At 43.0% G+C, this 71,727-nt stretch overlaps 3 protein-coding genes across 9 annotated transcripts in view; 1 reads left to right on the top strand and 2 right to left on the bottom strand.

Annotated features, from left to right (window-relative positions):
• The first annotated feature begins 10,186 nt into the window (after positions 1 to 10,186).
• LOC108930934 (immunoglobulin superfamily member 10-like) lies at positions 10,187 to 25,850 on the top strand. 2 transcript variants are annotated; one of them, XM_018746440.2, is made up of 7 exons: positions 10,187 to 10,626; positions 12,198 to 12,409; positions 12,677 to 12,806; positions 13,074 to 13,464; positions 13,673 to 18,523; positions 19,731 to 20,631; positions 22,812 to 25,850. In XM_018746440.2, the coding sequence occupies exons 2-7, from the start codon at positions 12,234 to 12,236 to the stop codon at positions 24,718 to 24,720; spliced, it is 8,358 nt and encodes a 2,785-aa protein (XP_018601956.2). In that variant the 5' UTR covers positions 10,187 to 10,626; positions 12,198 to 12,233; the 3' UTR covers positions 24,721 to 25,850. The 2 variants fall into 2 exon arrangements, with proteins under 2 accessions (XP_018601956.2, XP_018601950.2); XM_018746434.2 differs by having other exon boundaries at positions 12,201 to 12,409.
• Positions 25,851 to 48,457: 22,607 nt separating this feature from the next.
• On the bottom strand, positions 48,458 to 59,890 carry arsh (arylsulfatase H). Of its 4 annotated transcripts, none has more exons than XM_029257041.1 (11): positions 59,869 to 59,890; positions 58,343 to 58,400; positions 57,605 to 57,745; positions 57,375 to 57,496; positions 57,132 to 57,254; positions 54,157 to 54,580; positions 53,179 to 53,315; positions 52,698 to 52,820; positions 50,545 to 50,707; positions 50,102 to 50,223; positions 48,458 to 49,491 (listed from the first exon to the last, which is right to left on the bottom strand). In XM_029257041.1, the coding sequence occupies exons 2-11, from the start codon at positions 58,369 to 58,371 to the stop codon at positions 49,130 to 49,132; spliced, it is 1,746 nt and encodes a 581-aa protein (XP_029112874.1). In that variant the 5' UTR covers positions 58,372 to 58,400; positions 59,869 to 59,890; the 3' UTR covers positions 48,458 to 49,129. The 4 variants fall into 4 exon arrangements, with proteins under 4 accessions (XP_029112874.1, XP_029112873.1, XP_029112875.1 ...); XM_029257040.1 differs by lacking the exon at positions 59,869 to 59,890 and adding an exon at positions 59,766 to 59,854; XM_029257042.1 differs by lacking the exon at positions 59,869 to 59,890 and adding an exon at positions 59,661 to 59,701.
• Positions 59,891 to 61,743: 1,853 nt separating this feature from the next.
• LOC108927780 (CD99 antigen-like protein 2) overlaps positions 61,744 to 71,727 on the bottom strand; it is a 10,166-nt gene continuing 182 nt past the window's right edge. The window contains exons 1-11 of one of the 3 annotated variants that reach the window (XM_029257104.1): positions 71,686 to 71,727; positions 71,477 to 71,548; positions 69,211 to 69,243; positions 68,951 to 69,004; positions 67,992 to 68,039; positions 67,656 to 67,700; positions 67,316 to 67,372; positions 65,622 to 65,645; positions 63,055 to 63,171; positions 62,805 to 62,858; positions 61,744 to 62,692 (exon numbers count right to left, since the gene is read on the bottom strand). The exon at positions 71,686 to 71,727 is cut by the window's right edge and continues 178 nt beyond it. In XM_029257104.1, the coding sequence (XP_029112937.1) occupies positions 62,664 to 62,692; positions 62,805 to 62,858; positions 63,055 to 63,171; positions 65,622 to 65,645; positions 67,316 to 67,372; positions 67,656 to 67,700; positions 67,992 to 68,039; positions 68,951 to 69,004; positions 69,211 to 69,243; positions 71,477 to 71,537 (522 nt within the window). In that variant the 5' untranslated portion in view covers positions 71,538 to 71,548; positions 71,686 to 71,727 and the 3' untranslated portion in view covers positions 61,744 to 62,663. The remainder of the gene's footprint in view (positions 62,693 to 62,804; positions 62,859 to 63,054; positions 63,172 to 65,621; positions 65,646 to 67,315; positions 67,373 to 67,655; positions 67,701 to 67,991; positions 68,040 to 68,950; positions 69,005 to 69,210; positions 69,244 to 71,476; positions 71,549 to 71,685) is intronic. The other 2 variants (XM_029257106.1, XM_029257105.1) reach the window with 2 other exon arrangements.

Consider the following 71,727-nt stretch of genomic DNA (forward strand, 5'->3'; position numbering starts at 1 on the left):
AATGCATGTTTTAAAAAAGGAAAGCCACCCCACCCCCAAAATCTAAGCACTATGTCCTCAAATGTAACCTTTTCTCTTGTTCTTTACTCATTACATGTTTCAAATTATATAAAATAACATCTTATATACAGACTATCCTTGCTTTCCTTGCTTGCGGCTGACTGTCAAACTCATGCAAAAATACGAACTGTAAAAAGCATCGTCCCTGAGCAATCGAAACAAGCACACGTGAAGGTTTTGTGTGATTTTGTGGTTGGTTTCTATTTATATTTAATTTCAACTATATTTACATTTTCATCCAGCCATCCATTTTCAATGACCACTTGTCCTGAGAAGGGTCACAGGTGTCCAGAGCTTATCCTGAAATCACCGGGTGCAAGGCTGATTGGGGGTCCTCCCAGGACAGGACATCAATCCATCACAGGAGAGCCACATACGGTCACTCATCCATTCACAAACTAAAGGCAATTTTTCATCATCAGTTAGCCTGATCTGCTTGTATTTAGACTGTGAGAGGAAACAAGAGCATCCAGAGGAAACCCACACAGACACAGAGAGAACATTCGAGCTCCACACAGACTGAGCGGGGCTCGAACCCACGTTCTACAGGTTCATTTCTTTCTAAATAAGTGCAGTTGTTCCGAAATGAGTTCCTCATAAATATGCCTTCTTGGGTCTGGAAAGTGATTTCTCAGTGCAACATCTTGGCAACAAGAGGCAAACACCCTGGCCTGAAACTGACACACACTAGCAAAGAGAACAGTTTGCTCTCAAACTGCTGAAAGCGGCAAAACACACACCTCATCTTCAAACATCTCAACTTAGAGGCAGCTGGTGGGATAGTAATTAGAGCTGGACTCAAAGGCCACAGATTCAAATCCCACATCCGCTAGAGTACCACTGAACAAGGTACGTGTTTTGGTAAAATTACCCAGCTATATCAATCGGTAAATAACAGTAGGTAGATTACCATCGTAAGTTGCTTTGGAGAAAAGTGAGGAATACGTGTAAACTGGAAACACTGCACAACACAAATTGACTGGGGATGCCCCCGGTACAGAAACACACGTCAGTCCTTTTCTAGGAGAAGCCATTTCCAGTACGCCGGGGATGAGACGCTTGGCTGTGTGATGATCCAAAGGTCCATTAGTGAGTCAACCGGATGAAACTGCAAGGTCAGCACGAGTCTCATAAGAAATCACCATGCCTTCCACTCCTTCACGCCGCAAAAAGGGAAATATTTCCATTCCCTGAGGCGATGGTGTCACACCCTGGTCCCAGCCCATGAAAAGTGTTGTCAGCATTATTCAAAACATGGAAAACAGAGAAGTTCAATATATCCAGGACAGTAATAGTGACACAGTGGTGGAGGTCTCTCGTGGTGCATCAGAAGCCCATTTCTTTTGGACCAGGTAGCTCTTTGGCCGCGATATAAAAACCACCAGTTCGTTTCCATCAGCTCCACTACATGCATTCACAGCTGTCCACAGCAATCGACACAATTTGCTTCTGCAGGCCCTTTCCAGCATGAAGTAATAACAGCTGCAGGCCGGTTATACGAGGGAATGGGAACGGTCGCCTTGACCTAGAAAAGCACTAACTGGACAGCAGCTTGCAGCGCAGGCAGAAACCCCTCAAGGGTGCGGCGCATCTACTTTCGCCACATACAGCGTGTGTGGAAGTTACAACACGCGTGTTTGTTTTTCCAGCGTCTTTAAACAACTGTCAGGCACTACATGGCATGTGGACGGTGGAAAAAAAAAAAGTCAATCAAAAGCCATAATTGAAGTCATTGAAATTTCTTCTTTGAATGTAAAGTCCAACAGCGAGCCAGTCTGCGTGGGTGCGTGTGTGGTTTAGCACTCTGTAATTTACCGTATTTACCATTTCTATCAACATACTGGGTTTTAAACCATTTTCTAAATAAAAATGCTGATCCATTTTGCTGATTTTTGGTTGAAAACAGAGCGGTGTTTATTTCTTAAAATTTGCCATTGCTTGTGTCAAAAGCAGATTACTGTTGTACTGAGTACTGGATTCAGTAGTTCGTTCGTTCGTTCGTTCGTTCCTTTCTTCCTTCATTCGCTCGTTCATTCGTTTGTTTGTTTGTTTGTTTTAATTTGGACCAAGCTGAGAAATCCCTTTTGAATTGCCCCATGGTCAACACCTCTGATGATTATGATGCTGGTGTTGGTGATGATAATAATCTTTCCATTTCCATTTCACTAACTGCTTGTCCAGTGCGGGGTTGCGGTGGTTCAGAAGCCCTGGGTGTGAGCAAGGTACACCCTGGATGGAATGGTTAGAAAGCACAGTTATTTTCTATGATGTTTACTACTTCTATTCGGAGTGATTTAAATGGTTAAAGAAGTTCTTCTCGTTGCATACTTTCTAGCAGAATATATACAAATACACACAGGGATTGCTTGCTTTTGTCTTATATCTTTGACTGGCAGCTTGTCAGCCCCTCCTCCCTCACCCGGGTGCTCGTGCAGGTTCCTGCTGCGTATGGTGCCATGACCCCTGACTGGGAGAGGTGATGCTCTGAATGTGGATCAGGGGACTGTATTTCTGTAAGGTAGCCTAAACCGACACAACCGGTGGTCATTTTTTCTGAAACCCTGTTAAATGTCTTAGGGGTAAAATTACATTCACAATGGGACATACTTTGTGCAATGTCTTTTCCTCAAATATTATTTTTTGCTAAATCATATAATAAAATAATCAATGAAAAATTCACTTTTTTTTTAACGGTTCTGTCTCTCTGATACACTCGCATGCAGCTTCTCTCAACAAACATGTTAAAGTGGTTAAATGAAATTGGGAAATATGGAGGGTTGCAAAATAAAATATTTAAAACACTTTCACAATCAAAGTTTAACACGTGGTATTTTTCTGAAATATGCACCCTTGCAAACATGTTTCAATCTATCCAAGTTAACCTGAAAATTGCTGACACGCCATAAGTACCTGTAAGATGTTAAATTCCATAAATATCTATGAAAACATAAAAATTTGTTAATGATGTATGCAACTAAATTATGCAGATATTAAAATGCAGTGCATCATTCAGTGCTTACGGGTGGCAGAAAAATAGATGAAATGCATTAAATAAATCAACACACAATAATAAATATTCAATAAATAAATAATAAATAATTCACCATGCTTTCCCAAGTTCATTGTCACCTTTCTTGTTGCTTGGATCACTATCAGGGTGCGCACAGAAAAACACTTTTTATTTCATTGTCTGTTGTCATTTTTTAACCTTAAAAGTCTCTTGTTTACTGTTTATTCAGTTATTTCACCCAAAGACAAAACAGCAAAGAAAAACATCCAGCTGAACTCTTTCTCAATAAATATCACTGCCATTTGGGTGAACGCATCTGCAGATGTTCTTGGTTTAATTTGACTTCCCAAATATGGCCCTATTTCTATTTTGTGTCACACAGAGTGTAATTTACCATATTAACTGTTCACATGGAACCATACAAGAAGAGAAGAATAATGTTATTAAATCATGGATCAAATATAGATTTGAGGAGCATCTGATCACTTCATATAAGGTATACGAGCACATTATTGTATATTTCAAATCTCAGCCTGATTCTCTGAACTCCACGAAAAGTTCTATAAAATGTTGCAATCAGCGATCAGTGCTACCAATCCCAGGTAGTTCTCCACGTTAAAACTTCGTGTACAAATGAAATTTCATTTTCCTTGCCTAGTGTATGTCTAGTATACATATTGTATATCTCCTGTGAAGGAAGAATATTCAACGAATGGTGTCTTTGCACTTCATGTAATGCAGGGAGTTTTGCACAGTGAGGATGCTATACATATTGCATACTGACCATCTCAAGCTTTAATAACTGTATTTTTTGAATCACCTTGTTAGCCAATGACATTGCATATTTGTAACATAAGGAAAATCATGGAACATTTGTTATAGTGTATTTCTCAGTTTCCAGCCTAACCCTCTCCAATTTAAACTCCGGCTGTTAATATGCTTAATGTTTCCAGTATTTTATTAGACTAACATTATTAATGTTCTTTGCTATGTTTATTGTTTATTTTCCATTTTTACATAATCTAAAATAATATAAGCATTATACATTAATGCAGGGACAAGCGGTTGTAGACATAGCAAAAAAAATGCATTAATGCAAGAAATATCATTTTAATTTTTTCAATAAAAGAGAGTTAAACATAATAATGCTGAAAGACAATAATCTATTATCCTGTAGTTTTGTAGTCGCTCAGTTGCTGAAGTTATGAAACTTTCTCTGTTAGCTTATTTATGCATTTTGTTTTACCGCATCAGCCGTAAACCCATGCAGTTCTGGAAGTGTCACTCCGTGGCATGTCCATATGGCACATGTCGCATTAAGCACCCAGAATTCCTAGAACATTACAGGAAGTCATTTGCAGTACATTATGGGTAAGTACTCATGGGAGAAATGTGTGGCAAAGCTTTTAAAAACCTGAACCCTCATTTATCCCTAAGTTCAGCAGTTCCCCTACGCTACATCCCCATTGAAGCTCCCTGTTTTTTCCGCTGTCACTTTAAATGTTGGCCCTAGTTAGGAACATTACCGTTATTTTCTCAGGATTTCAATGCACTTTACATGCACCAGACAGCCTCGGTGAGCGATTTTGAAGAGAAAAACACATGGTGAAAAAGTGTCTTTTTTCATCTTCCAAGAAACCCATTATGGTTCCTTCTTAGAGTCCAGTATAAGTAACTTATTATTTGCAGGCGTACTGTAAGTTACCGTAATTGTACAGTATTTCATCATTTTAAAAATTCCCTAAACACCTTGCCATGAGCAATCATTTTCTTGCACTAACTTGTCTCTGCGATTTTCTCTGGGGTTTGATTGATTTTACAATTGCCAGGCACCCCACGGTGGCTGCTTTTAAAAGGAGAACTGTGTGCTCTTGGGCGAAAAAGTAAATGCTGCTTTTTAATTTTCCGAAAAGTCTCTTTTTGAATGCTTTGATCGGATGATGACCGCGCTACTTTTCAGCATAGCAATAATGTTCTGCATTGCAGAAATTCCATCTTAAATCTGATTCGTATTAGGCGTTGAGACACGCACCGGATGTACTCACTGGCTCCCTCGCGTTTAACCAATACGCTGCAATCGGCCTTCTAGGATCCAGCTTGAATTGGCTTATAATGAGGTTTATATGTCCTTTCCAGACACCGTTTCCTCAAAGTGAAACTTTTCTGCAGTACACATGTGACACACACGCAGTGTGAGGGCTGTGGAACAAAATCTCTTTCCAAGAAAACGCTTAGAAAACAAAAATCTTCAGAAAAGACAAATTACAATGTGTTAGAAGTGGCACCTCATCTCAACCTTCATTTTTTACGTGCTCAGGAGTCTCTCTGTATTCGCATCTATTTTCCTTGGTTTGCAGTATCTGAGATCTTATAACATGACCTGTTGTGAAATGCTGGAACTGCACTTAGGCTCATGTTATGGCCCTTAATGAGACAATTTGGGTTGAATTACTAGACCAATGAAATTTGTCAGAGCTCTATATTCAAAAAGTAATTTTCAGAGGAGAATTGTACTCAAAGGATTTGACTGGAGTTAAAATGCACAGAGAACAAATTCCATCATTTCTTTCAGACTCGCCATCAGTTTTGTCGCATTTGATTTCCAAAAAGATCTCTAAAGGGGCTGTAATTCAAATTTCAAATACTTGTGGACTGCATGAGTGCACAGCTGTGCAGAGCATGACCACACACACACACACACACACACACACACACACACACACACACACACACACACACACACACACACACACAGACACACACACACGCACGCATAAACAGACACGTCAAAACCCACATTCCCCATTCCTCCGGCATGTTAGTGTACCAAGTCTGCCATTCTGCAGGAAGTTCACTGCCCGCCCATGTGTCTGCAGCCCGTATGACACATTTCCACCCATCAAGCACCTCATAGGGACACCTATAATAGTGACGGAGCTGACTCTGCAGTGCTGCTGCCCATACATCGCTTAGGGGCAGGTGTGCCGCAATAAATATGCATCGCAGAAGATAAATGCTAACACTCCAGAACAGGTGGAAACCCTTATGCTATTACGGGAGCATTCCCAAATGTGTGTCTATCCGCAGGATTTCAAAATAGAGCACAGTAGTCCAAGTCAAATTCATCCACGTATTACAGAGACCCGATTTATATACTTCGCAAGAAACCTCTGGACGGGGTCCATGGTAAATGTGAAGTTTTCAGCCACCATGAGCCAATAATGGTGCTTGTTTATAGTTTTCCTCTGGCTGGAAGGCTGCTTTCAGGGTTTCTGCATTTTACACAGACTTTCATGATAAAGTTCGTGAAGAACGCCTAGCATTGTTCGCTGGGTCTCTGGCCTTTCCTGAATGCAGACTGACACAGTCTGTTTCCTCCGTCTTATCTTATCAGCCAAAGAAGTTGCTTCCTTGGCTTCAGCGACGCTCCAGCAGATGCTCAGCATGCCCACGGTCCCAGGTGTACAGTGGTTCAAAACCAAAACCGCCTGTCAGAGCTTTTCCCAGCCTTGTCTGCACTGCGCCATGTGGCCCAGTCAGCCAAAGATGCTCCACAAGGACATTTTCACTGTCAGCTTTATGAATTCAGAAAATGTGCCTCGGGCGGCGTGTTTGTTCTTGCAGGGTTGCTTTAAATACTTGTCTTTATGGGATTCTTTTATCTCTGTGATTCAGAGGTCAGCAAATGCTGAGTGTCTTCAAACACAGTTAGTACTCGTGTGACAAACAACCCCCACACAATAAAAAAACAGACAGATAGATAATGAAGCAGAAGGAGGAAGATTGTTCCAGTCATGAGGTATACTGTCCTTGTATTACTATCCTGAAAGACACAAGCTACCAAACACATTCTGATTATTGTCGTGGCAAACAAAACTGTTGAGGACTTTGTTTTTCAACTGCAGAACCACACGGGGGCAACTCCGTGATATGACACATTAAATTTGTCAGCAACGTCTCTAAGCGGTATAGACTGGCAGAACTAATTTTTTTGATAGTTTTCTTTTTCTAAAGCGAATCGCTGAGCCAGAACTGAAATCAATTTGCGGAGCCATGTGTGTCTAATAAAGAATATTGGAACCAATGCAGGTTTACTCCTCTGCCATGCAAAATCAGCTGGAATGAACAGTTTAAGCTCTCCTGTCATGACACACGCTAATGTCGCTGACCTTGACCAAATGAGCAAAAAGTGAACCGACACATCCAAGGTACACTTGTAGCGTCCGGACGGGAGTCCGACACGGACGCGCGTTGCTATTACGTCCGAACCCAGACGAAATATATAATGACTTCACGTGCAGTGTGAGGTTAGACGTGTACGGTGAGTATTGTAAGACACTCGGTGGAAGTGAAACAAGAAACACGAGACCAGGAAACACACACGGTGTTGGAACTACGGTGAACAGTGAAACGCTAATCTGTGAGTCTGACCGCAACCCTGAGACGTGACGAAATACCGGACAGGAACGATGGACCAGGACTGAAGAACAAGAGGCAGGAACTGACGGGACGGGCACTCGGGACTGGAACATGCACACCTAGGAAACAAACTGAGGGAACAAGAGACTACCAATCGCCAACGAAGCACAAGAGAACTGCTGATTAAGAATCCGCGACTAGTTCTGCTCCGCTGGCTCCTTTTATACCTCCATGTCCTACGAGACTGTGAGGTGATAGGTAAGCGTTAGCTAGCGGCACTGAGTGGCGCCGCCTCTGACCAGGAGGGGCAGTGACCCCGTGGGATGTGACAACACTATATAGATTCTCAGTTTCCAAATGTTACTAGGTCGTGTAAAATTGTTTGTTTTTTTCTGGTCTATAGCACATTTTAACTGTTTAAATGTTTAACTGGGGTTTAGGGTATTCAGTACCAACACGTTTATTTTAAATGTGAGTTCAAATACTACTGTACTCATTTACATTCATTCATTCAGCTGATGATTTTCTCCCAAGCAACTTATAATGTTAAGCTTATTATTTACCCATTTATACAGATGGGTGATTTTACCGGAGCAATTTAGCATAAGTACTTTGCTCAAGGGTACTACAGCTGGAACTGGTAACCCACAACCTTTGGACACAAAGGCAGTAGCTCTAACCACTATGCTACCAACTGTCCCTTCATTTAGAGTATATGAAGTGTCACTACTACTATTTACATTTATGAATTAGTGCTACAGCCAGAAAGGACTTGGTGCTTGTCCAAGTCTTCTTACGTAAATCTGAGAATGATGGATGGAAGTGACATAGAGTAGATTCCAACTCACAGCAACCTCATGCATGGTTTCCAAGGCCAGGGAGGAACAAAATAGGTTTGCCAGTGCCTCCTTCTGTGGATATCTGAGGGATCCAAACACAGGTAAAAAGGAAACTCCACACACTCTGAGTTGGACTCAAACCCCGTGCCCACTGAGTAGTTCAGGAGCTACGAGGCACAGCCTTCCCAATATGCGACTAGCAGAAACCTAAAACTGAGACTAAAATAAATGGGCAGAAACACTTCTATATAAAGGATTTTATTATTTATTTATGGTGTTTTTACAGCTGGATATTTACTTACTCGGGTCATTACGTGCTACATTCAGTGAGAACAACAGCACCTTCTGGGATTTGAACCTCCACCATCTGTTCACAAGTCCAGCTCCACAGCAGTAATGCTACCTGCTGTCCACATTGGACTGCCTGACTTCAAGGGTTGTGACCTCTTGAGATCATATGGCTACTCTTATTTTCTTTCTTGGAATCCCACAAGTTGCCAGATCTTTGTGTTACGGAAGGCCACAGGCAAGCCTGGGGCATGGACAACAAAGACGGGATACAGCAATGGAAACTTCTGGATCAATGGCAAGAGCCAAAGAAAAAGAGAAAGTGAAAAGAGGAAAATAAAAATATGTCTTAATGTCCAAAGAAACTGGAAGTCTTCCTCATTGTATTCAACTGCTCCTGAACAGAGGGGTTACTCTCAGGCTAACAGGCTGTGTTTCACCTCCACCAACTCAGGGTATCAAATAGCCTAAATCTGAATGCTACTACAGTAATTGAATCATTGCCCTTGTCAAATAGTAAAGGGGCGGCTGAAGTTAATATGAAAAAATGTAGAGTAAATGGAATAAAGGTTTTGTTGGCAGAACCACATCTGTACACTTCCTTGATCTATATTCTTTTATTGTTCCAAAATTCCTGCCAGACACACGATGAACCAAAAGACCACCCCGCCTGAAAAACAGTGACAGTTTAAATTCTGCTGAACAAACAGTCCCAGGAAACAGAATGTGTCCAAGTTGCAAAACTGCTGGACCGTGTGGACTAGCTAATCCCAGAATCAAAGTAAACTGAATAGCTGTAATTGCTTTTACCACATTTTTGTAAGTATGAATTAGAGTCACAGGATGTTTTGAGCTGTCTGACAGCACACTGGCTTATTCTTGGTTAGCTGTATTACTAGCTGAGAATGATCCCAGATGACCGCAAGGGGGAAAATGCACATCATTAAAGATGTAAGACTGGAAGTGAAATAAACAAAAAAACATTGTGTTAAATTATTTATATTTTATTTACATGTTTAACATTCACTGACTTTCAGTAATTGCTTGTCTTGGCCAGGGTGATGGCAGTCCGAAAGCCTAGGGCAGAATCACTATATCGCTCCACACATAAAAAAAATATACATACGTGTATAAAATTCACTGTCCATGTTGCCTTAGTCATTTCCTTTTATCACTTGGTTTGTTTCATTTTACACTATTGGGGTTATTAATTTATGTCATGCTCCTTGTGTCATGATCTTGTTACCTGCTATTACCCCTGGGAGTCCTATTAATTTTGCTTTTTCTTGCTCTTCTATCTTTGCGGGTCTTTTCCAAGTGCACATGATAAGAAATGCTATGAATGCTAACCTGGGATTTCTGATCAGTAAACCCCTGCTGACTACCAGGATTAAACACAGACATAGGAGATGGGATGCAGTAACTTGGGAGTGACAAGTGAGAAGGTGCAGATGTTCTTCAGGAGGTATCTCCTTCCCTGTGGTCCCTCCTCCTCCTCCTCCTCCTTGGACCTTGGATAAATCCACTGCTCTCACTGAACTTGGAGATCACTGTGTCCGTTTGAGTCCCACAAGTGGCCCAGCCGGGCAGGATCCTCCCCCACCACAAGTTTTCCACCCCACTTTGACACCTTCTACACCCTGCAAAGCCCGAGGAGCCGTTCAAGGGAGATCCGCGTTCCCGACTCCACCAGCTTTCATTTTTTCGGAAGACGCGCTTGCGCTTCATTGCACTGCGCGCGCTTCCCAGTTATCACATATAATCTAGCTTTATTATCCGTTCCCGTCGTTTTTATTTCCAAGACCCGCAATGGATTGGCACGGCTTTCTCTGGTGACCTGAAGGACGTTTGCTGCTCTGCGGGACAGTGCGAAGCGCTCATGGCAGCTGGATGAAGTGCGCGCTCACATGCGCTCCGCTCTCACTGCCGCTTCTTGCGGGAATATTATTATAAGCCATGATCCGCGCTGGGGCTCTTGCTCTGCTCTGTCGTCTGCACAAGGATTGCAAGGTATTCTCTTCCTCCTCACTGCGTGTACTTCACTATAAATTATACTCATATAGAGCGACACAGAGTTTCCAGCATGATCATGAGCCATGTGGGTACAAATTTATTTTTGCGAGACTGTGTTTCTATTATTATTATTATTATTATTATTATTATTATTATTGTTGTTGTTGTTGTTGTTCACTGAACGTGTTTAACATGCAATTATTAACCACACTTTGAAACTGCGTCAAGTTGTATTGCGACTATAATAAAAAGTAAATAAGACGTTACCGACATTGCTGCACTTCTTCTGTTTGATAGTCACTAACAGAAAAGTTCATGTTCACCTGTGGTGTTTCTGCTTTTTTTTTTTTTTTTTTTTTTTTTGCGGTTTTTTGCTCAGTCGTTTAGGAAAGCTGTTGAGTCCCTGGAATTTTCCTGAGTCCGAACTCTGAGTTTTGTTTAGAAATGTGCGAGTTTTAAACCGGGTGTTTGGAGCACAGTCCTGCTTCTCTGTGTGTTTTATAAATCTGGAGTTGCAAGTTCTGTGGGAGCTTTAAGTGTGAATTTCACTTTGCTCCTGTTTCCTATAGTTTTATGCTCATGGAAATTAGTCTTTCATCAGACTTTCATAGTCTTTCATTTTACAAACTAAAAATAAAGCCCTGTATTTCTAGTGTACATTTGTAACCAGTGACACATTGTATGAAAATATATCAGTTAAAAGAGACTTTTCATAATTTCTTACTAAAGAACCAAGAGAACTTATACTGTAAACATCTCAGCCTAACTTGACATGGTACATGGTAACTGATGAGCATGTTTCACCAAAGGATGACAAGTGGAGGATCTGAGTGTTCATCAGGTGAAAAATGGATTGCCCCAGTGAACACCTCTAATTTGTGTGCTGGATGTTAGCATTGTGGGCTGTTTTGATGCATGAAGTCTAGACTATGTTTCATGTGACCATAAGAGGTACTACATGACAGCAAGTTTATCTCATTGTCATTTCAGTGGTCTGCTCTGGTTTTGCAGTAGTTGAATGCCTGCATTTGGTGCTTTAGAGAAGACAGAATGAGCTGTATGTCTTTAAAACAGTTATAGTCATTTGGTGTAATGTGTTCACATTCAAAAGACTAGATTAAAATTAAAACAGTGTTGGGTTTCTGGCCAACTTGCTTGGTTTCATCCCATCATCATGTGGGTTACCATCATTTACTTGTTCATGGCATTGTGCTTTTTTTACAGAACGGTTGAGTTATAAAAACTACTGTAGGATATTATTTTGTGTCAAAAGGGTGAATTGAGTTACAGTTCAACTCACCTGGGGACAGCTGGTAACATAGTAGTTAGAGCTGCTGCCTTTGAAACTGCAGGTTGCAGCTGCGGTACCCTTAAGAGAGGTACTTACCTTAAACTACTCCAGTATAATTACCCAGCTGTATAAATGAGTTAATAATTACAGGTAGCTTAACATTGTAAGTTGCTTTCGAGAAAAGTCTCAGCTAAATAAATAAATGTAATTATTAATTATACCTAATGTTCACAACCAGTGCAATGAATGATGAAAATAAGGCCATGTGTCTTTGAAGCAGCTCTGAGAAGACCTTCAGGATCAGCAGCAGATCATGGGCCATCTAGCTGCAGCCTTAACCCTGGTGGTCATGGTGATACTGCCAGATGCAGGCTTCTCCTGCCCCCACCTGTGTGCCTGCTACCAGCCAACAGAAGTGCATTGCACCTTCCGCTCCCTTCTCGCTGTGCCCAGGGGACTCCCCAAACACGTGGAGCGTATAAATCTCGGGTAAGGCCCTCCCTACTGGTTGGGGGTTGAGAGAGCCAGTGGCACGAGGCCTATGAATGCATGTACTCCATCAAAATCTGACAAGTCAATATGCGAGGTCACGCAACAGTTCGACAGTAAAATATCCTCTATTTTAGCTTTTTTCTTTGTATATTCTGCACTATTTTACAGCCATTTCAGTGGCGGCACACTTTTTTAGATTGTTTAGTTTGGTCAGAATTAAATAAGATTTTTGCATGCAAACTGATTACATATTTCTTCTTGTAGGTTCAACACCATCAGCAAAATCACAGAAAGTTCGTTTGCTGGATTAAAAAAACTAGAGTTTCTGATGATGCACGGAAATGATGTGCATGATATATCCAGTGCTGCATTCAGAGACCTCTCATCACTGCAGGTATGATTGCTGTTCTACTAGATCAAATAAACTTTTAGGGTAAATTAGAGCAAACATGAACAAAGTAGCAGAGAAAAAAATAAGCAATGTTTGTTTTCAACAAGTGCTGGAATGTCGTGTTTTTTTTATTTTCCCCCCAAGTTGGAGAGAGGGTAATAATATAAAAAGAATATCAGGTAACAAGTGAAATGAAAATCTTGTGTCAGTTTAAATTGATACCATTTCAAAATAAATAACTCATCCTGCTTTCTGTCTTTTTTGCTGAAGGTACTGAAGATGAGCTACAATAAACTTAAAGTAATCAGTGGGAAAATGCTCCTTGGGCTCTCGGGACTGATTCGGTTGTACCTAGACCATAACCGCATTGAATTCATCCAACCAGACGCCTTCCAGGGCATGACAGCTCTGCGCCTGCTCCACCTGGAGGGGAACTACCTCCAGCAACTTCATCCATCCACCTTTGCCACCTTCTCGGTCCTGCATTACTTTCACCTTTCAGGTCTCAAGCTGGTGCACCTCTCAGACAACGGCCTCACTACGTTGCCCATCCAGCTGCTCAAGAGCATGCCACAACTGGAGAGCGTGTTCTTGCATGGAAATCCCTGGACCTGTGATTGCAGGTTGAAGTGGTTATTAGAGTGGAGCACTCATTCTCCAGGTAATAAGAATCTTTGTTCTTAGAATGATTCTTCTAACACAGAAATGTTATCTTACTCTAAGAGTTTCTACTTGGAAGTATAGAGGGACATTAACTTAAAAGTCTCCGGACACCCTTGATTTCACAAAATGGGTGTTGCTGTGGAAAATCAAGATGAACAACAGTTTATGAACTCAGAATAAATATGACCGTATTTCTTCTTTTATAGGTGTGCTGAAATGTAGAAAGGACAAAGCTTATCCAAAAGGACAGTTGTGTCCAATGTGCTCCTCTCCTGTACGCTTAAGGAGGAAAGAAATTTCAGAGCTGGAGGACCTCACTTGCACAGCTCCAAACATCATCATCCCTGAAAAGGAAGCAGTGGCAGAAGAAAAACAGACTGAACTTCTCCCAGTGAAGCATTTCAGGGTTCCTTTTGGCAATATTACATTGAACCTGACTGATGAGAATGGGAACAAAGTAGATTTAGACTGTGATATCAGTGAGCCCACAGAATCCAGTAAGATCGCCTTTGAGAATATCAGCTCCCAGCAAATTGCTGCTAACGTCTCCCTTTTTCTAGACGCTGAATGCCCAGTTGATCGGGAGAACTATGAAAAACTGTGGAAACTCATTGCATACTACAGCGAAGTGCCTGTGCACTTGCAGAGGGAGATCATGTTGAGTAAAGAGCCCAAACTGAGCTACAGATACAGGCAAGACACCGAGAAGGACGCTTATTATTACACAGGGGTGCGTGCTAATATTCTGTCAAATCCTGCTTGGCTCATGCAGTCGGTTGTCAAAATTCAACTAAACAGGCCTCAGTCATCACCTAAAAGTATTAAGCTGAACATGAGCACTCGCTTTACACAAACCTTGGAGACTGAGATTGTGAGGAGGCAAAGAAGGGAATGGGTCATGATAGAGCACAAAAACAGTACCAGGACTGCAGTGAGTATTGCTGTGGGTGCTGTGAGTGAGATGGATTGTAGAGTGCTCAGTTCTGGGGACCCATATATTCAGTGGATGCTTCCAGATGGCTCTAAAGTCACCGCAACATATAGCAGTACTGACAACCGAATTTTTGTGTCCAGCACAGGAAAGCTGGTCATCAAAAATGTTAGGCACTCAGACTCTGGTATATACTACTGCATTGCACAGGTGAAAGATGAGCTTGATGTTCTCCCTTTCCGTCTCTCTGTGGAAGATTCTTCAGATCCATCTCCAGGGAGTGAGTTGGGTCCTCCTGTGAGCAAACTTGTGGGTGAATCCATTTCCCTACCTTGCGTCTCCTCTGGAACCCCAGATGCACATTTAAACTGGATTCTGCCTGATCAACAGCTTCTGAACCACAGCACTAACTCATCCAGGGCTGTTGTGTATTTGAATGGCACTTTATTTCTAGCTCAGAGTCAGCTGACTGACAGCGGATATTACAAATGTGTGACTCTTAACCAGCATGGCATTGATACAATGGCTACAAAAGTAATTATAACAAGGAGACCTCTTGTCCGGCCACTAAGAAAGTTTCCCATGAGGCCTCAGTCCGCTTCGGGTGTTTCTACTAGAATAAAAGCCATGATGGATGACATTGAAGAGTCATCTGGTGATGACAGGGTCCAGGAGGAAGCATCCTCTAAACAAATCAACAACCTGAGTCAAAGGAGGGGCCAGAAAAGTAGCCCTCGAGGGAACCCACTGATGAGCTCAGGGGGGCAGCCCCATCGGCGGAGAAAACCTATTCGCAAAGGTTCCCGTGTAGATGATAAAAAGAATGTTACTGCGATGAGAAGAAAGGTCAATATGTCAAGCAAAAAGATAGACCCAGAGCAATGGGCTAACATTTTGGCAAAGATTCGTAATAAAATCAATGCAAAAACAACAACACCCAGTTCAGTTCAAACCTATGCACCAGCAACAAAGAAGCAGTCAAAGGAGTCTGTAACATCAAAGCCTGACTTGCCTGAATCTTATAGTAACTCAAGAGGCTCTTCCATAGATGACATGAACCTGCAAGAGGAAGGCTTTTATGTAATCACTACAACACACATTCCATCCCATCCTACAAGAGACCTCTTTGAATCTGAGCCCTTTGATTCCAATGACCAGACTGAGAGAATTTCCCAGATACCCACATCCAAAACCAACACTGAACCAGATGCTGTCACTACCAGTATTCATATTGCTCAGCCTACATCTGGTCCACAGGAGTCTAGTCTTGGTACGTCAAACGCTGAGAGGGAAAACACTGAAAATGGCTTAAACATTTTAACTAGCACATTGTATAGTGTCACTTTTCAGGAAAGTAAAAGTACAACAACAGAAAAAATCCCTGGCATTATTGTCTCTAATGTTATGGAAAGATCTAACAACCTTCGTGGCTCAGAAGCAAATATTAATATCAGAACCACCGAAAGCTCTCAGAAAGGTGGATTTTCCCACAAAATTAGTGGGGATTCTGAACCTCATACACATGGTTACATGGAAGACCTTTTCAAAACTGCAGCTGAGTACGAAATAAAAAATCTCGTGACTGAGCATTATCCCAACGACTTATTCAAGTTTCTAACAACTGCTTCTCCAGCTACAAAACCAGGTATAAGTGGAAATGCAGGTCCAGAAATTCTCTCTAAGTCTAAATCTTCTCATCGCAGAACCTCATGGAATTTAAGAAGGAAGTCTTATACTCGAAGAAAACCTATCAGAATAACAATAGGGCCAAGTAACCCCCTGCAAAATCCACTGTTCTCTACAGTTAGATCAACCCTGTCTAGAGCACCCCTATATGAAAGTGATCTTGTAGCAACAGCTGAGACAACCCCAACTTCACATCTTCAGACAGAATTATCCTCAACGGTTGCAACATCAGCTGCAGCTACTATCACCTATTATTTCAACAAACACCAGGAGTCGTCTGGCATTGTAAGTCTGACAGATGATACAGGAGCAGTTCTTCAAAACAAGCCTGATGAATTATCCGAAATGAAGATCAGTTCCACTGTGATGGAAGAAGTACAGGACTCCAGACTTACCACTCCCCCAAACTATTTTTTTCAAAGTGCTTCATTGGTTACACCAACAGCTTCCACAGTTTGGCTAAATGAAAACCAGAAAATAGATGAAGCACCAACTGTAAAATCTCTGGCCACAGCACCAATCCATGAGGCAGAATCATTAGTCACGGGTCAGGAGGTGTCTACAAACACAAGTCTTCTGACAAGCAGTTCCTTTGAGAGGAATTATGGTGAGACCACAGCAGGGGGCTTTACACCCTCAGTAAACCCAAGTGTGCCCACATGGGATTCTGACACAAGACTTGGAGGGATGCCTGGTAAAATTCCCACTTCAGAAGAAATTACGCATGAATCTAAAGATTCCGAGCAGACACCAGTAAGCAGGAACACTCAAATCATGAGGGGTGCTACAAAACAAAATACCAATGACAAAGCCCAGGAGGGAAATGAAGCATTGCTCTCATTTCAGTTAGAACCAAAGAAACCATTAATACCAGGATTTCCCAATCTAGGATTTAATCAGGCAGAGACAACACTGACCTCCAAAAAACCCACCACTATTTTTACAGAATCACAAAACCTTCAGAATAATGCTTCTGGACATCACACACACATTGCAGAAAATAAGGAAATTGACAAATCACCCCAGATGCATAGTTTTCCGTCAGCAGAAAGTATTATTACACCAACAAGTACATCAACAATTTCTACAACTACAGTGACCTCCGCAACATCAGCTCATCCTGCATTATGGTCAAACATACCTTCGCCAGACTCACAAAAAAATAAGGTAAACCCTGGCTCTTCCCAAATTGGGATTAATTATATCCCTAACAGGAACAGTGGAAGAATACCTGGATCCAATCAGAGGTACCCATACAACACAAATATTAGATATCCTCCTGTTTTCAGAAGACCTCATATTAACAAGACACCTGAAAAGGTCAGACCACCTGTCATTAATCCCACAAAACTGTCAGTGGAATCCAGACAGCATTTATTGAACAATGTCAAGGCTACTGTTCCAAAATCAGAGGTAAGAAATACACCAACAGCTCCTTTTAATGCCAGGAAGACAACAACCAGGGCTCCCACAGTTACCACAGCATCATCATTACCAGAGAAAACCATCTTTCATTCTCAGAACCATCTAGGACCTAAAACAGAGCCCAAGAAACCCTCTCAAAGTACTGATGTCATTCAGAGTGTGTCTCATCAACAAAAACCACCATCAGAAGAAACCGCCCTTCATTCTCTGGATGAGCAAAGGACCAAAGCAGAGACCAATAAACTCTCCCTGAGTACTAATGTTATTCAGAATGTGTCTCATCAAGTAAAACCATCAGCAAAACAAACAACTGTTAATACTCTGGATCATCTGGAGACTAAAGCAGAGCCCAGGAAACCTTCTCAGAGTATCGATGTGATTCAGAATGTGTCTCATCAACAAAAGCCATCATCCGAAGAAACTGCCCTTCATTCTCAGGATGGACAGAGTACTATAGCAAATCCCCAGAAACCCTCCCAAAGGATTGAGATTATTCATAATGTATCTCATCAGCAAAAGCCAGCATCAGAGGAAATTATTCATCATCCCCTTGATGGGATGGGGACTAAAGCAAAACCCCAGTACCCCTCCCAAAATACAGACATCATTCCAAATGTGTCTCATCAACAAAATTCATCATCAAAAGAAATTGTCCTTCATCCTCAGGATGAGATGAGAACTAAATCACAGTCCTATAAACCCTCCCAAAGTTCTGGTATCATTCAGAATGTGTCTCACCAACAAAAGTCATCATCAGAAGAAACTATCCGTGTTTCCCAGGATGGGCTGAGAACTAATGCCGAGTCCCAGAAACCTTCTCAAAGTACTGATGTCACTCGCAATGTGTCCCAACAACAAAAGCCATCATCTTCAGTGCCATTCGAAAGGGGAAGGCCCAAAATCACCACTACAAACCTTCACATGATTTCAGTAAATGCTCAAACTGATGCTTTTCTACCTTGTGACACTGTTGGAGACCCTAAACCTTTCCTGGCATGGACAAAGATTTCCACAGGTACGTATTACTGTATAAGATTTTCTTATAGTGCTGTTCCTCATTAAAGCTGATATTAAAATACAAAGACTTACAGGACTTTCTTAAATGCTAATTACATTTACATGTATTCATTTAGCAGACGATTTTCTCCAAAGTGACATACATCTCGTAGAAGATATAATTTGTGCATTACATTAGGAGAAAGAGACACATAGATGTAGACATGTGATTCTTAAGTAGTTAGTTTCTTTCTTTCCACCATATGAACCAATGTTCATCAGACAAATAGCTGCATACTTCCTACTTTTTTCTCCTTTTTTTTGAGATGCAGAAACATGTACGTACAATACAGGAGTAGGTGCGTAAAGGCTTATCCGAGCATGATCATAAAGTTATGTTGCATTATTATTTATTTCTTAGCAATGTTCATGGTCACTTTTATATGTTAGACGGAATATTTCATTCCATTGCAATTAGTGACAGGCACAAGCAAGAGGCCAACTAACAGATGTAGCGGTACACTGTGGTGAAACACAAGCTCTTCTGTTTCCAAACTGAACGTGCGCCTCAAACAAGAACCATGCATGCGACTAACACTTCTAGGAGATGGCATGTGTACACCAGCTCTTTATTTCTTCTGCCCGGCCCCAGCTGACATTTTTATTGCTCTGAGAATAATCAAGGATTTTGTGTCAAAAGAAGCAACAGCTCAAGAAATACAGCTTGCACAGCAGGAACAAAGACGTTTATTAACTTAATATATAATGTAAAATATATAATTTCCCAAAACTGACAGCAATTTAAATATTTTTTTAATCATTGATCAAAGATTTTGACTATTATGGCAAATCGTATAACTTCCTGAACTAAAAGTCTGTAGGTATGTTGAATTTCAGCTGAATGACATGTAGTTCTTAATTTGATTAAAAATGAAAAACACTGAATTTACCTAGAATAAACAAAAGCATAAAGAGTACATTGTTAGATCCTAAATGTATTGTTCATTAACTTAGTTGGCACTTTTCTCTCAAGTGACTCATAGGTTGGGTTTATATATTGTCACAATGATTTACCCATTTGTACACCATGGTAACTTTCACTGAAACAATTCAAGGTAAGTACCTTGATCAAGGTGGTCCTTTGACTGTAAGCCAGTGGAAAAGTTTGAGTGGTTTTTGTAAGTTTAGTGCCAAATATGTCAATGGGCTATTATTTCTTGTTGCAGGAGTTATCATAACACCCAACACTAAGACGCAGAGGTTCGAGGTGAAGCCAAATGGGACTTTTGTCATTCGGAACGTGCATCTTCTGGATCGTGGACAGTACCTCTGCACAGCACAGAATCAGTATGGTGTGGACAAGATGATGGTCACGCTGGTTGTGTTGGCTCAGCAGCCCACGATACTGACACCACGTCTTCACGATGCCACAGTGCACCTGGGTAATGACACGAGCTTCGACTGCCAAGTGCAAGGACTCCCTACCCCCCACATTTCCTGGATGCTGCCGAACGGGACCATCCTGCGCTCTGTTTCGGCTGCCAAGCAGCACATCATGCTGCTACACAATGGTACCCTCCGCATCCACGGGGCCAGCTACCAGGACCGTGGCATGTACAAATGCATCGCAAGCAATTCAGCCGGTGCCGACGTCCTTTCTGTGCGCCTGCACATCACTGCTTTGCCACCCGTCATTCAGCAGCGGAGGGCAGAGAGCCTCACATTCTCCGAGGGCCAAGCCATCCACGTTGATTGCACTGTAAAGGGCGCCCCCTTGCCCGTCATCTACTGGGTCATCCCAGATGGCACACACCTCCGTCCGTCGCAGTTTGTGAATGGCAAACTGTTTGTTTTCCCCAACGGCACATTGTACATCCGTAACCTCTCCACCAAAGACAGTGGCACCTACGAGTGCAAAGCCACCAATGCGGTGGGGGTCGCCAAGAGGACCATCAGCCTACTGGTGAAGGAGAGTATCTCCACAGCAAAAATAACCTCTAGCTCACCCAAGAAGACAGACGTCACCTATGGGGGACAGCTGCACCTTGACTGCATCGCCTCTGGGGATCCAGGTCCTAGAATCATATGGAGAATCCCTTCCAAGAAACTGGTGGATGCAGATTACAGGTATAGTTAAGAGTTTCCCAAGATTGAGAAATATTAGCTGTGGTTTGTAAGTGTGGTTAACAGTGTTTGGAGTAAATCCAAATGCATCATTTTCATTAGTTTGAATCTTTAGGACATGAGGTCATCTCTCGGGCAATTTTTGTGACTGGACAGATGTGTTATTCAAAGTCTATCCTCCCTCACTGAAGGATGTTCTGATTTTTTTGTTAATTAAAAGAGAGCCAACAAAGTAAATTCCCCATTCAACATTGGTTACATACTCATCTATTCATTAATGTTTAAAAATTCACCCGAATTCTTTCATTTTTAAAACAGAACAGTGGGTCTTCAGGGAGTTATTTGTTACTCTGTTTTGTCTGCTGCATGAGCGCCTCCTACAGGCAAGTGCAATTGCTGTCAGCTGATGGCCATCAGCAGTTAGAGAGCCATTGCTCACCTATAATAGCCATGCCACGTCTTGCAATGCGACCCGCAGTATTTAAAAACTCCAATTGACTTAACAGGGGGTGGAGATGGGGGGCATTTCTCCTCGAGGCATTCTGCTAGGTGGTGGGAAGTTGTGTACAGAAAAGGAAAAGATAAACTGACGTGAAATTTGTGCAAAAATATCATTTTTAATAAGGCAGAAGGCCATGGAGTTAGGAGAGAAAATTGTCCATTTTGATTTAAAACATCCAAACTTAAACTTAAAATAAGAAGCATATTCATATTTATTAATTCCTTGACATGCATCAGCGAGTGTATGTTCCAGAAATAATACATGTGAACTCATTTTATTTTTTTATGATGCATCTTGAATTTATTTTTATTTTAAAAGAATTATATGTACATTTTAAAATGCAGCTTTTGAGGTTTAACACCATCTGACTTCCATAAAATGAGCTCCTCCAGGAGATATATTTTATTCATGGGGCGAGAGAAGAAGCTCAGGTCTGAATTCAGCAGACGGACTCTTTGAAGCCACACCAGGGCCTTTTCAGTCATGCTTTGCCAGCCGCGAGCTCTTTCCACCTCTTACCTGGCCCAAGCGATCTTGATGGCTGTACTCCCCAACGTGTGCTGTATGTAGAGCTACAGCTGTCAGCTTGTCACCTATCAATATCCCGACCACTGCGCCTCCCCTCCCGTCCCCACCTGAAAGATGTAGTCAAAACCTGGCTTAGAATGCAGCTGTGGGGAATCAGGTCTGTAAAACTACCTGAAGCTGCAAATAAATACATTTTTTCTCTCTAGTTTTGATATTATTACTTGGTATTATTTTGGTGATCTCGAGTCATGGAGATATTTGTTGGCAGTGCATTGTGTTCTCTGTGGCTTCATGGTGAGGTTGGTTGGACTGGGTCTTTGTGTACAGCCGTTGTAATATACGTATGGGGTGCTACATCTTGTCCTGTGTATATTATTATTATTATTATTATTATTATTATTATTATTATTATCATCATCTGGAAATCTTTAACAGCACTCAGCAAATAATACTAATTGAGTTTTATTCAGCAGTTTATTGAGCAATAGTTCAGCACTCAATCCAGACAGGCTCCCTGAACAACAAAAATACACTCCTTAAATACATCTGGAGTGGGTGTAAACTACTAGCAACTTCTCATTGGTCACATTCTTGGGTTTACATAACTTAATTATTATTTTTTTTTTTTTTTTAAATTATCAGTCTGAAAGAGATGGCGTTATATGTCCGCATTACATAATAATACATGTAAGTTATATGTCCAATGTAACTTTCAATGTTAGCTTTGTATACTCCGCTACTTAAAACTTACTGAGTGATTTATACAACTTGGTAACTTTCATGGTATCAGTTCAAGTACCTTGTTTAAGGGTAACAGCAAGAGCCGGGATTCAAACTCAGGTTCTTTCACTGAAAGGCATAGGTTTTAACCACCACACTAAAAGCTAGCCTGTTTATGTCTATCCAAATTTCATGGTTATCTAGGGACACATAGTTTTCTCTCACCTAGTAATAGTATAACAATTTCCTCTCAAGATTTTTTTTTTTTTTAATTTAATTTCCTTTCTGGGATTTAATACCATTTTGTAATTCCTTTCAATTTATGTAGCCTTAAACAAGAAGCAGAAAGGTATTTATAAGCACAATGAAGTCAAATAATCTGTTTTTGCCTCATGTAATAGATTGTATTTGTTTGCTGTGTTTTCATTTCTAGTTTTGACCCCAGGATTAAAGTCTTCAGTAATGGCACACTTACAGTCCAAGCAGTAACAGAGAAGGATGAGGGAGACTACCTTTGCGTAGCCAGAAACAAAATGGGCGATGACTACGTCCTGCTGAAGGTCAGCGTCATGATGAAGCCGGCCAAGATAGAGTTCAAACAGGTGGCCAGTCAGAAAGTGTCCTATGGAGGATCCCTGAAGGTTGACTGCATTGCCTCCGGCCTTCCCGACCCTGAGATCAGGTGGGGTCTGCCGGATGGCACCATGGTGGACAGCATCACTCAGTCTGATGACAGCGGTGTACGGACCAGGCGGTTTGTGGTTTTTGACAACGGGACCCTCTATTTCAATGATGTGGGGATGAAAGAGGAAGGAGACTACACATGTTATGCCGAGAACCAAATTGGGAAGGACGAGATGAAGATCCATGTGAAGATAGTGGTGGATCCCCCTGCCATTAAAAACAAGACCTATGAAACTCTTAGGGTGTCCTATGGTGACTCTGTCTCGCTCAGGTGTCATGCCAAAGGGGAGCCGCCACCAAGTGTCACATGGTTCTCCCCGACTAATCGTATCATCGCTCCAGCTTCAGACAAATACCACATTCACAATGACGGCACACTAGTCATTCAGAAAGCTCAGAGGTTTGACACTGGCAATTATACCTGTGTGGCTCGGAACACGATCGGTCAGGACAAGAATGTGGTCGGAGTTGAGGTCCTCGTTTCTTCACCAACCATTAATGGTCAGCAAGGTGTGGCGAGTACGGTCAGAGAGACCGGTTTCAGGGACCAGCGCAAGCTCCTGGACTGCAACGCCGAGGGAACACCCGCCCCACGGGTCATGTGGGTCTTGCCTGAGAATGTGGTGCTGCCTGCACCATATTATGGCAGCAGGATGATGGTGCATCGCAACGGTACGCTGGACATCCGCTCCCTGAGGAAGACCGATTCGGTGCAGCTGGTTTGTGTTGCACGCAATGAAGGAGGGGAGGCCAGACTGGCAGTCCACCTGGATGTTAGAGACACACTTGAAAAGCCGCATCTCAGGAGCCCCCAGGCAGAGACACTTTCGCTGACCGTTGGCACCGCACTGACTGTGAACTGTTCGCTCGAGGGTCACCCGGCTCCACGGATCACATGGATTCTTCCCAGTGGCACGCTGCTTCCTAGCGGTACACAGCTCTCCAGGTTCATCCACAGGCCAGACGGGACCCTGTTCATCAGCAATCCGACAGAGTCCGATGTTGGGACATACCGCTGCATGGGCACAAACCCAGCTGGGCAGGCAGAGCGGACAGTGACCCTGGAGCTGGCAAAAAGGGTCGAAGTCACCAACCGACACAGCTCTGTCATAAGCATCATCAATGGGGAGAATCTCCAGCTCCACTGTTCATCTGGTGGTGGCCCTCAGACCAAACTATCTTGGACTTTGCCCAGTGGTGTGGTTTTGACCCGACCAGAGAGGAATGGACGTTTCACTGTCCTGCCAAATGGTACCCTCACTGTCCAGCAAGCATCCGTGTACGACAGGGGGACATACTCCTGTAGGTCGGAAAATGATATCGGGACCTCTTTGCTCACAGTACCCGTGATCGTGATTGCATACCCACCCCGAATCACCAGTGGTCCTGCCCCCGTGACCTACGCTAGGGCCGGTGTGGCTATCCAGCTGAACTGCATGGCCACCGGCATCCCACGAGCCGAGGTGATCTGGGAGATGCCCGACAAAATGCAGCTAACAGCTACAAACATGCCTAAGGTTTTCGGAAACAAGTACTTACACCCGCAGGGCTCACTAATCATACAGAACCCCTCCAGTCGAGACATGGGTTATTATAAGTGCATTGCCAAGAATGTCATAGGAACCGATACTAAAACAACATACTTACATGTATTCTGATTAAGGACTCTAATTTGATTCTTGCCCAAGAAACTGCATAGCTGAGTGCAGCAAATACTGTTTATGCAAATGTATTGGGGACTGAAGCACTCCACTTTTTGTAGATAGTATTGATTTCTCATTGTGAAGGAGAGGGATCTCAAAGCTATACTGTGTATTCCATGCTCTGAGTAGCATCACGGAGACTGAGGCATTGACAAAGTAAATCAGCAGTTATAAATATTGCGGTGGGCTTTTTTAGATGTTCCCAAGGTCAGAATTTTTAAATAAACCTTGGACATTGGTATTAATGGCAATCCTCTACATTGCAATTAGTTTTAACTAGTGGGAAAACTTGGAAGAATTTTAGACTGCACTTTGAGAACAAAAAAAAATGGAATGCAAAAAAACGAGAGCTTAGTAAACTAACGAAAAATAATAAGACTGGTTTATTTGAATGGTTATCCCAGAAAAAGAGATTTAATTGCTTAGTTGGTAGCTATTTATTTGAAGGGTGATCAGTGAATCACTGAAAGTGTCAGTGGTTCTGTTTTTATCTTGAAAGCTCCTGTCAAACTGCTTTGGTCATTACAGACATGCTGATTTTTTGGAAAAGCTGTTAAGTGAAATGATGGTGCTGAGAGAAAAAAAAAAAAATATCTAACAAGACATAACACTACACTGTTTTATGGATCTAAACAAGCACAGGTGTAACCAAATGTGTGCTGTAAATTAAACATCGCAGAGGTCAAAACTTCACTTGCCTGAATTTTTTGTGCAGCTCTTACCTTATTTCTTCAATGCCCCAGAGTGGACATGTTGTCAGCTACTAAGTATTGCTGTTGTCCCACTCACTAGAAGGGAATTCTTATTTTTAACAGTCATAGTTGCAGTTTGCATCTTGTTATGATTTAAATTGTGTACTTCCATGGCACTTAACTCGAGAACAGTAAGGTTTTGAATAGCTTCATAATCTTGATGAGCTTTTCTCTTGGTTAGACAGTTAACATTTTCTGTGCTTTATTCTGATTTTCTGGCTCTAAATTATTTGTCTGGTATATTCTAATATCTGATTTTTTTTTTTTTTTTTACGTGTTAAGTCTGTATAATGTACAGGCCTGTGACAAAAATATGTCTTGCTCTAGGATACCCAAGCATTTGTTCTGTTTTGAATAATTAAATTTTTATAAATAAAGAACTAAATTCAGTTTTGTGCTGTCGTCGCTCATCAGACGTGTCTCCTAACTACTGGAGGAGATTCAAAGCACAGATATCACTGACAATCAGAGCATTTTTTGGATTAATGAATCGACGGAATATAAGAGATGAAGTGACGATTATGATTTATTACTGAGGAACCTTCTTGTAAGACATGCCAGCAAACAGATTGTTCCTGATCAGTGTTCCAAAACAATGAGCACAGAAGCACACCCTTCTGAAAGGTCACTGTTTGTGATGAGTTTCAATAGTGGAGGGAAATTATTCCCATCCAATAAGTCCTTAGCAAAAGCCACACGTGAAGCTGGTTAACAAGTGAACGACCAAAGCCACCAGACTACATATCCCTTTTTTATTCTGTCTTCCTTTTGTGGATCTCAGGTTACGACAAAGCCATTAGTGTACTAATAATAATAAAGGTGGCGTCCCTGTACCAAGGCTTTGCTGCAGATTGCACTCTGACCTTGAGCTATGTTTCCTGTTAGCTGTTCCTGTCTCATTTAATGTCTCATTCTGTTCTCCCATGCTGGGCCGACCCCCCCTAATTCTGAATTTAGTCACTGCAGTGAATTTTAAATGGCCTTCGCTGCCTCACAGTAAGACATTGTTTCAACCGTTAGGTCCTCAAGCGGTGCAGTGCACCTCCTCTGTTGTCCCGTTCTGGGCTTTGCACGCAAATGGGTGGATTTGACTGCTTGCACACATTTTGCCCAAATTCACATTCTGCAAGAAGTCAGAGCACTTCGTATATGTCCGGCGGGGGGGGGTTTGAAGCGCGGAGGACGCCACCCAAATGACCCACTGTTGACAGGAACAAGTGACAGTTTTCAGTGATGAATGGATGGCTTGTTCTCCACAGAGAAGATTGCCAGTTTGTCAGCACGGAGAGGGGATAAGAGCCTTCAATGATCACTGTCAAGACTGGACAACCGTTTTAGTTTTATAACAACATTTCCTGTCAGCTTATCAACTCAGTGTAATGGTAAGTCAGATGGAAGACAGCCATCATGCACAAAACAGGTATTCAGTGCATTTACACCAGTGCAGAAAGAGTGAAGAAGCTGTATTCAATATGAAAATAGGAGAAAAAAACATATGGGAAAGCAAGTCTCAAGTGCCTTCTCAGTTGAATGTCAACATATGATGAGGACAAAACCTAGAGAAAGATGCATGACAAAAAATCCAAAATCTTAGAAATAAAAGTACATTTATTTTGCTGTTACTTTTCTCCAAAGCAGCTTACAAGGTGAAGTTCTTACAGTGATTAATCCATTATATAGTGAGGTATGGTTTAATGGAAAAGTTTAGGGGGAATTCCTCGTTCCATGGTATGACAGCAGGAAGTGGGATTTGAACCTACAAACTTCCAAATCCAACAGCAACAGCTCCAAGAACTTCATATTTATTCGTTTTAGTTGATCTTTTCTCCAGAATAACTGAGAACATTAATCTACCTACAATTATTTACCCATTTGTATAGCTGGGTAATTTTACTGAGGCAGTTTAAGGTAAGTACCTTACTTCAGGGTACTGTTGCAGGAGGTCAGACTTAAACTTGCCACCTTTGGGTGCAAAAGCAAAAGCTCTTCACCACCTGCTGCCCAACAAGATGTCTATGTAGCTGACATCTCCAAATCACCCTACAATGTAAAGTTTGCATAATAACTTATTTACCCATTTATACAGCTGGGTATTTTTCCATTCCGGCTATAATTTTAGTTTTTATTTTTGTTCTCGTCTATTTTTATATGGACCACTGCTGAGGCAGGAAAGTCCTTTTCATGGATTTCACCCCCATGATGGGAAAAGTGGGACCCAAGAATCCCGTGATGAACCTGACACCCCCTTTCCATCACCTCAGTGACCCTGGAAGTCTGCTGGTCCAGTACCGGGAGCAAAAGAATGTGGTTCTGTAGATATTAACTGGAATAAATGAGTGACACTTGGGACCCATGGGGATGCCCTTAAGAGCAGTGTTTTCAGCATTGGGGTGGGAGGTGATGGGGAACCAAGACTTAAATTACAGACTTTGATTAGATACAGCAGGCAGGGAGTTGACCTGAGCCACACTCCATAGTGGGTCACAATACTGCAGATCCTGGAACTGACCGGTCAAAGCAAAGTTTCCTGCTGTAATGAACTTGTATTCAAAGGAATCCAATTACAATACTCACCTGTGTCACAGTTACCTTGACTACTGGGTTGGGTCACCACACGCCCTGTTTCACGCCACACCACTGTCTTGCATTATTGCACTTTTTCTTTTGTTTCTGATGATAAGAGTCCATTCCTGAGCCAAAAGGGGGAGAAAAAAAGCCCATATGCTTTGTTTTAGCAGGCCGAGGATAAGACAAAGATCAGCGTTTTCGTGGAGACGTATTCTTGTCTTTGATCACGATGCGCTTCATCAAAAAGCGAGCATGATTCAGAAATGGGCTGATTGTTCTGCGGGCCTCTGGGTGTTTTGAGCACGCTGTCTGGGGGTGGGGAATAACGCAGATGTAATCAGCAGCAGTCCACGCTCACCCTCACAGCTGATTAGTCTCTAGCTAGATGAAAAAGATGTCTTCTGCACTTTCTCAACCATATGATTCCCCTTTGTAGTCAACTGCGTCACCCTGACCAAGAGAATCCAGGCGGCGGAGGTCTGCTTTATGGGACAAGAGGGGTGACACGATGGGGCATCCAATGCTAAGAGCAAACAACTGACCGGGCATTGCTTACAAAGGCCTGAGAATGATATCATATTGCACTTCTGTTGTGCATCATCAAGGAGGTAATGTGGAAGTCATCTAGATTGGTTAAAACAGGTCATCTGAAGCGGAGCGTATAAAATGCTTTTTCTAATATAACAGAGACCTGTTTCCCATCAGCGGATGTTACAGGCTATATTAATACCATATAGCTTGGGGTTACTTACAGCAGTACTCTTCTACCTAACACTGTCCTCACACATGAATTCTAGCTGAGGCCGCTAAAAATGTCACTTCTGCGTCCAACTTTAAATGGATCATTAGTGTGAAATGTGGAGGAACATCTAGGCTAAGTTGGACCATTAATCTACAGTATGTTTAGTTAACTGGGTCAAGCACTAGAGCTGCAAAACTAATTTCTAATATCAAACAATGTAGAGTGTTTAAAAGGCACGCGATAAATCATAAATAAGTGACAGATTCGTCTTTGAGATTTCGTCCAGAGGAAAATAATTATTGTAAGGTCTACTAATGCAAATAAGTATACTGGTAAATCATTACAGTTTTATGGAAATGACAGCCCAATGACTTCAGGATAGAAAGTAGGTCAGGCTAAAGGTGGAGTGGAATATAATACTGTACATTACTGTTGTGTGGTGAAAAACAGGGTTTTGGAAACGTTGTCACATTACATTAGCAGAAACATCTGGCATGATCAAGTTCTCCCCGTTAGCTCATCAGAATCACTATGAAATATAGCATCATAAGGACTCTTCAGTGCACTAATTCCTGGAGCAGAGCCACTGGACCAATTGACTGAAGCTGTGGAAGGCCACAAGGAAGTCACTGCACTCTGCATTCATTTCTATGTTCCTAGTGGCTAAGAGGTACAGAAAATACCACCACTTGAGTGTTAAGACCAATATGGTGGTGCGAAAGGAAGTGCCTGTACCTCACAGGCCTTGGATTCTGTGTTTGGACATGGGTTTGAATCCCGCTCAGTCTTGGTGGGGTTGTCCATGTTCTCCCTGTGCTGAGATTTCCTCCAGGTGTTCCCACAGTCCCAGTCTATGTGTTTTAGGTGGTTTGGTGACTCTGAAACACCTTCCGTGCGTGTATGTGCCCGTGAGTGTGTGCGATTGCCCTGCGATGGATTGGTGCCCCATCCAAAGTAGGGGCAGGACTACAGTGACCCTCCATCAGACATGTTGTTATTGATGACAATGGATAGATGTTGACTGTTTGGAAAGCAAACCTTAGCATGCACTGAGATTAAAAAATAATGTGCTTCTAAAATACCAGATTGTTTCCAAATTACAGATGTGAACTAGTGCTATTGTGTTATAGCTATTGATTTCTTTTACATTGCAAAGAAAACAGACAATTAACGCTACATTCACCTCATCTGAAATACAAATTCCAGCCTCACTACCAACTGAAAATGCAAAGCTGTTAATATTTCCAAACAGAGCACCGACACAAAAAACTCCTGGCAAGGCACATCACCTGTGTAGGAAGCTCAAGCTGTGCTGCTCTGTTTTTGTATAATTTTCAGCTCACATCAGCACAGATATAAAGTGTTTCTATCCACCCCATTTCCAGTGCTCGATTTCAGTGCTGTGCCTCTTTCCGTCTTAATTCTCAGCAACCGTGGCTACAGAAGAAGTTCTGACTTTATCACATCCCCCGGGGAAGAAGGTACTGCATGCATATTTCGGGGTAATATGTCAAGCTGACGAGTCAAAGTTGTATCCTTACACGGCTTCACAGTGTTGGGGTCACTATCCATTTTCTGCTTAGGAGGTGGAGAGTACAGCTGTTAGGGAAAAGTTGTCTAACACCAGACTCGTACAGCATCTCAGTGTTTCTGCTTTGTTTGCAAGAAGGAATACAAAATGCTGATTATATTCAGCAGAGGAAGACCATATGGTAATTATATGGTAGTTACATGCAGGTGCATAAATGAATCATGGGGAATCATTAACTGCTGCTGTTTTCCAATGTGAATATCAGCTTTTACTTGGAATTTTGTGTATTGGCTACACAAATTTTATCATTTTGTCAGTTGAGATAGAACAAACAGCAGTGATTTTGTATAGGTGCCACACACCTTGTCACAAAAAGAGGATGCAATGGAAAGGGAAGTAAGCAGGGCATTGTCATGAAGTTTAAACGGGGAGATGGAGATACCACCGCCTGATTTAAGGTCAGAAGATTTATCATGTAACTATCAGACAGCAAGGGGTCTGTTGCTGGACTGAGGATGGTGCCATTGTATGTCTACTTTGGGGACTCTTTGCCGTGTAAGCAAGTACAGTACATTCATATTACAGCATTGCAGAAGGTTGAGTCGGAGACCTTCATCATCCACACCCAGTGGCAGGCCTCCAGTTCAAAAATGACCTAGATTCTTTTCTCATTGTCTAATCCACATCCTCGGAAAATCACTGCTTAGCATTTAATTTCATGCGAAGCCGTCCATTTCTGCCGTCGTATGAGGTGAAATCATGTCCAGTGGGGGCCCTTCTGGCTGCAGCAAGAGGTCACTGAGGGTCCTGAATCACTAGTCACTGACACTCCATTAACACCAGCCCCATCTTGAAGGAATTGTCCAGTCCTTGTCTCAGCGGCAGGGAGGACGGATCACAAGTCTACATCCTGAAAAGCACTGCCAACCGGATGAGCACAATTATCACTCTGTTAATGTACAACTATTTGGTCTTGTAGCAGAGTTCCCCACTCCCATGGAAGAAGCGGTCAGGGTTTCAAATACAGGTGGTGCCCAATTTATAATGGTTCGACTCACAATTTTTTCGACTTTACGATGGTGAGCTGGCGATAGACATTCAGTAGAAACCGTACTCCGAACTTTGAATTTTGATTTTTTCCCTGGGCATGTGGTATGCGGAGCGATACTCTCTCGCGATGTTGGGCAGCAGCAGTGATCCGCATCTCCCAGTCTGTCAAGCACAGGTTAGCTTAAGATAGCTTAAGCTATTTTTGACTTATGATGGGTTTCACGGAACGTAATCCCATCGTAAAGCGGGGACCACCTGTACTCATTCGTTATCACTGACTGCTTGTCTCGATACAGGGTGTCAGCCTATCGCAGAAGTATAAGATTCTGGGTTCAGACAGGGTACACCCTGAGCAGAATGCCAGTCCATAGCAGGGCAATCATACAGAGTCGCCAGGTAACCTGAAACACATCTGAGAGGAAATCCACCCGAATTCAAGGAAAGTGTGCAAACTACACACAGGCTGAACAAACATCAGACTTATACCTAACCCCACACCCCAAGGCCTTATAAAGTACCCTCACTACCAGCTGCACCACCCAGCTTAAATATATCTTTATTATGCATCTTGCAGTAATGAAAGCACAATAATAGATTGAATTGCAGTTTTAAAATAGTCTTATTAATGTAACTAAAATAATTACTCAGTGAGAAATTAAACTGTTATGGCAGTGCCTGCTTCAGTTTCTTAATGTGCTTCAGTGTTACATCCCTATTTTATAACATTAAGAATCCAGTTATTATTTAACCCTGAAAATATCATTCAGTACTGCATAGGGATTAGCACTGTTGACTTTGGGTTGGAAGGCTACAGGTTTGAATCCCACCTATTGTTGTAGTACCTAGAAACAAGGTACTTACCCCAAGTTAAAAACGAAAAATCTTGCTGTATATACAGGCAAAAAATTCTAATTAGCTTAAAATTATAAGCAGCTTCGGAAGAAAACATCAGCTAAATAAATACATGCAAACATATTATGGCATACCCTCATTTAAGAACAAGAACAAAAAAAAAAAATTCCTGCAATAAAAGTCATATTTCATACATATTTGATTGTAACGCATCCCTCATTTGAACTCACAGCACTGATTATGATTCATCTCAGCTGGGAAGCATCATGAAGGGTGTGGTTTAAAACAGAGATGGAGCGAAAGAGCCTTGATTGTTTGGTGAAACGCACCTGCTAGTCTGCGTATTTAGAAGAGGCACTCAAAGACTGAAGAAGAGGGATCAGGAGGAAGTCGGGATTGGGCTGGTTTTGAGAAGTGGCACTAGACCTGAGGTCTTGGGGGTTTTCTTTGTTGTGTCTCAGTAGGTTTTATTAGACGGAAAGCCAGCCTTGTTGGGTGGATGGATTTGAAGAGCTTGCTGCTCTTGATTAGAGTCACAACAAAACAGCCGCAATGCATGTTCAGACGAGTAGGAAGGTTTTCTTTGGAGATTCTGCCGAAATCCTCAAAGGCTCAAAGGGGAAACGAGACCCTGAAGCCTTATAGCTGTACCAGTTCTTACCCAGGGAAGATGAGGACAGTACTAACAAAGGCTGATGTTCCTGCTGTGTATTCTGCAGGACCTTTAAGATAAAAATCAAGACAAGGGACTTTGTTCCTTTCAGTGTTATTTTAAGGAAAGGACTTGCTTTTGTGGAGACTTTTGACAAGAGTACATTCTCTTTGTTTGAAAAAGATATTGAAAACTCTCCTCTAAAGCACAGCTGTAGGTTCCTCTACAGCTATAACTAAAGTTTAAAAAGTTGTTTCTTTAACAACTCAGGTGTAACAGGGTGTGTTTAAAGGGATTAAATCAAACAAGTACAGTATACTAAAATATTTTCCTATATTAACTTGTTACACATTTATTCTTTCAGCTTTTTCTACATCTGTCCAAGGAATCTATGTAGTGACATTGCCTTCTGTGTTGTGTGATGACTATGAATACTCTGGCAGGGATGCAGTATTTTTTTGTACTGTAGAGAACGCATTTAATAAACCATTATTCTGATGACCATATTTGTCTTTCTACATTAAACCCTGCTGAAGCAAATGAACTGGGTCAGTGAACATCTGTATTCATGAATGATTTTAAATAATCTTGTATACTTTGTTCTGCTTCACCGTTAAGTCCGGAATTATTTTCGTCTCATTACAGGTTAGCTGTGTTAGTCATATCCATGAGCACTATGAATGAACAGAATTTATGCGTCTGATATATGGACCATTATTACGCAATAGCAGTTAGAAACTTAAATATATTGTATCACAGATGTGTTTCTAGGTAGCATTTTTTTATTATGCAACTATACTAGCCTTTTGTGTCACAGTAGTTTGCCAAATGGTTAAACAGCCAGCTAGAATCCATAACATGGGCATGAAATTCCAGTTCTTAAAAGACTCAGAGGTCTCATGGTTTTAGATTTCAATTAGTGTTGTATTAATATTCAGATAATTGCAAAATTTTCCAGTCCAGATAATGATTTCAAGTATGTGTTTAGTACAGTCTAAATCAAAAACCTCAACTAGTAAGAGAGACTGGCCACAAAGCAAGGCTGGGCTGGTCATATAGATGGTAGCATAATAGTATTAGATCAATCAATCAAATTTTATTTAATTTAGAAGATTTAAGTTGCACAGAGTGCTTTATGCCAGTCAAAAAAGGAAAATTCCAATCAATCTGGGGCTATCTAAAAAATATTTCCTTACGGGAAGGCGAACAAGTGGAAGTATTTGAAGGAGGTCAGCTTTTAATGTGCTTTTGAAGAGAATCATCAGTCTGTCGATGATCATGATCCATTGGCTACCATTATCAGTGACTACTGTTGAAGTGTTGGGCTGCAGGGATGAGTGGCAACTGGTGTGTTAATGTAGCACTGGATGAGTGCTGAAGAACTGCATGTAAGCAAAGAAGGATGAAATCTGATGAGTGCTACCATGACAGTCCACTCAAAAGTTTGCCAATGATTAGTTTATAATGCTAAATAAGAAAAAATCTTTGAGGACTGTGAGTTCATACTACTGACTTGACCTGTAAACTGCAACCTTATAAGAGTACTGACATTAAGGGGTACGAGAAAGTCTGACCAGCGATACGGTTTCAGCTCTTCCACCAGCTGAGAAACCAATCATCCACCACAGGGAGCAACATCTGTCCCCCGTCCCTCTGTTCTCAACCTCACTCCTGCCAGCTGGACATGTTTGGCAGGTCTGTCTCTTCTGGACCTGTGAGCATCTTCCCTAAGTGTGCACGAGAGGGAACACCTGTGGCAACTCCAGGCTGCTAGCTCATGTCTATTACTGTTCTCACTTGAATGGCTGCCATGATGCTTATCGTTCACCCATATGCAGCTGAGGAAAGGCGCCTCTGTCTTGCTCCTTTGGGTTCTGGCTCCTCTGTGTGGTCCACTGTAGCTTCAGCTGTACTGTCGTCTGTCGCTGACACGCATTTGGATCGGATGCAAACCATATTGATCTTCTCTGGACCTCGCGGGGTAATTTCTTCAAAGGCAAATGACTGGGCACACATCCACCTCCATTCCCTCACAACAAGACATAGAGTCAATCCCATGTGATGAACAGTATCTTGAAGCAGTGATTTCTTTCCAAAAGTGATTATGGATTGAAATGACTATGTTCTGAATTTTGGTAGAGCTTGATTTTGGTTTAGCTTTTATTAAGCTCACTTACATATTCATAGTTAATACAAGAAACTGGTATGACATGACATCAGTTTTATTTTTGTATTATTATAACATTGACATTGCTGTAGGAGATGGCTACATGCAGCATGGGGCCATCAGCACATGGTGTTCCATTCATTGAGCCATGAGTTCCTGGCATGTGACGAGCATGCACAGATTTCACACCCTGCCTTGCCTGACCATCTGTTTCAGCATTCAACTACACTAGGGGCATTATTTGTCTTTGTAAAAGCATATTGAAAGGTGAAAGTCAAACCTGTTTTTTTTCAGTATTTTTGCTAAATGATCAGAAGAATGCAGTTAATTACATCATGTTAGTGTGATCCTCAGGCAGGCAAGTGAAGTACACTCATTAATGGTGAATCCAAACTCCAAGAAAGAAGTGCCAGTCAGTGAAATTATATGACACCTAGCGCTACCATGAACAACCATTCAGTACATGATTTGTGTTTTACAGTACATGACCTACTTGTTATCTGTTGCTGTTTTCAAAGCTAGATTGAAAGCTTTTTTAACTCTGGTTTTCCAGTGGATGGTGATCAATACTATTCCCACTGGTTGGTCTTTCACTTCCAAGAACATCACAGCACCCTTAGGAACACTTGAGCCACCCAGGCATCTTGCCCTCTGGAATCTGAAGCGATAACCATTCACTTCCCCCACTGGATCAGCCACCTGCGATTGGAGCATTACCTCTGTTTCCATGGTCTTTAATTCTGTGTTGCCCATTGTACTGGATTTTTTAGTTATAGACATATACACAGGTCCTCTGAAACCATGTTAGAATGCCCTGGAGCACTGGGCTACCACTGGCACTAAACCCCCTGAGGTTTATTTTTCCACCCTTTGTGGCTGGGAGTTTTCTTTTTAACTCTCCTCAGCTGCCAGTTGTCTTCCTTGTCTGACTGTGCCATAAATTATCATCGTTCTGTCAGTGTCCTGCTTATATCCATTGTCCAGCACTCTGCATAACTGCTGAGAAGAGCGCTCTATAAACACCTCAGTTCAATTGAATTGAATTTAATTTTAGTCGGCTCTATTAAAGATTGTGTATACACTGTTCGGTGCCGCTTGAAAGTCTGTGAACCCTGAAAGAATGGTTATTATTGTTGTATAAAATACTAAAATGAACTTATCAAATGTAAATCTTTCATCTTAAAATAAGCTTATAAAATGAATAAATGATTACCATTTGCACACCTGATTCCACTTACCTACTTGGTTTAACCAGTGCAACTTTGCACCTGCACTACTTCTGTTTTTCTACTACACGCATCATTTCCTCTAAAGCAACATATGGAATCGGTCATTACACATCTTTTGTCAGATGAGAAAGACTGCTTCTCATTAAACAACTATTTCATGGTAAAACTAAGGGACACAAGGGGTTCACATAGTTTCAAGCAAGTGACGAGGAAAAAAACTGAACACAAATTTCCGTATTTATATTATTTAATTACTGAAAGTCTAAATCCATAGAAATTAGCTGAAAATGCATCCAGCTAACAGTAAATTAAACACAATTAAATTCGATAGAAAGAGTTTAGATTGATATATTTTTCTCATTTGAGCAGGGGGGTTAGTATGGGACCAACTTTGCACAAATCAAACACAGTTTTGATACATTTTGAGTCTGATTTTGGGGGATTTTAGGACAGAGGATTCTATGAATATGGTGCAGATGTCATGATGTCATTGCATGTTGCTCAAATTAGCTACAGACTAATTAAGCAAACGAGTCTGAAAGTAAACAGAGGCAGAGCAGGATAATATTTTCCACCAGTAATCAAGAAGTCTTTTAGATGGACTTTCCATTGGGTCTGGAAAGCAGCAGATGAATGAAGTCCAATAAAGCAAGAAAAAGCAGCAAACTTTCTTCCTCAGAGGTAGATTGCGATGATTAAAGGTTTAATAGAGCAACATGTTCTATTATATGGTGTAAATTTTTACCTTGCACATTGGTATTTCTTAATGCCTGTGTGTGTTTGTAGTTGGGTGGGCTTTTTCTGCCACATTCAGGTCAATGGATGCTGACTTGTTAAATTTAACTACCAGATTAATTGAGTGCTTAATTTTTTCCAGGGCTCGCTTTAGTTCACATTCAGATTCCACATGATGCTGAATTTACAGTAGGTGGTCCCTCTCGTGCGTGTTGCTCTGGAAGCAGCCACCAAGCGCCAAATTTGTGCTCTGCTAACTCTGTGGGAGATTATTGATGGAAACGAAGAACGCCTTGTGGGTATGTCTCTCCCTCGCTTCAAAATGCATCTTTAAGAGCCTATTACCTTCTTTATAAAACAAAGTGCTGAAAATCTGAAACGTTGGGAAACGCTGAACTGCTCTGTGCTGATCGGCACTGGGCTGCGTTGGAGCAAACGATGAACACTTGGCAGGTGGGACCCATCAAACCTACAGCACATGTTTTCAAGCTTCAGGCAGCATCCCAAGAGACGCACCTGTGGACCCACGAGTGAAACTGCTATTGTATCAGTGCATGCAGTCAGTGCTATAGGCTTGATTTGGCACTGACAACTTGGAAGCACTTCAGCAGTGCAAGGAAATGGTTTAAACTGTCAGGAGGCATAGAACAAAGTTAGCTGGGATAATTTTAGAATAGTTAAACTTCCGTTTCTGGGCTGTAAACCAAGGCCGTTCTCAGTTTAAGAGCGTATTGTCGGAAGGGTCAGCACCCACAGGGAATATGGCCAGCAGCTGAATGTTGTGCTCCTTCACTGAAACTCTCACTTTGGCTAAAAACCTAAAATAAGAATGAATTAATCTGGAAAATACAAAACCTTAAAGTCAGAGGGGAACCCGGTCAAACCATCAGTCCATCCAGACACATGCAGGTAGGTGGTAGTCCAGAGCCTGTCCTTCAACAACAGTGATGTAGTGTAGACAGGACTCAGGTTGTTCAGAGACCTGGGCAGATTGACACTTATTTTCAAAAGATTGTAACATGTGGGAAGACTCGTCAGAAGGACTGTACTGAATCTAACTCCTCCCATCATTGTGCATCCTCTCTGCTCTTACTCCATTGAGGCTCTTGGTTCCCCAAGGAGCAGAAATTGAACACCATATAGGTCCTAATGATCCAGGTTCTGGACACCAGCTTAAGCCACTTCATTCTTAAAGATATAACCTGTAACATTACTAAAAAAAATAATAATAATGTCATTCTCATTGTCCTCTCTTAGGCATAGACTCCTTTTTCTAAAAAGATGTTCACTTAAAGTCATGCATGCAGTATTTGAACAGGAGAAACAGTAGCACATTCAAAATTTGTTTTTTTTTTTCTGCAGGCTCACAACGGAAATGTATACAGAGATTGTTCTTTTTTAGAAGCAGGAATGTTCTCCACATGAGCTATCAGGGTTGTACCACTCAGTTCTGCAAGGTACTGATGACTGGACAAATGACGGATACTGAAATAGATATGCTCATTTCTGGGTATTATTTACGCCAAATGGAATCCAAATATGTGCATTCTTTTATTTTGTGCTTGCATTTTTTTTCCTCTAATCAAATCAAATATTCTTTTAATACATCAACAAGCATGGGAGTCCTACAAAACAAATTTATGCAGTATATTCCTGATTTTTTTATGGTTGCAATAAATATGCATGATTTGGAGAAGCTGTGCATCTCTAGACAGGAGAACTGACCCGACTTCATTAGCAGAGCCATGCAGAGATTTTATTATTAACGCTGTACTGTAACTTGTGCACAGAAGAGCTCTGTGATCAACGCACACCAGAGAAGTGTACAGTTTTCTCCTGGTGGTCTTACTTCAGGCCCTTTCATAGTTCCAGTTCTTCTCCAGCTTTTGACCTTGGGAGAAGCTGTCTCTCCTGCTTCAAAGTGTCAGTGAGGTCCTCACGGTAAAAGTGTTTGAATGCCCCTCCATTCCAGCTGAAGATGTGGAGAACGTCAAGGAGACGAAAGAGTCCGATTTGCCGGGGCACCCCCCCCATCCGTCACCGAAACTGGAGGGCAATTTAGCCAGACCCGGGAGTGTGAAATCGGACGAAGGCATCTGCGCGAAGCAACAAAGCGCACTTTGATCTGTCGCTGATCCCATCTTATATCATTGTGATGAGAAACAACTGCAGAAACCGCTGACCAAAATAGCTCTCCTCTGTGCTGGCCCCCAAATTACATGCCTTTAGTACAGTATACAGTTGTCTTCAAGTGAGGTATCTCGCACTCCAGGGCTGAACAATTCCCCATGTTAATTTCACCTTTATGCCTGATTTCCAAAGAAGCCTGTTTTTTAAAAAAAAAAAAACGTATATTGAAGCCACATTCTGGGAAACATTATTTTGCTGCAGCCTTGATCCAAAATAGGCAAGTAAAATTCTTTGTGTTGGGTTACATTTATTCCCTTTTATTGCAAATCGCTGCAGTAAATTAGGAGCAGGTTATTACACTCACTTCTGCTGCTGGATTTAAACTTGGGCTGTGAAGCTCGGGATCGTTTAAATTACAATAGTGCTGTTTATTTCCTCGGCGGAATTGCCGCTCAACCGCATTTTAACTTTTATACGAGTGTTCCATGTGGTTGTGTTTTGTTTCTGCTCTTCAGGCAACTTTGTGAAATTCACTTAACAAACTGACTGGGTGGAAATGAACAGACTTCATGCGCATCTTCACGACCGCCGGGCCTTGATTCAAGTAGGCATCACTCCGTGAAAGAGCGGAGGATATTTGTCTGTGGGTCACAAGGCTTCCGCACATCTGAGGGCAGGGAAGCCATGTGTTTTCAAATCAAATGCTACTGAGTAATCACTCAGACCAGCTTGTGATTCTTTGCGCTACTTCAATCATGGGTTCGAGGTATAATCAGGCAATGCGATGAGCTGCATTCCACAGTCCAAACACATTTTGACAGGTGGGGGTGTTTCTAGTGTGTCTACGTGTGTGTGCGCATGCAATTTGTAACTGGTTCTTCTTGCCGTGAGGGAGAACGGGAAGTGTTGTCCCAGTAAGAGGTCTTTCCTGCCTCTAAATGTCTTGCAGATGCCATGCAAATTGACACACACCTCAACAGTTAGCGTAGCCCATTAGACAGGCGCACAGGAGTCCAGCTACAGCCAAAAATTTCCATGCCCACTGCATGGTTCCATAAAGCTATCCAAAGCTTACCTTGCAGAAGAAGAGAGCTCCTTCCAGTCTGCTGGACGGGCACTAAACTTACATCTTACCTTTCAAAGGGCAATGAAGTTCCATCCAAGGCATTGCTGAAGCTGCCGTGTTAGATGTACGGTACCAAGCAGACTTGTGGAAAAGTTAACGACCTGATCGGGGCTCATTCAATTAGACGCATTTTTTTAGATGACTTCTTCAGCCAACAAGAATTTGCCCCCAATGGAGAGTGACTGCACTCCAGGTCACCGGGCTGCTCCTCTGTGAGAAGCTACGATTACCCCCCAGGCCCTTCTTCCCAGTATTCAACCCCATAATCCCAAACAGATGGGGTCTCTTGCAGAGAGAGATCAATTCCCAAAGTCCACTCCATCTGCAGACTGTCCCCCAGAGCTCTCCAAAGGCAAAAAGTATCCAGGAAGAATTTGTTCTGAAATGCTTTGAATATTAGTGCTATTAAGAGCATTGTGAAGACAAGACAAACTACAAACGCCGCCCTTTATTGTCAATATAAAGAATGACTCTGTCCACTGAGCCACCATGCCAGCCACTGATTTTCCTAATTTTATTAATTAGGTCCAATATGTGGACGGAGTCTGCTTTCAATTATACTACCTGTATAACAAGCAACACGGAAAATTCGCCTCAAAGTCGTCAGGGAAGCCGTAGTGTGGAAATATCATGAAAATTTCCCACTAATCACAGCGATGCGAGGCGAGGCAGACAGGACAACGCTGCTTTCGAAACTGTCTGTTTGAAGACAAATCAGCGTACAGAAACACTTGCTTTACACGATTGGATTGCTTGCCGATGGGATTCGGACAAGTAACGCATTAAGACAATTAGGCTCCACTCGAGGACGGCGGCCATCGGGAAGGAGATGTAACTTGTTCCACTTCCCAGGGGAAATTGCCAGCTGTTTTCAGCACTGAATTAGCTACCTCTGTCTCTTCCCCTACAGTCGCTTCCAGCTCTCATTTTCCTGATTTGAGAGACCTGTATGGTAAAATATGGAACATACATCGCTCTTTTTTCCCAAATTTGTAGAAGTTTAGACTGCTGTACAACTTCTGAACATGCACACTGGGTCTTAAACTTAAAAATATACCTGGAAATCATTTTTATCACTACATCGCAGTTAATAAAAGCTTAATAATAGCAACCGTCACTCAATTTATTCACAGGTAAGCTTCTGTAAGGACACAGATGAAGCTAAAATAGAGAAAAATGTTCAGTAAGACTTTCCCTCATTTTTCTATTGTGACGACCTGCATTATCGAGAATTTGGGCGGGAAACGGGTCTATTGTAAATAGTTGGATTCTGGGTAAGATATAAATTAAGTATTCAACCACTGGGGAGACTTACGGGGAAAATAAGGGGGTGACCGTCTTTCCCAATGGGAGAAAAAGCCTAGAAGCGCTAAGCAGGTGGGGAAAGCTGATTTAGTCCACAGGTCCTTGAGGAAACGAGGTCCTCGGACCAAGATCATCGTTTCCCTGCGTGCCGGTGTTCTAATAAAACATCTCATTATCTTTGTCAGCCACTTATTATGTGTACGATTGCATTGCTCCAGAGCCTATCATGGAGACAGGGTATAACTTTAATGGGATACCAGTCCATTGCATTTTTTCATCTTAACTTGAAACAACATTAAAATTAACTTTAATTTACAATCACTGCAGATAAAAAATAGTCCATCTCCACAGCCTATTTTTTTGTGTATTATTTGCACAATCAAAAATGCTTAATAAGAGATGTCCCTCAATTTATTTACTGAATAGGTTCCATAAAAGTCTGAAATATGCCTATTATAAGTTGTTCACAAGAGTCCAAGACTTCAACCTTTTTACTGATGTTGAGCTATATTAAAATTAGGACCAATTTAAACAGACTAACAATGAACATAAACTGCTATTCCTCTTGTCATTGATCACCAGTGCTCAAGAACACCAGGCACAAGCTGTAAACTGTATTCTATTAGGGTGCAGAAATAAATAGATGAGAAAATATGCTTAAGTAGAAATAAACTGAAAATGTGAATATCTTAGAGACTGTGTAACTGAAATGTTTGCATCACAAGGACAGAGTGTACATGCGGCCTTCCTTTGATAACGATATCCAGTCACATGAATGTATTTGTGTTGAATGGAGTGGTAAAGAGACTCAAAGATTCTGAACAAATTCAGTTACTGGGATTCTGTCCACGATTACAGGTAGGAGGAAGAGAGCAGAGGTCTGCATGCACACCCTGAGAGACAAGGAGCGGAAATCACTAAATACCTATACTGCAATATACCATACGACGTCAAGGTTATTCAACAATTCAGAGGGCGGAGTGATTGGAAATCATTTATGGGAATAATCATGCCATCAGGTATTTAAGGAGTAAACATCTGTCTTAAAAGTAGGTTGTGAAAAAAGCGGGACTATGGTCACAAGGACTACGACTGTCTACCGATGGGACATAATGTGATACTACTAAGATACCGCTGTCTACTGTACTGTGTATGACATCTCATTATGAAATCCACATGAATGTCAATGGAAAGCTAAAAAAATTACTTGACTAATGAAGTAACTCCATTAATTAATTTAATTAAATTGAGCATTTCTCTTTTTTCCCTGATATTGCATTTGCTTGTTTACTTTGCATGTTTGTTGTTTGTTCAACTTTGTCAGTACAGAATTAGCCCCAGTGGGGCCCTCTTGCCAAGGAGTCATTATACAAAGTCATGCCTTTGTTTAGCTGTGTTTGCCCAACTTTTTATAAAACGCAATCTGAAGCCGTTTCCTGTAGCTTTCCACAAAAAAAAAAAAAAAAAAAAAAAAATCACTTGTTTCAGGTTCCATCTAAAACCATTTTCCTTGTACGACTTCCACACACAATATATATGGAAACACTCATTTTGGTTACATGCAGTCCTACGTCCTATCTATAGAATAGCATAACAGAAACCGCATTCTGACATCAAAAGGCAATTGTTTTAATTAGAAAAGAAATGAAGTCACAAACAACATTAAAATGAGATGAAAGGCTTCTTTTATTTGTTTGCTTTAGCCTTAATTGGTACCACAGTAGACCAAGTAAACTGGATGAGAACTGTGGTTTAAAAAAAAAAAAAATTAATTGTATAGAGTGCTGTATAAAATGGATCAAACCCTCATCCATTTATCAAAATAGGCTTAACTTCAGCATCCTGGCGCAAGGGTTCTCCTCATGGTACAGTGTGTGTGTGTGTGTGTGTGTGTGTGTGTGTGTGTGTGTGTGTGTGTGTGCGTGTGTGCCTGTCCATTTCTACAACTCTAATCCAACTCCTAAAGGAGTAATAGTGGACTCTGACTTTCTGACAATATCCCTTCCAGGTGCATGGCCCTTGATCAAGGTACTAACCCTGAATTACACACACACACACACACACACACACACACACACACACACACACATTGACTGATACCACTTGTCCCAAGCGAGGTCGCGGCGAACCGGAGCCTAACCCGGCAACACAGGGCAGAAGGCTGGAGGGGGAGGGGACACACCCAGGATGGGACGCCAGTCCATCACAAGGCATTCCACTCAGGACCCGAACCCCAGACCCACCAGAGAGCAAGACCCGGCCAAACAACCTGCGCCACTATGCCCCCAACCCTGAATTACTACAGTATAAATTACTTACCTACAACTGTATGAACTGGTAAATAAATGGTAAGCAAACCAAACACCGTAAGTCACTGCGGACAATGGTGTCTGTCAAATAAATATATCTAAGTGCTGCATTTCCAGTGGAGATATGAGGAGAAGATTGTTTCCAAAAGCTCACCGTAGAGCAGCAGATTCTCCTGCACCGATGATGTCAAAGGGCCGAGCTGAAAAGCAGGAGAAACTGAGCTCTTCCACCTTGAAGCTCTCAGCAGTCTTGACCGGCAGCCCTTGGACTTGCTGTGCATCGCTGTGCAAGGGCTGTACTCCGAAGGATCGCCGTAGAGCGGAGCATCTTAACCTCTTCTAGGCCCTTTAAGAGAGTGATCGCAGATAGACGACTCCTAGAAAAATGTCGATAAATAATTTATGAGAAAATATTACACTCATTTTATTGCACTAAAACTACCTTCGCATTGCACTGCATCATAATCAATAATAGCATAATAAAACATCTTTATTTTAAAATGTCAGTTAGACGGCATTATTTAAATTACATTTCTTCATTTAGCAGACGCTTTTCTCCAAAGCGACGTACATCTCAAAGAAATACAATTTGTGCATTACGTTAGGAGAAAGAGAGACATAGATGCAGACGTGTGATTGTTAAGTACAGTTAGTTTTCTTTCCACTTTTTGCACAGATGTTCATCACATGAGTAGCTGCATAAGACTCACTCATAGATGATTCCTGCTCACCTTCCTGCAATTTTTTTTTTTTTTTTTTTTTGAGATACACAGGAGGGGGGTGCAGTGGCGCAGTGGCGCAGTGGGTAGGACCATAGTCCTGCTCTCCGGTGGGTCTGGGTTCGAGTCCCGCTTGGGGTGCCTTGCGATGAACTGGCGTCCCGTCCTGGGTGTGTCCCCTCCCACTCCGGGCTTACGCCCTGTGTTGCCGGGTTAGGCTCCGTGACCCCGTATGGGACAAGCAGTTCTGAAAATGTGTGTGTGTGTATGTGAGATACACAAACATTTGCATACAATACAGGAGTAGCGGCTGTGTAACGGCTTATCTGGGGGTGATCATAAAGTTACGGTGTGTGAACATTTACACCTTATGTGAACTTAAGAGATGATGGGCGAAGTGAGCCTGGAAAAGGTGAGTTTTCAGACCCTTTTTAAATGTGAAGAGTTTCAACAGTTCTGAGTGAAAGGGGGTCGTTCCACCGCTACGGAGCCAGAACCGAGAACCTCCGAGCTTCGTGGACCCCCCCCCCCACCCTCAGTCCCTCCCGTTGGACCCCGGTCCTGCTACAGAGGTTGCTGTTGTTCTCTGTGACACATCCCATCTTAAAGCCCTCACCTCCCGGGCTTCTTTTCGCGGAATCAAATTTACAGCGTTTTGGGTGGGTCGAGAAACAGTCGCGTTTTCATTAAATTCAGATTTGCTTACCTTTGAAACCATTATGAGCAGACTTTAATGGTTTAATGGGGGATGTTATATATTCAGTACTTCTGGCCCTGGGATTATTTCCCAGCTAACTAAGAAACGCTTTATTGTTCTCCGTCACAAACGCAGGCCTTGATGTTTCGGCCAAAGCGGCGAGTCAACTGGCAAGATTAAGAAAAGCCCGCGACGGTTCAGCTTCTAATGTGTGCGATCGCTGCGCTAACTGTGTGTTTTGACAGGGTGCGGCCAATAGCCGTTTCTCAGCGGATCAAAGTTTTCCGTTAATTCCAGTCTGTCTCGGTGGGGCGAAAACAGGATGTTCCTCCTTTTCCCCAACGCCGCAGCGCAACCTGAAACCGCTTTCACACCTGCAGTCTTTAAGCCCCTGCTTTGGGTGGAAAATAAATAAATAAATAAATAATAAAATAAAGAACAACATTGAAAATGTTGATCAAAGTCGGTTTTTATCATCACAGATGCAGCTGTATGTAATAACTTCAAAACCCTGACTGTTTTTAATTACTGCTTTATTATTTCATTTAGCCGACACCTTTTTCCCGAGGCAATTTGCAGTGTTAGTTTTGCATAGTAAGCTAGTTACACTGATTTCCCCCATTTACACTGCTGGGTAATTATCCAGGAATAATTCAGGGTAAAATACCTCGCTCAAGGTACTATTGCACAAGTAGGGATTCAAAACCAGGACCTTTCAACTGCAGTGATTTAATGACTGCGCCACCTGCTGCCTATTATTGACAATAGGTGTGAAATCTGCTCTTATTAATGTTAACACAACCTTTTTTTTTCTTGTTTTAAGGTGTTTAGCGATAATTCAGGGCTCTTCTTTCATTTTCTTGAGATCCAAAGTGTGAAAGTTCATTTGATAAATATTAGGTTGCCTGGTAAGGACCAGTTGCCTTGATTGATTGATTGATTGATTGATTGAGAGAGATAATGGTCCCGCCTTCTGTGGTTTACAGAGCTGGTGTGAGGCTGCTGAACGGATGCTGAGGAGCTCTATGGCGGTTTACCGCTTTCTCTGATTTATGGTCTTTTTTCATCATGTACACCAGCATCCTTCACGCCGTATTTAGCGCACGAGTAGTTAGCTGTCTGTAGACAAGCACACGCTGCCTTTCTGCAGTGTGATCTCAGCTAACGGTGCAGAACGAGGTGACGCTCGCTGCCCGTAGCCTCCCGTAATCGTGTTCGCACAAGCACGTTCAGCTCCTTTATGGAAATTAACAGAAACGGCTGTAATATGTTTTATAATAACCTTTCTTACGGGGAAACAAAACAGTATTTTGTCGCACCGGGAATATCCTGTTGCTCGGCCTCGGCACAAAGCTCACCTTTTACTCTATTGAAACGCCTTTTTAGAAGCTCAGAAACAAACAATTTGTCGGAAATCTGCCAGTTCCGGCTGAAATGCGGAGATTAAACTTTTGCTCTCTCCTCCAACCAACACGTGTAGCAGAATAAAGTGGAGCCCAGTCTCTCTCTCGTGTGTGTGTGTGTGTGTGTGTGTGTGTGTGTGTGTGTGCATAAAGGTGTTCCTTTCGAGATCGGCACTTCTTTGTCCCATTCTGCTCCACTCAGTCCCTTCCAGTTCCCTCCAGTCCCACTTTGTGTGCTAACTGTAAAAGGAAATCTCCCTCATCCTACAGAAACTGGGCGTTAAGAGTAAATTCCACCCCCCTCTCGGACCCTTGCGGACCAGCGCTGGATTTGTGTCTAGAATGAGGGGGTGAGGATGAGGAGAGAGAGGGTCAGAACGTGTCACTTGTGCCACCTGGAACCTCTGCTGTTGCCTCCAGGGCTTCTCTAGTCCGTGGCGGGAATCACAAAAAGGAGCCCATGACCGGGTGGGGTGGGTTCGAGGACGATGCAATTTGCAAGAATTTTACATCACCCTGGACAATTGCCTGGACACTGTGATAAAACTGTCCTCAGCTATGGTACAAAAGATGAAAATTAAATGTTCCAGGTGCTAAAACCAGTTACGGGTCTGGTGGTAGAGCCGTGTGGCAGGTCAGGGTAGGCTGAGGGTGGAGGTGGGGTGGCCGTCCTCTCGCTGTTCCATCTACCCTCCCTCTGCCGGCTGTCTGTCGCACACACCGGCAGGGGCAGCCAGACTGCGGACTGGTACACAAACTCACACAGCGGTCGCCCTGCTTAATCACACTCGGTGTGTTTCCACAGTTTCGCCTCGACGGGATTCGTCCTGCACCGCCTCTCCTGGCTGCTGCAGCAGCAGGCAAACAGGTTGCTCCTTGTGTTCGTTCTGCCCTGAAGGCACATGACCTTTGACCTCTCACTAGGCATATGGCACAACAGGTTTGCAAATCAGCGCAAAGAGCACTGCAGCTTTTAACCAACTATAACCGACGGTCATAATTCTAACCAAAGGAGATATGATTAATAAAAAGGACACTTTGCTACAATTTGCCAGCATCATACATCATTGTTTAACATCTTAAGCGTTAAACTTCAGGTTTCTCTTATAATCCATCCTCATTATTGAGTCCACAAAAGGTAATTTAACCTTCCAGTGGATTTGCCATTACATATAACAGTGTGGACTTCGCATCAGACCTGGGCATTTAAATCCATCACTTTCACTTAAATGTACCATTACCTGCAAGCGCTCTAAAGCGCAGTAGAAAACACCGTTCGAGTGTGCAGGAAAAATACCCAGAAAGACATTAGCCATAATACAATCCCAGCTTGTCCTTGAACAAAAGGTGTGCATCACACACCTAAAACTACAAATGAATACTAAACAGTAAAGGATGAAAAATACATGAGATTTGTGGGGAAATAGTGCCACCTAGTGCCTCGAGACAGAACAGCCTGCAACCGTTTTGATGGGGAAGAAAAGGAGACCTTGTGACATTTATGTTCATTTACATTCATTTATTTAGGAGACACTTTTGTCCAAAGCGCCTTACAACGGATACCATGTAGTGTTATCAGCCCACACACCTCATTCACCGCGGTGACTTACACTGCTAGATACACTACTTACACTGGGTCACTCATCCATACTTCAGTGGAACACACTCTCTGTCACTCACAAACTATGGGTGAAGCTAAACAGCATGTCTTTGGACTGTGGGAGGAAACCAGAGCACGCGAAGGAAACCCACGCAGACACGGGGAGAACATGCAAACTACATGACATACCATGTACACTGCTGCTTGAAACTATGAGAACCCCCCATTTTTGCCATGAAATGGTTATTTAATGAGAATCTGTGCTTCTCATGAGACATAAAAGGTGTGTAATGACCAATTCCATATGTTGCTTTAGAGGAGATCGTGTGTAGTAGAAACGTGCAAGTAGTGTAGGTGCAAAATAAGTGAAGCCCAAGTTGCATTGGTTAAACCAAATAGGTAAATAGAATCAGGGGTGTAAATCATAATCATTTATTTATGGTAAATAGCTGTAGAGGCAGCTGGTAGTGTAGTGGTTGTGCTGGTGTCGTTGGTTACAAAGGCAATAGGTTCAAATCCCACCTTGTACTATAGCACTCTTAAGCAAGATACTTACCCTCTATCACTCCACTAAAATCATCCAGCTGAGTAAATAACTTTGAGGTGCTTTCGAGAAAAATGTCAGCTTCACGCATTGCAGCATTTTATATTTTATAGAAAGAATGACAACCACACGTACAGGGTTCACATACTTTCAGGCAGCACTATATGTAGTAATACAGCATCTGCCAACACATAGGCAAAATTTTATTTTTACTTAACACGCAGATTTGATGTCCTTCTCAACATCCATCCATCTACAAGTTCATACTCTTGGATTCCGAGCAGGAGCAGAAGGGGAACGTCCCGCAGCAGGGTTGCAGCCAGGGCCTCCACAGCATCTTGCTCCAGGACATCTGGCTAGGGACCGGCGTGAGGGTCTTCCTGTGCTCCACCGTGGCCTTGGCGATACGCCGCAACACCTCTGTGTAGCGGGGCTCCGACTGGGGCGTGAGCGGCGTGCTCTCAGACGGGTCCCGTGCCAGGTCGAACAGCAGCGGGGGGTCGTGGTAGGTCACAAAGCTCCCGTGGCACCGGCAGATCTTGATGTCGTGGCAGCCGCCGGCCCCCTCGGGGAAGAAGTTGGGGGTGAAGAGGTGGGCCTTAAAAACAGTGTCGCCTGGAAAGAGTGAGACAAGCGCAAAGCGATGAGCCGCAGAGGTGTTACGAGCTCGCAGTCGGGACCCAAACAGACCTGGCAGCCAGAAACTGGACAGATGGTCCCTTTCAAAAGTCAAACTGAGCAGAAGAGAGTGCCTACCACAATAAAATGTAGTATAACTGCAATAAAAGGTTAACACCTCGGCAAAAAAAAAAAGAGCACTATCTCAAAAGAAGTAACGTGCAGGGTGGCCAGCAGGTGGCGTAGTGGTTACAGTTATCACCTAGCAACTCAGGATTCCAGGTTCAGTTTCCCCCTTGTGCTGTAGTACCCTTGATCAAGATACCACGAACTGAAAGAGTAAAAACTACTCAGCTGTATGGTACAGTGATAAATAGGTAATACTAACGTGGGGTGTGTCGGGGTCTAGAATTACTAAAGAGCCTGCAGTAATGAAGCAATGCAGTGTTCACTTTTTAACAATTACACCGGTAAAGATGGATGGAGGACAGCAGTTCAAGCTGCTTTTCAGTATCGGGGCCACAAGCACAAGGGCAGCGACCCCCCCTACAGTCAGACCGCGTGTAACCTCTGTGGTACCCGGGCCCAGTCCCGCCGTTGACCTCACCGTCCGGGGGGCGCCAGCGCACAGCGTTGAGGTACGTCCCGCAGTAATGGAACATGAACTCGTGCTCCGAGCGCTCGGCTCTGCCCTCCAGCAGGGGCAGCAGGTCGCGGCCGTCCACGAGCCTGAGGGCAGGAGGGGCAAAGGGCCCGTAGAAGGGTTGTGAGAAAAAGAGCACCGCGGGAAAATTGTTACCCAGCATTTGCCCAGTTTCTGTGTGTGTGTGTGTGTGTGTGTGTGTGTGTGTGTGTGTGTGTGTTACCTGCAAGTCTTTCCGCTGCTGAGCTCAACCGTGTTTTCATTGTTACCGTGTTCCACAGCTGGGTTATGGTACCCAGGGGTACCTGGCTGTAGCTGAAGCATCACTGCATCCTCGACACCTGGGACTCTCATCTCCACCGCCTCCTTCCCCAGCTGCCCCCTCCCTGCATGGAACCCCATCTCACCTGTCTGTGGGCAGCTCTCCTCCCGCCAGCCCCACCACGGTGGGGAACACGTCCATGAGGCTGGTGGGCTCGTCAATGACCCTCCCGGCGGGCAGTCGTCCTGTCCAGCGGAAGAGCCCAGGGACACGGATACCCCCTTCCCAACCACCCATGGCTTTCCCTCCTGGGGAGTACGTAGGAGAGTGTCAGCGGCCATCCCCTAGAGGGGCTCTTTGATACCACTCCCCGGCGCAGAAATAATAAAAAATAAATTCGCCCGAAACACTGAAATATCTCAGAGGAGCTGCCAATAAATGACCTGCTTCAACGAGGAAGCCCAAGTACGGAAAACACACATTTATCTGATGCGTTTCTCCAAAGCGGCTTACAGCGTTAATCTTCTTACAACTATTTACCCATTTACACAGCTGGGTAATTTTACTGGAGCAATTTAAGGTAAGTACCTTGCTCAAGGGTACTACAGCCAGAGGTGGGACCAGAGAAACAATAGTTCGTTCCACTGCATACAAGCTTTATAGAGGAATGACAATAAAAACTCACTTGAACCTACACCCTTCGGGTCCAAAGCTGGCAGTTCTAACCACTCGCTACCAGCTGTCCCTATATATACACACCTAAGGGACAGGCTATATACAATACAGCTGTCCAGGTGTATTATATAACGATAATACAGTCTAAATATGGAAACGAAGGACACGTCTATATAAAAATGGACTGTGGGACTCTTGGTAGCGACAGTCTGCTAGACTCAGTATAATACTCAGAAAATGTTATACATTTAAAAAAATTAAAAAAAAAAAAAAAATACCTTCCTATAAATACACAAGAGCAAGGAGTCTTTCACATCACTACGGACCTCAGTGTTGGACAGACGGAGACGTCAGTTCCGTTTGGAAATGTTATGTCCCACGGAGAGGTGAGACTGGACGGGTCCGAGAGCCGACACAGCGACCTCTTTGTGTCCCCCCCTCCCCGGCGCCGGCCCAGCGAGCGAGTCAAACAGAGCCCCCATTATCCAGACCCACCCCAGCGACCTCGCAGCTAACCGATGTGGGGCTCCCCACCCGCCCGGGCCAAACGGGGACTGCGACCAGAAGTTGAGAACATTTACCTATTTATACAGCTGGATGATTTTTTTACTGTATCAGCAGAGTGCAGGTACCTGGATCAAGGCTTTTAAAGCAGGAGGTGGGATTCGAACCTGTAACCTCCACAGCCAAAAGTGAAACTGCTAACCGCTAGGCCACCTGTGGCCTCAAGGTGATTTCTTCCAGGTTTCTGGTTCTGGACTAAGGAGCGAATCCTGTATGAATGACCCGGGTTCGAATGCCACCTCCATCTGAACAAGGTACTCGATGCAGTAAAAAACCCAGCTGAGCAAATGGGTGACTATTTGTACGCAGGTGAACACTGTAAGTCGGTCAGGAGAAAGGCGTCAGCTAAGTAAATAAATATTTTTAAAATGTTTACAAGCGGTTCTGAAAATGTGTGTGTGTTTCTTTATGAAAACAAAACAACAAAATGTTGTGGGCTTATTCGGCATCAGTCAAAAGTTTGAGCACACCTGGGTAACGCCTGCATGGAAGGAACTGCACGGGAGAGTGAAAGTAGAGGAACCCAAGTGTCCTACATCCGTGGGCATGGAATATATATCTATTCCACCAAATTCACACATTATTCCTGTTAATACTAATATAGAATAATATTAACATAAATAAAGTGCAGTATTATAGTTTCCATTCCACACTATTATTTTCCATTTTCATTTCTAAATCTTTTCTTTTGCTTTCTTCTTTCCTGCAGCACCAGAATACTTAGGCTGGCAGCAATTGAAAATAAAACGTCGCTTGAAAGGAGTCAAAGAAAAAAATTCTGTGAATAAAACGCCGTCTCTAATAGACACAATGACAGAGATCCAAAAAACGGAGAAATACGGCATCTTGCGGCAGCAGATGTTACCAAAGAGCAGACAGAGGGGTCCCGCTTAGATGCAACGACCAAACGCTGGGACTAGAAATTAATGTAATAAGGTTGATGGGACGACCGTCGTGAGTCTGGGTTATAACTCGAGGACCCCCCGTGGTCTTTTTCTCTACAGATAATCCAGGGCTCCTGTAAGGGTTAAGAAAGGTGTTTTACTGCTCTTGGTCTACCTCTGTAGATGCCGTTCCAGCCTCCCCTCTCGTTGTCCTCGATGTGACCCCCGTGGTCCGACGTGAAGTACATCAGGGTTTTGTTGGAGAGGCCAAGCTTCTCGACGGCTCCCACCGCTCGGCCTGCGGGGGGGGGGCAGGACAGAGATGCGGCAGGGAGGGCTGAGCGGAAGACCTCTCCGCTGAAGGAAGACACCCAAACGCCAACAAGCCAACACACCTAGAGGGGATCTGCGGGGGGTTTCTCTGAAAACCTTCCACTTAACCTTACAGTCCGGTCCGAACACTAGGACACGTTGGCAGCACATAGATACGTGGTGCCCTGCGCTTCCAGGACAGGTTCTGGAACACTGTGGCCCTCACTTGGAATGAGCTGTTGTTGACGATGAGCGAGCGAGGGCAGTCTGGCTTACACTGCCGCAATGCAGGGAGAAAAGTCTAGAACTTTGGAATCTAGGGGAAGATGGGGGGGGGGGGTTACCGATGATCCAGTCCACTTCCTCCACGTTATCCCCATACAGTCCATGTTTGCTTCTCCCTGCAAAGGTTTTGGACCTGAACAGCGGGGTGTGCACATGTGCCAGCGACAGGAAAAGGAGGAAGGGTTTGTGCTGATGTCTGCATGGAAATAAGAAGATAAAAAGTACATGGAAACGATGACCTCGGACGAACTTCTGTCCGTCTCACACACAAATTTCACCCGATATTTACCGCACCGAACACAAACCTGCTTTTAGACGTGTGTCCGATTTGATTGCCCATCCACGACAGCACGGACATGAATAAACACTGCAGCTCATGATGCGGAGTTACCAACGTCCATCAATTCACTCATCAATAACCAGATTCCCCTCCCCGTCGGTGTGGTCATTTCAATGTATTCAACCGTACATTTACATGTATTTACTGAACTGTTGCTTTTCTCTTACAGCAATTTACCCATATACTCAGCTGGGTCAAATTTATTGCAGCAATTTAGGGCAAATATCCTTGATCAAGGGAACCACAGCAGGCAGTAGGATTTAAACCTACAACCAATGGTATCGCACGTGATTTTTTTTTGGACACAAGTTAGAAATAGAATTCCTTGCAACTAGATTTACTCATTTTGCTAACACTTAACAGCTGGGGAACTTATACTGGAGCAACTTGGGGTAAATACCTTACGCAACAGTACTACAGCTGGAACCTGCAACCTGTGGGTCCAGAGGTAACAGCACTAACCACTACACTACCAGCATCCTGCATTTTCAAAAAATTGTTCTTGTTATGTATTGAGAACATGAGTGAAAAGGACATTGGATATTTAAATCGGTTATTTTTAAAACAACGTATTCACTCTGCCAGAAAGTGGCACTAGAAAATATAAAGAGCCGAAGACACTTTTTAAAGATACTATTACGATGCACTGGACCGTCATGTGTGGACGAACACGAGCGACTAATTATTAGCACCGCACCTTTCCAGAAACCCCTCTGCCTCGTCCACGAGCCTTCCGGTCAAGGCGTCCGAGTCGAGCGGCTGCTCGACCACGTCCCCGTTCCGCATGACGATGCAGTTCCAGGTCTGCAGCCGCTGGAAGGGCATGTACCAGACGGAGAGCGCCAGGAGGCACAGGAGCGCCGGCGCCGCCACCAGCCTCGGACTCACGGCCAGGAGGCCGGCGATCCGCGCGGCGGTCAGCGTAACTGCCGCCAGCCCCAGGAGCACAGTCACGTCCCGCAGCGCCTCCTGCACGTCGGCCAACACATCCGTGCCCTCCCCCGGCAGGCAGTTCTTGAAGTAGGTGAAGGGCAGACCGTAGAAGTAGTCGAAACCGTGGTTGTTGGGGAGGTGGCAGTGATCGGTCCTGTGCTCGCAGTTCACCCCCAGGTGCCACTTCCCTGCAGAGGGCGGCGGCGACGGCGAGCAGCAGTGAGCTCCACAGCAAACATCGTGAAACAGAATCCTGTACCGATGTGCAGACCCGAGCAATTGTGCAGCCCTTTGTGCAACCCAGCGTGTAGATTCTGGACACTTATAAACATTTGCAATTTCCAAATACATAACATATACATACAGTATATATATTATATATATATATAGTACACACATGCTGTACACATATATAAATGTGTGCGTGTGTGTGTGTGCATACTCAGAGCTCCTTGAAAGTATGTGAACCCCTTGTGAACCCCATAGTTTTACCATGAAATGGTTATTTAATGAGAATCAGTATTTCTCATATGACATAATAGATGTGTAATGACCAGTTCCATATGCTGCTTTAGGGGAAATAAACCAAGTAGGTAAGTATAATCAGGGGTGTAAATCGTAATCATGTATTCATTTTATATGTTTTTTTAATATTTTACACAAAAGTAACAACCATCCTTACAGGGTTGACATACTTTGAAACAGTACTGTATTTATATATCTATTTAATACTAACACCAACACACACACTGGCTGAAACTGCTTGTCCCAAGCAGGGATGCAGTGAACGGGAGCCTAACCTGGCGGCACAGGGCTGGAGGAGACATACCTTGGACAGGACACCAGTCCATTGCAAGGCACCCCAAGCAGGGCTTGAACCCCAGACCCACCAGAGAGTGGGACCCAGCCAAACCCGCTGCGCTACCGTGCCCCCCCCTTAATGCTAACAATTTATCTCAAAGTAGACATGCACACATTTGCAAGTATAACCTGCTTGACCGTACCTCACGGTCAATGATTCGGTCAATGGGATGATTGCAATGATCATCCCACCTAGACACCTGGGCAGTTTTTACACATTTACTCATATGCAGCTGACACTTCGCTCCAAAGCGGCTTACAGTGTTTATTTATTTCCAATTATTTACACAGCTGGATAATTCTACTGGATCAATTCTGGATTAGTACCTCAAGCAATTTTATTACCAGCGGAGGTGAGAATCAAACTCATCACCTTCGGGTCCAAAGGCAGCAGCTGTAGCCGCTACGCTACCAGATATCAAACCTCTTTGTGGTATCAGTTTAAAGTAAACACCTGGACCTATAGCCAGCGGTGGAATTTGAACCTGCAGCTTTCCAGCTCAGAGACAGCAGCTCCAACCACTACACCACAAACTGCCGCATGTTCAGTTATCCACTGCCTTTGCCCAAATCTACATACAAAGGTAGATTCTCAATTTTATAATGATTAACCCATTTATACAACAGGGTAATTTTAACAGTACCACTTGACGAACAATACCCTGATCAAAGGTTCTGCAGGGGTGGGGCTTGAACCTCAGACCTTTAGGGTACCAGCTAAAAGTCCAAACCACCGAGCCTCCTGCAGCCAAACTGCCTCTTCTATAATCACGCAACAAACTGGCAAAATTCTTGCAGCAGATTTCCTCCAATTCCAACTGGGTTAACAGGTGGAAATGGATGGCGCGGATGCCTCCCTGGAGTCCCACAAATCCTCTGCTGAATTACGGTCTGCTGACGCTGTGAGCTGTTAATTATTGGCATCTTTGCCCTCTTTTTTCAAATTATTTTTTGCAACACTGGGTCACAGCACCATAACATAATGTAACAACTGCTTGTGCCGAGCAAGGTTGTGGTGAGCTGGAGCCGATCCCGGAAGCACGGCGAGGCAGGGAAGGGCAGGCACCCTGGATGGGACGCCAGTCCATCGCAAGGCACCCTAAGCAGGACTCGAACCCCAGACACAAAGCAGGCACTGGGCACCACACCCCCCGTAGAATAATACTATTAAAAAAAATACAATGTTCAGTAGTATTTATCACCATTATCCACTCATACAGATTATTATACAGATCAAGTATTACATTTTTTGAACAGAAAAAATATCGTCCATTGGACCATCTGTGGTTGGGGGCGCGGTGGCGCAGTGAGTTGGGCCGGGTCCTGCTCTCCGGTGGGTCTGGGGTTCAAGTCCCACTTAGGGTGCCTTGCAACGGCCTGGCATCCCATCCCGGGTGTGTCCCCTCCCCCTCCAGCCTTACGCCCTGTGTTACCGGGTTAGGCTCCGGCTCCCCGCAACCTTGTATGGAACAAGCGGTTCAGACAATGTGTGGACCATCTGTGTACGATAATCGCATATAGGTAGCTGTGGACAATGGGTATTTTTGCCCTCTTTTAAACACTGCTGTTCTCCAGCATCACCCCCCCCCCCCCAAGAGATTTAAAATGCTGGGTCAAGAGAATGGGTGTGGTGCTCTTGATGGTACTCAGCCATACTTTAATTCTGCCCCCTACTGTAAAGAGGTGGAAGCGCAGCTCCTTCCGCTACTCTCTCACGTCCCCAGTTGGCTGCATGTTTTCAAGGCCACTCGTCTGGCAGCATTAAAAAGTCCTGCACTTCCTGTGACTCCTAATCAATTTGATGATATACGTGGGTGTGAGTACAGCGCGGTGACTGCTGCTCATCAACCAAGGGGATAACGACCGTAGGGAACATACCCACGATGCCGGTGGTGTAGCCCTCCTTCTGCAGGAGCTTGGCGAAGGTGGTCTCGTTGGGAGGAAGGCCCCCAGATCCCGCCAGAAACAGGATGACCTGTGCTCTTCCAGGGCTGGCCATCCCTGGGAAAGAAGAACAGGTGCTGTTTTAAAAAAAAAAACAGCCCCCCACTTTTCATTCAGACCCCAGATAAAACGTATCATTCATAACACAAAAAAGAAAGCCGTAGCCATGTGGTGCACCTGAGCGCAGGGCATAACGCCCTGTCATGAAGGCCGTCCTGCTGGGGGTGCACAGGGGAGCGGCGGCGATGTGTTGGGTGAGCTTCACCCCCTCCTGGGCCAGCCGGTCAATGTTGGGGGTCCTTCGACCAGAACAAGAGAGACGGCAGTTAGGAGCGAGGACAATTCCGTGTGGTTCTCCAAGGAAAATGCCAAAGAGGAAAGGTCACATGAGCGGAACAGTCCGGTACCTTATTGTGTCGTTCCCATAGCAACCGACATCCCCAATGCCCAGATCATCGACCATCATAAGGACAAAGTTGGGCTTGTCATGTTCACCCGTCACCTCCTTTCCGACCACAACCGACAGGAGGGTTAGCCACACGCAGAACCTGCAACCACAAACAGGCTGGGCACCTTCAGAGGCCATGCGGATGTCCCCAGATAAACATCATAATTGCTGTAGAAAGTGAACATGGTGTGGAGAAACACAGAAAGCTTTCTGCATGTCTCTCACTTCACTTATCGATGTGGTATGACTGATCATTTTACACTCTGTCAGGATAGCTCATATGAACATGTTCCCTAAGCAGGAAATACCACATTCCTCCAGACTGAGGCTGTTGAGTCAACTGTTTCAGAAGAGCACAAATTATTCATTTACCTTAATCCACTTAGACAACACGTTCCTTCGAAGCAACGTTAAGGCATATACAATCATCTACCCATTTATACAGCTGGGTAATTTTACTGAAGCAATTTAGAGCAAGTACCTTCTTCAAGGGCAAGAACCTACAACCTTCAACCTTCAGATCCAAAGGGAGTAGCTCTAACCACTACACTACCAGCTTTTCCAAAAACAAGATTAGGTTTAAGGGACATCTACTGTGTGTCATCAACTGTCTGAACATGTATCTTGAAAATACACTTTGCAATCGGTTCTGGCAGAAATATATCAGGGAAATAAGTGCAAAAAAACTGGATCCTACTTGCGACTCTTCAGGACTCCCATGACCATGGGGTGCACATCTGGACCTCTTCTTGTACCTGGAAATATTACCAGTCTTTATTAATTGGACAGCTCTCGCCCAAGGAGAATTACAATGTAACTGCAAGTGATCAGTTGCAGTGATTTACCCATTTACTCAACAGGGTATTCTGTAACAGACCAGGGTAAAAATCTTGGTCGAGGGTACTGGGAGAAGTTCAGGTGACAAGGGGACCCCTTACCACTACACCACTTCACTTGCTGTCCTGCAGCCTCACAGTTATGTTTTAATTCAACATTATATTTTAAGAGGTATAGAAAACTCATGTAACTGAGTGAGCTTTTGATGTGCAGACATTACCGTACGCGAATCGGATCAATTAAGACAGTTAAACAGAACAGAAGTGCTGTGGAAATGGATTTGAAATTAGCAAACCACACCGCTGACGCCTCGTGGTGGCATAAACCATAAGTCACATATGATTATGCTTCCATACAAAATACTGACTGAGTAAATCATCAACAACAGTTCAGTACCACGCGGAAGAACATTCCCTGCGCGCGCGCGCGCGCACACACACACACACACACACACACACACACCCGATCATGTCATGATCACTTCCCGTATCTGCACGATCACCCGGCGCACCTTCTGCGCGAGTGTAATAGGACAGACACGCTACGACACGCCGCGCACGGGTCCCCGCGCGCCGCCCTGCTTACCTGCCCACGCGGACAGAGGTGTCTGTTGTCTGTGAGCGCTGCGACTTTCTTTCAACGAGGCACTGCTCACTACCGTAAACAGCCGCAGAGACGCGCACACGCTTTACGCTGAATACTCTTTAAAGTGACAGCGTCGATGCTGTGGCCTAGCGAGAATTTAAACGCAGTTCTCAAAGGGATTTTTTTTTTTTTCTAGAGCTGATTCGATGCTGTTTTATGTTAAGTCGGGAAACCCGTGTGATGAGACTTTTAAGAATTAAAGGGTGGGTGTACTACCGGTACTACGGACTCTTTCATTATGGCTCTTACCTCTAAAACACCGAATTTCTTAATTTTTTAAAGCTGAGAAAGCGATCTGAAACTGGCAAATCGTTGGTTCGACTCTCATTCCTGCTGTAGTACTCAAAAAATTAAAAGTAAATGTTTAAACATGAAGATGATTATTGTTACTGCTGCTGCTGAGTGTTTTGCGTCGCGGTTGTTGTTGCAATGCAAGCAAATGGTCGCAATATGTAACAACAACAAACAATCGTTATTATGGCAGAGATAACAGACAACATGACAACAACCCAAGAGTTGTGCACAACACACACAAGGTCAAACCAAGACTGAAGAAGTTGTTTAACGAAGAGGAGAACAGGCTGTTCCATGATTCAAATTCCAACACAGCAGTGTCACGTGTTGCAGGTTTACTTCACCTGATTTGGAAAATGTGGTTGTTGTAGAAGCAACACAACCTGTGTTTATTCTGGTAGATGTCAAAGGAACACCAAAACAGGAGTGTAGGATCACCTAATTCACCTTTCCACAGTGTCTATTCGTCTTCCTGTCCAACTGCCATCTGTAAAAAAAGAAAAAATGGACGTTGCACGTGCTTATGGGATGAACTGGGCAACATTTGGCATTGAATAGCAGGTCATTCAAGCCAGGTTTTCAACAAGGGGCAATGATAGCCTGCTACCTTGGGCCCTCCTTAATACAGAAACTGTGAACAGTTGTTATTAGCATAAAGGGATGCTGGGTAATGTGAAGAGTTGTACAACCGTTGTTGGGACTGTGAGGGATTCTAGTGAGTGACTCAGTGAGCATGTGGTGATTTATGGAGGAAGTTTTATAGATGCTGGCTCTGGAAAAAGGGGGTTCTGTGATTGAAACAGCAAATGTCTGGCTGTCTTTTCTGTTATCTTGCTTGTTCTTCCTGATTTTATGTGTTGTCGCTCTTATGTTGGAAATTCAATTTAATGTATTTTTACAGAGTGCTGAACAAGTATATGAGTGATTGAGATAGTGTGTTCTACTGACATGAGTGACCCCTTGTAAATAGTGTATCTAGCAGTGTAAGTCACCTTGGTGAATGCGGTGTGTGGGCTGAGAACATTATATAGAGTTCATTGAAAATTGCTTTAGACAAAAGCATCTGCTAAATAAATAAATGTAACAAAGGTATAAGACAAAGAAACAAAAAAGACAGTTGACTATATATAGAGTACAGCATTATTCATGGAGTTATTAAAGCTATAAATATGTCTACTGGCCGTGGAGGAAGGGAGTAAAAAAAACTCCAAACTGAAAGTTAAGGGAGAAAAAAAACCTCTGGGTGCCAGTGGCTGCCCACTCCTCCTGGGCATTCTAGATTAAAAATTACTTTTAAGTCGATTTACAACTAATAATAACATGATGCCACATCCACTCCATCAAGTCAAGTGACTGCACCTTCCACCAATCAGAGCAACCAAGGATAAAAGAGGCAGCGCTGGCCCACAGGGTTGTGGAATCTCTTTTGAGTCCACTGCACCTTAGTGGCAGGCAAGCAGTTGGCACTTGTGCCTTGTTCTTCCAACCCCCTTTTCCCTGATTCATGTCCCCTTGGTTTCGGACATACTGATTCATCTCCTCAGTTCTCATCCCATCCCACAGGTTACATCTGCGTATCCAGCAACCTTTGCCTGTCCCTTGTTCAAGTGCTGGTCAATAAACAACCTGCAAATATGTCCTCACCCTTTCCCTGATCTCCTGTCCTCGTTAATGGCACATGAAGGTAATAAAGTTGTTATTCAACTTTGACACATTAATAAGTTCATGTAGTACCCCTCAATAACTGGTGTACTGACTTGTTTATGGGGGGTGCGGTGGCGCAGCAGCCTTAGCTAGGTCCTGCTCTCTGGTGGGGCTGGGGTTCAAGTCCCGTTTGGGGTGCCTTGTGACAGAGTGGCATCCCGTCCTGTATGTGTCCCCAGCCCTGCGTTGCAGGGTTAAGCTCCGGTTCGCCACAGCTCCGCTTGGGACAAGCAGTTTCAGACAGTGTGTGTGGGACTTGTTTATATAGAATCATTTCTTTCAGTCAAATGCGCAACTTCAACATATGGCTTATAACATGTTTAATGAAAAAAGCAACCAGATTAATAAAGTGGATTTTATTCATAGTAAAAGTCAACATAAAATCTGAGTACACAAATACTTAATGTTTAGAGAGTAGCTGAGGAAGAACAGTGATTTGTTTCATACAAATCTTATAAAACTGAAAAAAAGCAGTCCACTTCAGAATAACAACAATTGGTGACTTGTACAGTTTCAGGCTCCCTCTGCAAAGTCAGTTGATTCACTTAACTGAACATTTTTTCTGTACTTATAATGTTAGGTTTGTCTACAAAGCTTCGCAATGATTTACTCATTTATACAGCTGGATATACCGTATTTTTACTGGAACAACTCAAGGTAAGCACCTTGCTCAAGGGCACTACAAGAGATGCGATGCAAACCCAGGCCTTCTGAGTATAAGACGGAAACTGTAACTGCTGCGCCACCTGCTGTCTCTAATAAACATAAAGTGTATTGAGCGTTTGAGAGTTAAAATGATACATAATGTCCCATCCTGCAAAAGCAAAGCAACGATCCCGATATGCAAATTTTGTATCAAAATCAGACCGCATTTGGCACTTTCATACAAAACATTTAAAAATCCATCAACTACATTTTTATAAATGTATTTACAGTTTATAAAATGAATGAAAGGAAATCTACCTATTAAAACATATATGCTTCCCTGTTACAGGTCACCCATCTTTTCCAGCCTGTAACAAAATGGTGTTAAATCATCTCTTTTTCAATACAGAAACCACAAAACATACTGAATATGAAGAATTACCTGCTTCCTAGTGCAGTGCAGGTAACAAAACTTGTCTTTGGTTTAAAGATGATGATCAAGCATCCCAAATTAACATGACTGTGGCACAGCTTTTACTTTAATGATATGACAAATTAATTCACACCCAAAATAATGAGTAAGGCCATTTCTTTTAAGGACCATTCCATTGAAACATCTTTATAAACTGTTTCGAAATCATTAAAAAATAATACCTGGTACTTTACCAGAATTTCTTTAAAAATACGTACAAAAATTAAGGCGTATTTTGCTGCGTAACACCTAAAAAAGTGGTATTGTTATATTCTCATAAGCACTTATAAACATTTCTACCGCTGAACTTGGTCAGCATAACTGACAAGACCTGCACTGTTCCGGCATCTAACACATGGAACATCTGAAAGGTGTTCATCAAGTAAATTCCTCCTGGGTTTTGTAGATTCGGCTCCAGCAGTCATGCTGTGTTCTGCAGATTGCTAAGAACTGCCGAGAAAAATAACACATTCGTAATAAGAAGGACGCTTATTATTGCGCATTTAAAGTGGCACAATAAAATGATAGGAAGCTCAACGCAAGTGATCGGCAGACCCCTTACCCTGAGGCTCAGTCTGGTTCTCCTGAATGTTCTTGTCGGCACGTTCAGGATCACCTGAAGGGATGAGTGACTTAGAACAATCTCAAAACGGCCTGCAGTGCACGTGCAAACATGGCCGTAAGAGGAAGTGCACTGCTTTCTAATCGAGGAACCCCCGTCTCGCCCGCCCGCTCTCTCTCTGTCTCACACACACACACACACACACACACAGAGGAACACAGAGCCACGACTGCTGGTTAGGCACACCTACCGCCTTGTACTTTAAAACACCACTTCTTCTTCTGGTAGGCAAAGAAACTGGTGGCGGCACCCAGGATGGCGACACCCACGGCACTCAAGATACCAGCAACTGGGCCAGATCCAGCATCTATATGGACAATAGAGAAATCACAAAGTCCAGCTTCGCATTCAAGAACGGCTTCCTTCGGTGGAACAGAAGCGCAGCGGGCTGACCTTTCGGTGAAATTAATGGCTGACCTTTCGGAGAGGTCCAAGTTCAACACACAAAGGAAACACACGCACACATTTTCAGAACCGCTTGTCCCGTAAGGGGTCGCGGAAACAGCGCGGGTTAAAACAAGAGTTGATCTACCCTAAAAGCAAAGGAGCCGGAGGAGGCGGGGCTTTCCACAAGGGGGCAGCACGCAACTATTGCATTCAAATGCTGTATTACTGTACCCCGGTGACAGTGCACTTCCATATATGGGTTACCCTGCAGCTGGAATTTACCAGTGTTTAAAAAAAAAAAAAAAAAAACACTGTTCAGAGAAACATTCCCAATGAAATTTACAGACTGTCTAAAAACATCTGATTTTTCAGTCAGAAGTTTAAGTATGCATGGTAACCCCAAGCAATACCTCCATGGGCTGAGCCGGCCAGAGGAGTAAAATCAAAGCAACGGACAAGTGTCCGACACCTCTGGGAAGTGCTGCAGAAGAGCTGGGAAGACATGGTGCCTCATTTACTCATCATCAAAGTTGTTCACCAAATACCTTGGGAATAAGCTCTTGTTTCCAGCACGTGTACTCAAACTTTTGACTGGTACCGTATGTCACTACTGCAACAGCTACTATTTTAGTCCATCAACAACTAGTAATAGGAATCAATTCATAGTGTTGAAAATATTCATTTCCTCTTTTATTCTCAATAATTAAAACTGTTATCAAACTGAAATGAACTGGTCAGTGTGAGTGTGTGTGTGTGTGTGTCCTTCTACCACACATAATTAACTGCCGACAAAACCACAAATTCTGCTGACTCTGACAGTTAACTCGGAAATGTACTGCAAAGTTATTGCAAAGCAGGAAGCGTTAAAAACATAAAAAAGGAGGGAACCACATCACAATTTCCTGCACAACAAATGCATTCGTACGACAACTCTCTTTTCAAAAAAGTACAATGCCAGGATGAACAAAACACTCCGCAACAACGTTCCATAAGTGCAGCTTCCAACAGGAAATGGTCATTTAGATGAGGTTCAAAGTAAAAAAAAAAAAAAAGATAGCTCAGGATGTACATTTTTGCTTAAGATCATGTGAGCGCTGGAAAGGTCTTTAGACAAAAAAGCGTGCGCACCGTTGGGGGTCCCACACCTGGGCGACGGGTCTTGGAGATCACTGATTCAACACTAAGGGAACTCAGACTGGAAAATATCTGCTGCCAGATAAATGTAAGAAAAAGTCCCAGAAACTCTTTTCAAACCTCCATAAGGATGACAACATAAAAAATTAACAAAAATGGACAAAACAGCCCTTTGCTCTCAGCCATTCCTTAACACAGTAAAACCCAACTTCAGTTGAAAATCTTCTGATCTGAAGATTCAAAATATTTATTTTAGAGTTTATTTATTATATAATACAATATAAAACACACGAAATATAAAATAGACTTTTATTTTACACTATACTAGATATCTAGCACTTCAGCAACCTGGAGACCCTACCATCCTGGGTTTTTTTTCCTTCTTTTTTCCAGCCTCTCCTACTGCTTCACAAGGCCATCATTACCTCATTTGTGGAGTTACACTTGATGCAGCAGATGGAAAGATCAATAAACAGTCCACAGCGATTTCCCGAAATCTGCATCGCAGTCATCATTACAGAGGCTAAATAAGAGGGCTGTCCGTATCAAAGCAGGGAGCAGGATGCCCAGCGATGCATGAAAAAAGGCTCCTGGAACACAGAAGAGAGGGGGAAAAAAATTCCCCCAAGACAAGAAACAAGAGGAAAAAGCTCCAATCTCTGCTCTCCCTTCTCTTCAATCCCTCTTTAGGGTAATCAAACCAAACTTTCAAAAAGAGAAATGGGGAAAAAAAAAAAAAAAAAAAGAAGATATAAAGTGGGAGTTTCCAAAGGAAGTCGGTTATTGGGAACAATTTTGAAAAGAGTGCGGTACAATTATCGCTCTTTTCATCGCTGCCTCATTATCAAAGAAATCAAATTGTTTGTACGAACGCACATTTTTCAGCAAGTATGCAGACCTCCTATAAGCTACTTTAACAGTACAGATGTTATAAAGGAAATAAACACAAACTAGAATCTCACACACACACACACACACACACTGTCTGAACTGCTTGTCCCATACAGGGTTGCAGGGAGCTGGAGCCTAACCTGGCAACACAGGATGCGGGGCTGGGGGGGAGGGGGACACACCCGGGACAGGATGCCAGTCTGTCACAAGGCACCCCAGGCAGGACTTGAACCCAGGACCCACCAGAGAACAGGACCCGGTCCAACCCACTGTGCCACTGCACCCCCCCCCTCCAAACTAGAATCCTGATGCTATTATAATGTGAGTTCTAATTAACATATTTACCATGATGCTTCTTGGTCCCATCTGCTGAAATACAAAATAAAAAAGAGAAATCAGTCAACAGTAAAGCATTTAATACAGAAAGAAAAACTGTTATGTACAAGATTCTGTGTTTTTATAATAACATTATTTGAACAGCAGATGGTGCAGTGGTCAGAGACGTGGCCCTGTAGTCTGAAGGTCTCTGGATTGAATCCCATTCCTGTTGCAGGACCCTAAATTAAGATACTTACCTCGAATCAGTACAGTAAGAATGTTCTGCTGTGTAAATGACGGAAAAGCTGATTTTGTGAACACACACACACACACATTTTCAGAACCGCTTGTCCCTTACGGGGTCACGGGGAACCGGAGCCTACCCGGTAACACAGGGCGTAAGGCCAGAGGGGGAGGGGACACACCCAGGACGGGACGCCAGTCCATCGCAAGGCACCCCAAGCGGGACTCGAACCCCAGACTCACTAGAGAGCAGGACTGCGGTCCAACCCACTGCGCCACCGCACCCCTTTGATTTTGTGAACAATTCTTTGTAAAATAAAGGTTAATAGTCTGTCATGTGTCTATTTTTTTACTTTTTAAAATATTTTACCTTCTTATTTTTCAAATTGTATATATTTATTTATTCATTCATTTATATTTTTGTTACATTTCTACCCAACCTAACAGCACCAGACAAATTATTTCAAAAGTATACCATGTCTTCTACAGGGGACAATTTCATCCGTTGGGACCAAAACAGAGACATACAAATGACTACATTTACATGATGCTTTTCTCCAAAGCAATTTACAGGGTTAAAGTCACCATTATTATAGGCTTACAATCATTTACCCAGTTGGGTAATTTTACCGAACAATTCAGGGTAGATACCTTGCTCAAGGGTGGTACAGCCAGAGGTGGGGAATCAGACCTGCAACTTGGGGGTCCAAAGGCAGTAGCACTAACCACTACACTACCAGCTGTCCCCTAAGGTCCCTTTTGCAACCCAGATGTACAAGGAGCCTTCTGATATTTACATAAACAGCACTCCTTCAAATGCACACATTTTTAAAGATGCCAGAAGAACAGTTTTATCTCCTGGAAACCATAAAGGACGTCTCCCATGTGGTTAAAGGTTACTTTAGTTCTCCATGTATGTCAGACACAGACATAATATCAGACTGGGTCTAATCTGACTACTCAGCATATGGCATCAATTACAGTGGAAAGTATGACTTTCCATTTCGCAAAGAACAAGTAATTACCGCTGTAAAAAATATGAAGCTGCTCGTTCTGACTATAAGAACTACTTTGCAGCAGAAAATTATTTCTTCCCTGCACATCTCTTTCAGGCTACTCAAGTAGCAAATGAAACTCCATATAACACCAGTTTCTTCGAGTTCTCCACCAGTAGCTTTGGACAATGGTAATTTTCACCTCGCTCTCACAGTCCTCAGATGGGATTTACCACACTTTTGAACCAGTAAAACTTGCTTTCCCTTAGTTTTTCTCAAAGTATGAAACTAAACCAGTAATTTAAAATGAAAGGAAAATTGCCCATACTGCTACAACGTCTAGGGATTTGGTAAAAGAAGAACAAAAAAATGATAATACTTATTTGATGATGAGTGACAAATAAAATGATCATAGCTTTGTGATGGCGGTAGACATAGAGTAACTGCTCGGCAAAGGTTGAGAGCTCTGTGTTTAACTTTTACCTGGTTCAGAGTCACCGCCATGTTGTTCCAGGTCCGAGTCGCCAACGGGACCAGTATCTTTAGAAGAAATTGCAAACTTACAACCCCCTTAAACAGAGTTCCTACTTTTTCAATGAAGATACTAATGACAGAGAGCAAGTTGCTATCCTTTCTCAGCATTAACACTGTCAGAAAACACACATGGACAACGTAGAAGAGAAAGGGGGTGAAAGACTCCTTTTTTACTCTTATGCTGAAAAATGTTTTGAAAATATGCATGAAAAATAGCTATAATTATTTATTTAATAACATTGGAGGTATTATTCTCTTCAGCGTTGCACGGGAGTCCTTTGTGTCTTACCAGTCTTCGAAGGATGGCTTATTGTGGGTTTTCTCGTCTCGAGATCTATGGGGTGGCAAGAATGAAAGCATGAGCAACAGCAAAGGTCACATGCAGAATTTTTGAAGATTTTTTCCTATCTCATAATGGCTAGACAAGCAGACATACTGCCACCAAAACAGAACACTTCTTCTTCCAGACACCTCATGCTTTAACTGGTGGCTCATGGCAGGAAAGGTGGCAAACAGGTGTCTTTACAAACAAAGGAACAGGAGAACTGGTGGAATTGCAAAGCCTCAAACGATCAGGAATATCTAGGCCTTGAGGTTTTTTTGATTATTATTATAATCCTTTTACCTTTTGGTGGTTGTTTTGAGCTTTCAGGCACGAAAGGAACTGCTTCACCTACAGGAGAAATAGAAAATTTGATATTTTTATCAATGGTAAGGAAGCTATACTGTGCCATTTTTTTTAACCAACAACCCTATCCCTAAGATTAACCCTAATCGTAATCCCTAACAAACCCTAAATCCTAAAACCTAACACTAACCCGGACCATAAAAGCTAACCCTAACCCTTACCCTACGCTAACCCTAACCCTAACCTAACCCTAAACCCTAACCACAATCCCTAAAACCTAACCCTAACCCTAGCCATAATCTCTAACCCAAACCCTAACCCCTACCCTAGCCATAATCCCTAAAACCTAACCCTAAACCCAACCCCAACCCTAACACTACAACTAACCGTAACCTTAATCACTAACCCGCAACCTTAACCGAGGGGACACAAAACAGTTCCTTTGACTTGACAGCTGGACATTTTTGTGGTAGTGGGTGGAATCAGATCTATAGTCAGAAACTAAAAAGGTACAAAAACAACAAACACAGCTACACCATACAGCTGGTACTGTGAACAGAACCAAGAGGCTGAGCACATGCATTTGTAGGAGGTCAACAGTGTTCACACCTCCTGTTATGCTCCATGGAGAGCACTTAAGAGACAGGTAACTGGCAGTGAATAAGAGGGCAAAAATCTGTACAAGGGCTCAATAGAAGAAGCAATATACTTATTTACAGTGGGTGGCACCTCCCCCTTTTATTAAACACACTACTTACAGTCTACTGCCATATTAGGAAACACTTCTATCACCATGCTAGGAAAAATTTCTACGTGGTCCAGGGAAACTGACATCACTGAAGCTCCAAGAGTCCTGTTTTTATAGGGCACATTTAGTCATTATTAGAAATGAAAATATGTGTGTGGGGATGAGATGTTTGAAAAGTGCTGAAATACTGTTCTGCACATGATCTTACCCGTAACTGGGCTCTTGGGTTTTACAGACGCGGGTACGGTCCAAGTTGTTGAGACTAAGAGAGAAATGAGGCATGTGTTTGACAAAAAGGCATTTGTGTCTCAAAAAACTCCAAGTCACAGTGAGCTTCCAGATTCCAGATACACAGACCATTGGACAAACAAGCCATCCATTCATCTGGTGGGCCGACTACCTCTCACTTTTCCTGCTGACCAACAGGCCAGAACGCACAAACATTTGCACAACTCCAGAGCGTCTTACCAGTGGTATCAAAAGCGTCTGAAAGATCAAACCCTGAAAGAAAAGCAAAAAGAAGGAAAACATCCTTGAGCACCTTAGAGTTGTCAGTAATAATGAAATTATGTGAGACTGCGTTGCCGTAGGAACCTGTAAGAGCGATATGATCGCGATGAACCCTCCTTCTTAATTTCTATACAAACAAGTGCCATCAGACACCGAAGAAGCCCGGATGCATCTTGAATGTTCAAAGAATATATTATGGCCTCAGGCTGCAGCATCGACAGGGGGACAACGATAAGCATCGGGACGTACCCAAGTCCATATCTGTCATCGAATACAAACTCTGCTCTGAGGAAGAGGATAAAAATGCTTTCCATATGTACTCCCACTTGATGGCTTTCATAAGCAACGCTCTACTTTCATTTGGATTTATTACCAGCCCCAACAATATTCAGCTATGTATACTTGCTCAAAACTTTCCAGTTCCGACTTTTCACCGACTGCATTTAAAAGAGGATTTTTACTACAGCAGGTCAGAAGGATGCTGCACGACGCACAGGATATCAGTCTGTGTCATTCCACAGAACTCCGTTCAGATAAAGAGATGCAGTTTCATTTAAAGGATCCGTGATTTGCATATATGAAGTAGCAGATTTTTAAATCCCACATAGAGAAAACAGGACATGGGTTAACAGTACCCTGGGTTCAGTCAAAATGCCACCATGTTTTACTTCAATTGAGGGTTTTTTCTTTAACCACAGTATTTATACTGATTTTGCAGAGAGCAAAGGCACTCATCCCACTTAAGATGTGGTTTGCTTCGGAGGTATGTCATCCCCCAGCTATGACCCAGAGTTCCACAGCAGAATATTTAAATGGGCCAAGTCGTCGAAGGAGGTCACTAAATAGGCATCTCCTGCCCACTGCTCCTCCAGCAAGAGCTACCCTAAGGCAACAGATGAATGGCTAGACAAGACAAAGTGTCAGAGATGTTGTTTATGGAGCACAGTGTTGGATGTGGACACGTACTGCAGACAGCCTAAATAAATTTAATAACTGCAATATGAGTTGGGCCAGCAGGCGGTGTGGTGGTTAGAGTCATGGCCTTTAAACCTGAAGCTTCCTTCTTGGAATTCACCCCCTCCCCCCGGTAATACTCCTTCTCCATCATCTAACAGCATGCAACAAATATATTAAAAGGCCACTGTAAGCCTGCAGCTGGATGCGGACACATTGAGTCAATACCCAAAAAATGTGGTTGTTCCGACATTACTGCAGCTGTTATGTTCTAAGTAGAGTGAAAGTTAAGTGTTAGACATTAAATTTGATCTTTTACAGCATTTATGCTCATAAAATCATGTCAATCATTAAATTCCTACAGGAGGTGCGGACACCTCTTCGCAGAGGGCACGTGAGGTAAGGTCTAAGTCGGTCACCAGCTGAGCTGATGGATGGACGCTGCAGCCGAGACGGTGCCCATCTGGAAATGGGCCGCCAGCCTGTGGTCTGACTCTACCCGATCCAGGAAATTCTCCACAGGGAAGAGAACCAGTTGAGAGAAGGAAAATATATTTAGAACATTATGTTATGCTCATGCTGCAGGGCTCATAGGAGCTCAAATGAAAACGTGACCTTTGGTGATAAAGTAAGCAGAACATGCAACTAAAAGTGAGAGTTCCTGACCATCGTCTGCTGCAGGTACCCAACGGTCAAAACATAACCAGGGGGACCTGTGACCAGACTAGAGCCTAAGACTCACCACAGTTCCAACTCTAAACCAATTCATTAAATATCACTTTTATTATGAAAACTCAACATTAAAAAACTGTTAAGTGTAAGACAATGAAAAAAGTCAGAATAACCCCAAGTTATTGACCAGTTATTTACACAGTATTAAACCAAATGGTCATCTAAGAATGGTAAAAATATTATAATCCACATAATGTGTCCAGGAAAAGTGTAAAAATAACATTACATACGATTAAATATGATCAGCAGAAAGAACTGCCGTTATATTAAAAAAAAAAAAAACACATTCACATTCCACACATGGTGTCCAGGTACATCCATCCATCCATCCATCCATCCAATATAATGGCAGCAAGTAAAGGCTGTCAAATGCCATTTTTACACATGGATAGTAGTTTAAAAACTAGGACTTTTCCTACTGTTACTTTGGAGAGAGGGAGTAGTGAATATGAATTACTGGGCATTTTGCACTCAAGCTGGACGACCAGGACTTGAGGAAAATGAAGAATCCCTGAGGAACTTGATGGAGATGTTTTACCTTGAGCTCTGGCTCCTACTGACAGACTGGCGACAATGAAGGTCCACAAGAGTGGCATCATCTTGGCTGAGCCTGGAGAAAATGTTGCCAGCAGAAAAGAAACAGTTTTCGGGGGGAGGGCTCCACTCGTGTTATTATAATTTCAGTAAAAAGCTCAAGCATGTTTAAAAAAAAAAAGACTATAAATTCCATGAAAAGCAAGAACTTACGCGGGTGCGGCGGTGTCCTCCTCCTCCTCCTCCTCTTCCTCC

Source organism: Scleropages formosus, chromosome 12, assembly GCF_900964775.1.
Source record: "Scleropages formosus chromosome 12, fSclFor1.1, whole genome shotgun sequence".
Classification (NCBI taxonomy): Eukaryota; Metazoa; Chordata; class Actinopteri; order Osteoglossiformes; family Osteoglossidae; genus Scleropages; species Scleropages formosus.

Coding starts and splice junctions, on each gene's coding strand:
- LOC108930934 (XM_018746440.2), top strand. CDS start 12,234: ATGGGCCATCTAGCTGCAGCCTTAACCCTGGTGGTCATGGTGATACTG. Junction 12,410..12,676: donor GTGGAGCGTATAAATCTCGG/GTAAGGCCCTCC, acceptor TTCTTCTTGTAG/GTTCAACACCATCAGCAAAA. Junction 12,807..13,073: donor GAGACCTCTCATCACTGCAG/GTATGATTGCTG, acceptor TTTTTGCTGAAG/GTACTGAAGATGAGCTACAA.
- arsh (XM_029257041.1), bottom strand. CDS start 58,371: ATGGTCATGGGAGTCCTGAAGAGTCGCAA. Junction 57,255..57,374: donor GCGTTATGCCCTGCGCTCAG/GTGCACCACATG, acceptor CTTCTTTCCCAG/GGATGGCCAGCCCTGGAAGA. Junction 50,224..50,544: donor GGAGAGCTGCCCACAGACAG/GTGAGATGGGGT, acceptor TCCTGCCCTCAG/GCTCGTGGACGGCCGCGACC.